The 72,089-nt window shown below is 45.8% G+C and overlaps 1 long non-coding RNA gene across 2 annotated transcripts; it reads left to right on the top strand.

Annotated features, from left to right (window-relative positions):
• Nucleotides 1–34,139: 34,139 nt before the first annotated feature.
• On the top strand, nucleotides 34,140–59,024 carry LOC142563605 (uncharacterized). 2 transcript variants are annotated; one of them, XR_012824352.1, is made up of 4 exons: nucleotides 34,140–34,312; nucleotides 41,376–41,469; nucleotides 46,054–46,138; nucleotides 58,880–59,024. It is a non-coding gene; the product is annotated as an uncharacterized LOC142563605 (long non-coding RNA). The 2 variants fall into 2 exon arrangements; XR_012824353.1 differs by lacking the exon at nucleotides 34,140–34,312 and adding an exon at nucleotides 37,059–37,118.
• The last annotated feature ends 13,065 nt before the right edge of the window (nucleotides 59,025–72,089 follow it).

Below are 72,089 nucleotides of genomic sequence, written 5' to 3'. Positions count from 1 at the left end.
TATGCGTGCGCAGCGCTTCCAGATATGACGTCATCATTAGTAGCCATGAAACCTTGGTTAGTCAATTTTTTCTAGATCAGAGACATGCATTATTTGCAGTGACCGGGAGGATTCACTTTTCCTAGCGAAAATCTTGCCGTCCCGCTTCCAAGCGAAACACCAATTCTTTTCCCTTCTTCGCGCGATTGTCATGCCCAAAAGTTTTTTTTCAAGTCAGAGCACAGGTGTTCATTGACAAACACAGTACAAGACTGTGTGTAGCCAAGATCAGTGGCTGATAGTCGTTTCTTTCGAGTTTTGTTGAGGACAGCGTCGCGTTTTGATCGGCTGCGGAACTGTACCACAATGGTAGACTGCCCAGAATCCCTTGTTGGAACTCTGTGACAGATCTCAACATCATTTTCACTAATAGGCTCACCTACAACTTCTCCGACCTTTTGCAGAATGGCAGAAAGGTTCTCGCCCTGTGAAGTTGGAACACCTTTGATTTCCAGATTCTTATATCTGGAATAACCGGACAGGCCGCCATTGGAATATGAACCTGGCAACGTTTAACGCTAGAACGTTATCTAGTGAGGCGAGTCTAGCAGTGCTATTGGAGGAATTAGAGGGCAGTAAATGGGATATAATAGGGCTCAGTGAAGTTAGGAGGCCAAAAGAAGCATATACAGTGCTAAATAGCGGGCACGTCCTGTGCTACCGGGGCTTAGCGGATAGAAGAGAACTAGGAGTCGGATTCCTGGTTAATAAGAATATAGCTGGTAACATACAGGAATTCTATAGCATTAACGAGAGGGTGGCACGTCTTGTTGTGAAACTTAATAAGATGTACAAAATGAAGATTGTACAGGTCTACGCCCCTACATCCAGTCATGATGACCAGGAAGTCGAAAGCTTCTATGAAGACGTGGAATCGGCGGTGGGTAGAGTGAAAACTAAATACACTATACTAATGGGCGATTTTAATGCCAAGGTAGGCAAGAAGCAGGCTGGAGACAAGGCAGTGGGGGAATATGTCATAGGCACTAGGAATAGCAGGGGAGAGCTATTAGTAGAGTTTGCGGAACAGAATAATATGAGGATAATGAATACCTTCTTCCGCAAGCGGGAAAGCCGAAAGTGGACGCGGAGGAGCCCGAACGGCGAGACTAGAAATGAAATAGACTTCATACTCTGCGCTAACCCTGGCATCATACAAGATGTGGACGTGCTCGGCAAGGTGCGCTGCAGTGACCACAGGATGGTAAGAACTCGAATTAGCCTAGACCTGAGGAGGGAACGGAAGAAACTGGTACATAAGAAGCCGATCAATGAGTTAGCGGTAAGAGGGAAAATACAGGAATTCCAGATCAAGCTACAGAACAGGTATTCAGCTTTAACTCAGGAAGAGGACCTTAGTGTTGAAGCAATGAACGACAATCTTGTGGGCATCATTAAGGAGTGTGCAATGGAAGTCGGTGGTAACTCCGCTAGGCAGGATACCAGCAAACTATCGCAGGAGACGAAAGATCTGAGCAAGAAACGCCAATGTATGACAGCATCTAACCCTACAGCTAGAATAGAACTGGCAGAACTTTCGAAGTTAATCAACAAGCTTAAGACAGCTGACACAAGGAAGTATAATGTGGATAGAATTGAAAATGCTCTCAGGAGCGGAGGAAGCCTAAAAACTGTGAAGAAGAAACTAGGAATTGGCAAGAATCAGATGTATGCGTTAAGAGACAAAGCCGGCAATATCATTACTAATATGGATGAGATAGTTCAAGTGGCTGAGGAGTTCTATAGAGATTTATACAGTACCAGTGGCACCCACGACGATGATGGAAGAGAAAATAGTCTAGAGGAATTCGAAATCCCGAAGGTAACGCCGGAAGAAGTAAAGAAAGCCTTAGGAGATATGCAAAGGGGGAAGGCAGCTGGGGAGGATCAGGTAACAGCAGATTTGTTGAAGGATGGTGGACAGATTGTTCTAGAGAAACTGGCTACCCTGTATACGCAATGCCTCATGACCTCGAGCGTACCGGAATCTTGGAAGAACGGTAACATAATCCTAATCCATAAGAAAGGGGACGCCAAAGACTTGAAAAATTATAGACCGCTCAGCTTACTGTCCGTTGCCTACAAAGTATTTACTAAGGTAATTGCAAATAGAATCAGGAACACCTTAGACTTCTGTCAACCGAAGGACCAGGCAGGATTCCGTAAAGGCTACTCAACAATAGACCATATTCACACTATCAATCAAGTGATAGAGAAATGTGCAGAATATAACCAACCCTTATATATAGCTTTCATTGATTACGAGAAAGCGTTTGATTCAGTCGAAACCTCAGCAGTCATGGAGGCATTACGGAATCAGGGTGTAGATGAGCCATATGTAAAAATACTGGAAGATATCTATAGCGGCTCCACAGCCACCGTAGTCCTCCATAAAGCAAGCAACAAAATCCCAATAAAGAAAGGCGTCAGGCAGGGAGATACGATATCTCCAATGCTATTCACAGCGTGTTTACAGGAGGTATTCAGAGACCTGGATTGGGAAGAATTGGGGATAAAAGGTAATGGAGAATACCTTAGTAACTTGCGGTTCGCTGATGATATTGCCTTGCTTAGTAACTCAGGGGACCAATTGCAATGCATGCTCACTGACCTGGAGAGGCAAAGCAGAAGACTGGGTCTCAAAATTAATATGCAGAAAACTAAAGTAATGCTCAACAGTCTCGGGAGAGAACAGCAAGTTACAATAGGCAGCGAGGCACTGGAAGTCGTAAGGGAATACATCTACTTAGGGCAGGTAGTGACGGCGGATCCGGATCATGAGACGGAAATAATCTGAAGAATAAGAATGGGCTGGAGTGCGTTTGGCAGGCAGTCCCAAATCATGAACAGCAGGTTGCCGTTATCCCTCAAGAGAAAAGTATATAATAGCTGTGTCTTACCAGTACTCACCTACGGGGCAGAAACCTGGAGGCTTACGAAATGGGTTCTACTCAAATTGAGGACGACACAACGAGCTATGGAAAGAAGAATGATAGGTGTAACGTTAAGGGATAAGAAAAGAGCAGATTGGGTGAGGGAACAAACGCGAGTTAATGACATCTTAGTTGAAATCAAGAAAAAGAAATGGGGATGGGCAGGACATGTAATGAGGAGGGAAGATAACAGATGGTCATTAAGGGTTACGGACTGGATCCCAAGGGAAGGGAAGCGTAGCAGGGGGCGGCAGAAAGTTAGGTGGGCGGATGAGATTAAGAAGTTTGCAGGGACGGCATGGCCACAATTAGTACATGACCGGGGTTGTTGGAGAAGTATGGGAGAGGCCTTTGCCCTGCAGTGGGCGTAACCAGGCTGATGATGATGATGATGATGATGATATCTGGAATATTGGTCTATTTGTACAATTCTGAGCTCAGCTTCCAGTACGCGCTTCTTCTGTAGTGTGCACTCTGAAGTGAGGCAAGCGTTCGCAGCCTTAATTTCAGCGTTTTCTTTCTGAATATCTTTCATGTTGGTACACATTTCCTCAAAACATTTGTTCATATCATCCAGGCTATTCTTAATCTCTCTATTTTCCTTCGTAATTTCTCTCTCCAGAGATGCGCGCATATCACGAATTTCTTGTTTCAAATCTTTCAACATTTTTTGTGCCTCAGGGGACATTGCAGCAAAATCGGCCACAGTAAAAAATGACTTTGGCAGTAGCAACAGCAGTAAAAAAGCAACGTGAATAATTCAGTCGCACGTAGTGCCTAACCTGCGAGGCATAGAAGAAGAGACACAGCGTAAGCCGTGCTGTACCGCTGCTGCCGCGCTGCCAAGTGAAGCGTCCCAGCGCTTGCGTCGGGTTTATGTAGAGCTGGCACTGCGGTATGGTGATGACGTAGATCGTGACGTAAAAGCGGGCTCGTGGCTTGTCACGGGATGATCATAGGCGGCCCTATCGATACATTGATGGGGCCGGCTGACGATAGACAATCTGTGAGGCATAGAAGAAGAGACACAGCGTAAGCCGTGCTGTCCCGCTGCTGCTGCCGCTGCCAAGTCCCTTGCACTTTCCCTTGCGCTCGAATAAAAAGAAGTACGCATGAAAAACAGCCTTTTCTTACCGGAAACCTGAGCCAGCCAGTTGAGCCTAATTTTGCCTGAAACGCAGATCCTTTGGTTTCGCCTAAAATCCAGAGCCAATCTTCGCCCTTGCTTGTGAATGAATGGTCATGAAGGGGCCTTTCTTTTCCGATGCATGAAAGCGCAGGCAATTTTGAGGAAACAAGGGCGCCTTCTTAATTACGCGGGCCATATGAGCACACGCATAGGGCCACATGGGATTTTTCTCTCTCTTAGTTGTGGCACGAGCCTGAAATAAAAGCCCTTTCAAGCTAAGCGACCATATGCGTACAGTATAAAGAGATATTTAACAAAGAATGCTAATGTTGCTGGGCTGCAAGCGCAGAAAGCCAAATATGCAGAAGAATATAATTATTCAATGGGGTGATTCTATCGGAATGTTTTCAAAGATCAGCCTTGTTCTTACTGGTTTTATGCGTTATAAATTTCCTGCAAGGCAGTTGCCTTTTCTAATTACGTCATGTCGTAGCTCGAACGGAGCTTGGCGATAGTTAGCATTATTCGATCGGAACTAATGTATTGCACACATAGGATTACATAGTCGGCAGCTATAAGGCAAGGTATAGGTCTCTGGCGTGCCCAATAAGAGGCAGTGAAATAGTACCTTGCGGAACCACGCTGTGTAAAGAATTACTTCATGCCACACTGTTTGAAGTTTTCCCATTTGTGAGTAATCAAAAAGGCAATGGTTTAGCAGAAATAGTAAAAACGGTTTACGATACACGTCAAAGCATAATTTGTGAAAAAGTATAAAATAATTTACTCAATCCAATGATTTCAACCTCTAAGTAAGGCCAAATAATATTTTGTTTCAGTCCATAACCGAGAGTAGTGCTGGCAAACCAGTGCAAGCTAAGAAACTGTACTGATAGTTGCCTGCAGTAAACGACCGTAGCTACGTAATTATCTGCTGGAGAGTGCTCTGGTTGAACTCTGCAATGAGATTTCCAGTATATGCACAATTTAATGTTTTTCAAACGTGATGGACACATTTGTAGCATGATTATTACACCATGACTAGAGTAAGATCATGAAGCAGCAGTGAAGACAATCAAACGACCACGATGACATTGCTATGGCTGCGTGACAACGACGGCATGAAGGCTGTGTGACGGCGATGGTGTTAAGAGTACGACTGTCGGATGACGAAGCTAAAATGACGGCAACAGAACAACCACGTCGTTGCGTTGCCAACGACGTTGTATTGGCTTCAGTCGCAAGCCAATAGGCTGTGGCCCAAGCTATTAGGCACTGTTGAAGCTTGAGCAAGTTGGTGTGGCATTCTTTTACAAAAGCGCACCACGACAGGCTTCTCGGAAAACAAATCGATGATAGCGTGGCTCGTGTTTTTAGATTTGTTAATGATTGTCTTTAGTTTTTAGGACATGTGCAGCCATGGACACAGAGGCCTCGTTCTCGAAAAATTTATCAATTTTTACACTAGTCTTGATCCGCTTGTCTTGACGCATGGAATACCTTCGAAAGGAAATATACCTTTTTTAGACCTTTCCATACGCCTCGGCTATAGCCATCTCTGCTAGATATACGGGGGAAGATGCCAAAGCCCTCACGCCTTTCGCTTCTACACATTCCAAGCTTGTCACGCGAGGTGTTGTAAAGTTATGCATTCGAAACACCCTAGTAAAATTGTGCCATCATTTGATGCAAGACAGTTATGAAAATCAGGTGGAGCGTCTCCAGGAAGAAGGCTACCCAACCGATCTCCTCATTGCTGTACCAGACAACCTGTTAAGCGACATCATAAATTCAGGCCGCAGTGAAGCCACTAAAAGGCCAAGGAAGAAAAAAACGCTGCGGTTATCTCTTACCTGCATCGCATTTCAGGTTACCTCAAACGGGTGGGTTCTCGTGCTAATGTGAATGTTGTTTTTTCCGCTCCCGATAAACTATGAAAATTCTGCCACATTGTAACCCCCAGCAACACAAGGAAGGAGGGATGTGCCAAAAAGCACCAAAAACATTTGGCACCGTATAGCAGCAATATTGTGTACAGGTTTCCGCTAACTTGTGTAAAGTACTACACGGGGCAAACAGGTCGATGCCTTAACGACCGGCTACGGGAACATAACAACAGCGTGAGCAACACCACATCCGGCCATCTGAGCACTCATTGCGGAGACTGCACGGAAGAAAGAAAAAAAGACTAAGGAACCACCTTTTCAACGCATTTTAAATCAGTGCAGCGTGTTGTCAGATAATCGCACAAAAATTACTAGAGAGATTATTGAATCCCACGAAATATTCAAATTCAAAGACAAATGCATAAGCGCAGCCTCAATGGCTCTGTCAGAAAAAGAAATGCGTTTTATTGAAGATAAATAGGAAAGACCTGCACAGCTCTTCGTGTGTCACTGTAGCCCTGTGCTCTGGTACTGTCATTCCCGCAAATGTTGTGTGCCTTCGTGTATTTGCATTTCAGATTGGTTGCCACCATATTTAAGCAGTGCAAATGGCCTCAATAAAACCAGTTGTAAGTTCAGCGCTGTGTATATGCACTCGTCCCGTCCTTATCCTTTGCACTACTGTAAAAGGAAGCAATTAGACAACTTGAGTAACTGGGCCGAGACATGAGCGCCAACGACAATGACATCACGAAAGTAAAGCACCATGAAACTTGAATGACGAGAAGGGAACGCCCAGGACTACATCAGAACCAGGAGCACATATGCAGTGGCTAAATTGGCTAAACAGCTTGTGCCACTGGGTAGGCGTAAGGTGTTTGACAGTAGATAGATGGATAGATGTCTAGATAGACAGATACCTTCAATGCAGGTCAAGTAACCAAAGAATGCTATTCGCGGTAATAATTAGACAGCTATAGGAGGTAGCGATAGTTGTTCTATAGGCCGTATAGGCTTGTAAAAATTCGCTTACTAAGTAAATTACCAACAAGGTATCACGGGCGCACAGATAAGCATAAGCGCATCTCACTGGACGACTACGGACACTTGCTATCAGAACGCTGGCGTGCAACAAATGGGCAGCAGTAGTGCGTGAATTGACCTCTGTGCTGCGTCTCGATTTGAACTGCGAACTAAGCATTTCGAAGTTCGCTTCGCTGCGAACCAAGCAGCGGCAAGGCAGCGCACACGGAGTCTACGTCCATCGCAGATCGCTTTCGAGATGGGGTCCACGCAGCCGCACTCAGCCGCGACATATACAGCCGCCATCGTTGTTATCGTGCTATCGTCATACATTCGTAGTCATGCATTCGTTTTCACATCACCATCGGGGTGCCGTCGTGGTATTTATATCATCGAAATTTCAGCAGCGTCATCTGACTATCGTAATGTTGTCGTCTTCAAGCCTTCTACACTGAACTGGGCCGCTGTATGGTTATCGTTGCGGTGACAGGTAGGGTCCTGGTGACGGCGAACGGGGCGGTCGTCCATAACTTCACTGATTAGCGGCGAGGTAGTCGGCGATGTCACGACGACGCTCACCAAGCTGAGGACGCAGCGCGTTGACGGCGAACCCTCGACGTGCCATCTCGCTGTAAGGACATCCGCGGTACATGTGGCCGGCTTCTCCGCAGTGATCGCAGAGCTGACAGTAGTCAGGGGCTCGCCAAACGCCAGTCTTCCTTGGAATGCTGCACGGCGCGATGGGTCGGCGTGCTGGCGGCGGCAGTGGTGGACGACGGAACGGGAGCGTTACCGGGCCCTGGCACAGGCGCGGAGGGGGAACGTGACGGCGGGCTACGGCGGCGTACTTCACCGGTTCCGGCTAATGCTGAGGTGATTGAGGTACTTCGAGTAATTGTTGGAGCTCCTCATTTACGACGTCGGCAATCGAAGCCACTTGGGGCTGTGATGAAGGGAACAGCTTCTGAAGCTCCTCTCGCACGACCGCTCTGGTAGTCTCGCGCAGCTCTTCGGTGGCCAGTGATCGAACTCTGGCGTTGTCTGCTGAGCTCGTGCGGCGGCTGATTTGCCGGGTCCGCATTTTCAGTATCTTCTTGACGCTGGTGGCCTCGCGAAGAAACTCGTCGACGGTCGTCGGTGGGCTTCGTATCATTCCTGCGAAACGTTCCTCCTTCACACCAGGCAGGAGTAGGCGGACTTTCTTCTCATCGAATATTTAGGGTCGGCGTAGCGGAATAAACGGCTCATCTCCTCCTTGAAGATGGCGATGGTCTTATTAGGTAGATGCACTGGGGTTTCTACTAGACCTTGGGCTCGCGCTCTGCTTATGACCCTTGTGAATGTCGGCAGGCGGCCGCTTCGGAACAGGTACCGCGTCGTTAAAGTGGCTTCTCTGTTCTCGAACCACGTGCTGGCGACGTCTTCAAAAGCGGAAACGACATGTCGCAGCTTGTCATCCCTTTTTAAGCTTGTAAATGTAGCGACTTTTATACGTCTCAAGCAAGCTTTCCGGGTCCTCGGTTGTTGAATCGCGGAATATTGGCGGCTCTCTGGGCTGCTGCAGCACGATCGGTGTTAGCGACCCTGGGTCTGTCATTGCAGCAACTGTCGTGACCGTGCATGTCCTGATATTCTCAGGCAAATGTCTGCTCTCCGGAAGCAGTCCTTGCAGCCTGTGTCCAGATCTCTGGTTATTGGCGACGCTGGTGTTGTCTTTGTGGCTGGAGGCTGGCCAATGGCTTTGCGGCGGCGTTCGGTACATGACCGCACTAGCACATCCACCAGATATCACGCAGTAGTGATGGTGAATTATACAGCGGCAAATCTGTAATTGACGAAACTGACTTTTATTGCGCGAACTTGTTCCCACAAAAGCAACTTACACTCAAAGCACAACGGTAGCGTTGAACACGGTCGGAGTTCGTCGACATCTGATGTGCCGGTCAAGTGCGTCGGCTTTTATGCGTGAGCCAATAAAAATTCCGAGTAGTCGCTGGCGCCCCCGTGTATTCCAGGAAGTTGTACACAATTTGCGTTGCACATACAATCAGATTACACAAGCTTCGGTGATAAGAGGCAGCAGGAAGAATCAGTTGTAACATTCGAGGAATTTACGGTATATACGAGCGCGTCCCGCGCTGAGCCACAGAGACAGAAATTCAACCAAAGGGGACACTTGGTGAAAACTAGCAATAGGAAACACGTTATGCCTAGTGTCAACCTCATTCGTTAGTTGACGCGAGTAATAGAAAAAAAAGAATGCGAAATCAGCTTACAGACAATGTTTCATTTTTTTTAATTCCCTCTAAAACAAAAAAGAAGGTTTTGCTTAATAGTGAACTTGTACTTCGTGACTTATTCTTCTTGCATCACCTAGCAACAAGCTAGCGGCACGGCAGACTCACGATATGCATGCATCAGTCACCACACATGCCACCGAAGAGAGCGAGGCCGTCTGCGCATGTGAAGCTCGCCTGCTCGCTGACCGGCCTCTTTTGGATGTAGGCCATTTTTTGGGGGGGCTCCCGGTGTTTTATTGCGTTCCATCTGCATTTTGACGCGGCACAGCTGCAGTACCGGACTACAGGAAGGTGAGGAATATTGTTTGACAGTCTGCGACGCACTTCAAGCACATTTAGGCTTACTGCACAAAACGCAACCTATCTAGTGACGCAGTTATTGAAAAACAGCCACGCCACCCAGGCCTAGTTAATATCAGTTAGTTGATATCAGTATTGGCAGGTGTTTGCGACGCTTTACATGAGCTTATTTCGGTAGTTTTTGGGTCCGCTCGGCGCCCCCGCTTTTTGACGAAAAGCACCGCGGCCGTGTGACGCAGTTTCACGTGTGCGGAATCTTACCCGGACAATTTTGGCAATTTCTCAGACCCCGGAAGTTATTGTAACTAATTTTGTTACTTTTTGTGGTACTTTTCAAGTACAGTGGCCGCGCTCGGCGTAGTGGCGCAGTTAGTGAAAAGCAGCCCGGCTGTGTACCGCAGTTAGTTTCGCGTGTGTTGACTCTTACTGGGACAAGCTTGTGACGCATTCTCTGAGCCGAAACATTATTGTAATTAGTTTCGTTACTTCTTGGAATACTTTCTAGGCATGCTCGCCGAGCTTTGGGTTGTGATGCTGTTAGCAAAAAAGCAAGCCGGCCGTGGTGACAGTTAGTTTTGCGCGCTCTAAATTTTAATGGGACAAGTTTGTGACGCTTTTTATGGCTCTGCAAATACATATACCTTCCTTCGGTACTCACACTTGTCGAAAGGACGACGAGCGATTGCCAAGACTGATAACATGGGAGCGTGTTGCTTGCGCCGGCAGGACGTGTAATAGTTAACGCCGAGGAGCACAAGACCTTGACAATTCTGTCTTACGAGCGACTGAAAACAGGCTTTGGACCCACGAATTTGTCTTGAGTGCGACTAGAAGGCATTCTGCGAACGCGTATGGTCTGGCTCAGAGCCTGTGCTGTGGCCTCCTTTGTGTACTTGGCGTACGATCGCGTCGACTGAGGACAAGTTGTTTTGGAAACGTGCCGTCACCCGTGTATTTGTGCTCTTAAAGTTCAGCAGATTATGCCCAGCAAGGGAGGGATGGTTGAAAATCTGATGTTTTCTTCATATTTGATGGCATTGTTTGGTAGAAGTCTATTCGCTACAAAATATATATAAAAGTGAATTTATCTGTACTGGCGCTCATTCATCTCTTACGCACGTTTCGCTACTACACGCAATATTCCTGTTAGGTCAATATACCAAAATGATATATGCTTGTAATTTACTTTCTTCAGCTGATGGCATCCAATGGAGCTTCGTACGGCAGCGACTGCTGCTAACCTAGTGCCACAACTTTGCATGATTGCACAACAAGTTCGGAACGAACATTTCTACAGAGCGAAATAAACGTTTCCCCATTTCACAAGATGTCTTGCGTTTATTACGAATTTCACGTGGCACAGATTCGGTGGAGGCTTCTAAAGATCGTTCACCATCGTTTTTACTAAATAATAAGACGGTTCCACGCCAAGGCCGCTTCTGGTTCAGCAGTACAAGCGAATAAATAAATAAATACCGCGCCCATCAGCGGAACCGGTGTGGCGTGTACCAGCTGGCGTTCAAAACGTGCGCGCTCGAAAGCGAAACCGGAAGGGGTTAATCCCTTCCGCTTGGGGGCTACAGTCAATTCGGCCGCTGGGCTTTATGGAAGTCTCCGGTCTTGTTGAATCTCTTTCTCCATAGCTGAGGTATAACATTTGTTAGACGGTGAAAAGCGGTCAGCCGAAATAGATAAACAAGTACACGTGTCAATATCGTAGTCGCTGCACTACCGTCAGACAGACCGAATTATACATTTGATGTCATTTTGTAGTTGTCACACTTTCGTCATCGCACGTCATCGCTCATTCCAGCTTCTCATCCGTGTGTTGTAAACCGCCATCGTCACTAAATCGTCATCATACCCTCATTGTCATCAAAATTGTCTTGTAAGCGTCGCTCCCTGTCGTCCTCATACCATCGTCACCATTTAGGACGCTCGTTGCCATGCCGCCATGCTCATGGGCGACGTTGGTAAGGAGTGCCATAGGAACACGGGAAGAAACTGGATTATTCCACATATAGCCGAAGCAAGAGAAGTAACAGAGTTTAAACTACCAGTGGTAAATAAACTCGACTTCAGAACTCGCATTAACATCGACCATCACCGTGAGATGAGTTCTGGGTAGTCTGTTGTAATGATATTTGCGAGACCTATTAGAAATGCAGGCCATCACCTGTCTTTCTGTAGCCTAATCTCAGGTTGTTCTTACGTGGCGCCAAATTCCCTCTTTCGATTGGACTGTCCTGCTAGCCCGTCGGATACCTTTGCTTTTCGTGCGAGCCGTGGGAAAGGGTACACGTGTCACGAGAGCGAAGGAGAACGGGAGGGTGCGTAGTGATAAGTGGCATGATACGATGCTAATTATTATTATTATTATTTTATTATTATTATTATTATTATTATTATTATTATTATTATTATTATTATTATTATTATTATTATTATTATTATTATTATTAATATTATTATTATTATTATTATTATTGGCCTTCCCCTTGAAGCGGGACGATGACAAACAGTCACCTAGCCGTCTGATTGATTCAGTTAGGCTATACATGTATTACAGCGCAGCTCTGAATAGCGAGCGTCGGTGGAGTAGGTGGCGGCGTAACCGAGCCAGCGAGCACAAGTGCGAGCGATAAAATATTGAACGCGGAGCGGCAGATGAAAGACGCGAGCAGCGAACGACGGACGCAAATGAGTGCGGTCCCTTGAAGGACGCGCGCACGGAAAACTGGTTTCAGGCAGACCCGCCTAATCGTTTGCTTCGAACCATCGTCTGCTCGGGTATGGTTTGTTTTGTTTGGTCTCGTTCGCACTTGTTGCGAATGTCCTGGTTGGCGATTGTTGGGTAATCTCATAGTATGAGCAAATCAAATCGTGTAGTACTTTCTGGGAGACAAGTGGCACCAGCAAATACACTGAAACATTCGACGACTCACGTATGAAAGCCTACGCGCTTGGCGCGAAGACCGTACTTTCTACGATTGCCGACTCTGCCACATGTAACTTTCGAATTCTTTATCTCAATATACAAATTTCGCATTACGGAGTATCGTAGTCGTCGGTGAAGTTTATTTTTTGTATTTTTGTACACCTTTTTTCTTCGCCAAACCTATATCTACTTTGTAACTCTACTCATGACACTTATACATGGCATACCACCTGGAGTGATAATATGCAACTGCAAGACGAAGTCTGCAAGTATCGATGCTACGCGGCACGTATCGCATATTGCAAGACAAGTGGCACGATGAGATGCTATTAAAGAAGGATATTGCTACGAAACAGCCACCACAGTGTGGCTACACTGAAGAGGAGGAAAACGGCGTGGACCCGCTTGATATAGCGTCGCCATTGCGCTCTTCCGTTAGCGTCCTCTGAAAAAATGTATATAGCATTGGGCTACAGGAACACGTAACATTATTTTGGTGGAGGTGGACGTTCCCCGTACCCGTCATGGAGCTTCGCAGCGGTCGCAACGGCGACAGTGCAACTTCGGCTTCTGCTGGCGGCACTTCATCTACACAACCGTCTCCGCCTGCAGCTCCGACCTACGTCGCCGTTTCCCCCCCTCAGGATCCTGGTGTTTTCAACGGAGTCGGCAGTCCTGATGTTGACCACTGGCTCCACTTATACGAACGTGTCAGCACCAGTCACAGGTGGGATCCGACTATTATGCTTGCGAGCGTTCTTTTCTACCTCGACGGAGCTCCACTTGCATGGTTCCAGACTCAAGAAGAGGAGATCTCGAGCTGGGATCTCTTCAAAGAGAACCTCCGCGACCTTTTTGGCAATCCATTCGGTCGCCAAGTCAATGCCAAAAAAGCCCTTGCCACACGTGTACAGACGTCGACCGAGTCATACGTGTCGTACATTCGCGACGTCTTGGCCCTTTGTGGCAAGGCCGACCCGACCATGTCTGAGGACGAGAAGGTTAATCACGCCTCAAAGGCATTGCTGACGACGCCTTCAATTTACTGGTGTTTACGAAAGTCACCAGCATCGATACGATCCTCAAGGAGTGCCGCCGTCTCAAGCAGGCTAAAAGCCTCCGGGTATACCAGCGCATCACGTGACTTCCCAACACAGCTGCTACGTCATCCTGTGACGACCTCTTCCACCAGCCGTCGTGATGTGGCAACTTGACCTGAATCATTTGTCGTGAGGTGGAAGCGGCACAACCGGCGGCCCCTTCGTTCCCATCACCTGGTCATTCTCCGGTGACAATCTCCTTGATACAGCCCGTCGTCCGTCAAGAGTTGTCCAACGTCGGCCTGCAATCCATTCGTTCCGTACACTCAGAACCTCTCTCTCCCCGCACGTCCCCACCGCGCTCTTCTTACTCTTATGGACCGCGCAGCCTCTCCGAATGGCGAACCGTGGACGACAAGCCGATCTGTTTTTCTGCCGACGCATTGGACATGTCGTTCGCCATTGCCGCAGCCGCTGGACTTCTCCGACGCTCTATTCTTCTGATTACCACCCTCGCCCCTCTAGCACATCCTTTTCTTTCGCCCCTTCTATGCCCGCTGCATCATCTGACCCTGCGACACCTTTGACACGACCCCGCTACTCCCGCTCACCTTCTCCCTCCCGTCGTCAATCCCGTTCGCCCCCGTCACGCCGTGCTCCTTCTCCGACCTACTCGCCACGCCCCCGACCAGAAAACTAGACAGTGCAGCTTCAGGAGGTGAAGCTGCAATGACGACATTGGCACGAAATCCTCGCTTCAAATTATCCACGAACAAGAATCTTTTGGACGTTCTCGTCGACAATTTTCCTGTGTGCGCGTTGATTGACACCGGGGCGCAGGTGTCCATTATGAGTGCTGCTCTTCGCCGTCGGCTCATGAATGTTCTGACACCCGCCCCGAACCGAGTTGTACAAGTCGCCGACGGAGGGACTGTCGCTATTGTTGGCAAGTGCTCTGCCCGACTCACCATTGCTGAGAGACACACCGTCGTTCTCTTCACCGTCATCGAGCATTGCCCTCACGAACTCATTCTCGGTCTGGATTTCCTTGCCAATCATTCTGCCCTCATTGACTGTTCGGCCGGTTCACTGCTCCTTGACTTGCCTCTTCTTGCCGACCCTGTGGACTCACCTCCAAGCCGTTTGAGGTGCATGGATTTTATTCGCCTACCGCCCCACTCTGTGACACACGTCGACTTGTTGTCCTCACCAGCTGTACCTGACGGTAATTGTGTGGTCGCACCAATTCCGGCAGTTACACTTACACGTGGTGTTACCGTGCCGCACACTGTGCTGACAATTACTGGCAACCGCACCTGCCTTCCCCTTGTCAATTTCGCGCTAACCGCGCAAGTTCTGCCTCAGGGCATTTCATTGGCTATAATTAGCGCTTTGCAGGATGATGAGATCGAGCCATTCACAGTGGAAGATCGGCACAGCTCAGCCCATACCGTGACGTCATCGCACGGTACTGACGTCGACATCGAGAAGATGGTTTCCTGTGACCTTATAGCTGCTCAAACTGAAGCTCTTTGCCGCGTTCTTGAAGGCTATCGCGACATTTTTGACTTTGACAATCGGCCTTAGGTCAAACGTCCGTCGTGACCCATCGCATAAATACTGGCGATGCCAACCCTATTCACCGATATCCATATCGTGTTTCTCCATCCGAACGAGCTATTATCCAACAGGAAGTCAAAAAGATGCTTGTAAAGGACATTATCGAGCCTTCCTGTAGTCCCTGGGCATCTTCCGTCGTACTTGTCAAAACGAAGGATGGAACGTGGCGTTTTTGTGTAGATTATCGCCACCTGAACAAAACCACAAAAAAGGACGTGTACCCTTTGCCACGTAATGATGACGCTCGAGACTGCCTGTACGGTGCCACCTATTTTTCTTCTATCAACTTACGGTCCGGCTACTGGCAGATATCCGTCGACGACATGGACCGTGGGAAGACTGCATTTGTTACCCCTGACGGCCTTTATCAGTTAAAGGTGATGCCTTTCGGTCTCTGTAACGCGCCCGCCACCTTCGAACGAATGATGGACTATTTGTTTCAGAGGTTCAAGTGGTCCACCTGTTTGTGCTATCTGGACGACGTCATCGTTTATTCGCCCACTTTTGACATGCATGTAGACCGTCTTTCAGCGATTCTTGACGTGTTCCGCCGGGCCGGTCACCAGCGGGACTCGTCAAAATGTCATTTCGCTCGCCGCCAAATCACCGTCCTTGGACACCTCGTGGACGCCCGAGGTGTGAGACCTGATCCGGACATAATTCGCGCCGTTACGAACTTTCCTGCTTCGATGTCTACCAAGGACGTTCGCAGTTTCGTAGGGCTGTGCTCTTATTTCCGACGCTTTGTGAAGGATTTTGCGACCATCGCACGTCCCCTTACCGACCTCTTGAAGAAAGACGCGCCATTTTCTTGGGGACTTCACCATGCCGCATCTTTTTCGCAGCTCACTACTCTCCTTACCACGACTCCAATTTTGGCCCACTTTGAACCGTCTGCCTCAACGAAGTTCGAAGTAATGCCAGTGGCCACGGCATAGGAGCAGTGTTAGCACAACGCCAGCGTGGACATGATCGTGTTAAAGCCTATGCCAGCCGACTTCTATCACCTGCCCAGCGCAATTATTCAATCACAGAGCGTGAGTGTGTCGTTCTTGTGTGGGCTCTTGCGAAGTTTCGTCCATACTTGTACGGACGCCCCTTCTGTGTCATCACTGATCACCACGCGCTCTGCTGGCTATCCTCGCTTAAGGACCCCACGGGACGGCTCGCTCGCTGGGTATTACGCCTGCAAGAATATACCTTCTCCGTAGTATATAAGGCGGGACGCTTGCACCAGGATGCCGATTGTTTGTGCCGCTACCCCGTAGATGACCCGGCTGATGCGGACGCCATCGCTTGAGTTTTCTTTGTGTCCCAGTTGCTTGAAATTGGCAACGAGCAACGCCGCGATCCCTCATTACGAGCCCTCATCGACCCTCTGGAGTCAACGCCTGGCGACGCATCTGTCCGGATGCTTCTCCTTAAGGAGGGGACATTATACCGCCGCAATCTCGATCCACACGGCCTTGACCTTCTGCTCGTAATTGCATCGCACCTGCGTTCGAGTGTCCTCCAACAACTTCACGACGCTCCCTTTGCTGGACACTTGGGCGTCTCGCGCACATACGGCCGTGTACGACGTCGATTCTTTTGGCCGGGTCTCGCCTGCTCCGTGCAGCGCTACGTTGCCGCTTGTGAGCCCTGCGAGCGCCAGAAGAAGCCCTCCACACCTTCAGCTGGATGTCTCCAGCCCATCGACTTCCCACCAGAACCTTTTTTCCGTGTTGCTCTAGACCTGCTTGAACCGTTTCCTCTCTCGGGCTCCGAAAATAAATGGGTTGCCGTCGCTACTGATTATGCTACGCGGTACGCGATTTCACCAGAGCCCTTCCGACAAGTTGTGCTGCTGACTTTCTGCTCTATGACATCATTTTAGTGCACGGTGCTCCACGCCAATTACTCACTCACCGTGGCTGCAGCTTTCTGTCGGCAGTCGCCGAGGACATCCTCCGCTCCTGCTCGACAAAGCACAAGTTCAGCACGTCCTACCACCCACAGACCAACGGCCTGACGGAGCGCCTCAACCGGACCATCACCGACATGCTTTCGACGTTCGTTGCGAACGACCACCACGACTGGGATCTTCACTTACCATATGTGACGTTCGCGTATAATTCATCGCGTCATGACACCGCCGGCAATTCACCATTCTACCTCCTATATGGCCGAGAACCCGCGTTGCCCTCAGACACTTTGTTGCCCTCGGCCACACGTTCAGCCACTGAATACGCCCGCGACGCGATAGCACACGCCGACCTCGCGCGCCAGCTCGCCCGCACCCGTCTCGAGGCCTCCCAGGAGCAACAGAGACGTCTCTATGATTGCCACCATCGCGACGTGCACTTTACTCCGGGTTCTCTGGTGCTTCTCTGGTCACCAATTCAACGTGTGGGCCTTTCTGAAAAGCTGCTGTCGCGCTACACTGGCCCATACCGTGTGGTGCGACAAGTGACCGATGTCACTTATGAAGTCGTCCCCGCCGACCCCTCAGCGTCATCGTCGGCTGCAAGTGAGTGACATCGTTCACGTGGCGAGACTAAAGACATACCATACACCTTTCACCGCGGATGTGTAGATTAAGCCCCGCGACGGTGCTTCTACTGCAGGGGGTGATGCTACGAAACAGCCACCGCAGTGTGGCTGCACAGAAGAGGAGGAAGAGGACCTGGACCAGCTTGATATAGCGGCGCCATTGCGGCCTTCCGTTAGCTTCGTCTGAATAAACGTATATAGCATTGGGCTACAGCTACACGTAACATTATTATTATTGTTATTATTACTATTTATTATTATTATTATTATTATTATTATTATTATTATTATTTTTATTATTATTATTATTATTATTATTATTATTATTATTATTATTATTATTATTATTATTATTATTATTATTATTATTACGATTTATTGACATCCTTTTTGAAACGAGGGGGGTGAAAAGCGGCCACCTAGCCAGATTGATTTACTCAGGTATGCCATACATGTTTTACATCGGCAGTGGTAACGTATTGTTTGACGGATTTTTTATGTTCCCGTCCATGGTCAAAAATTAGGGCCGATCCCGGAGGTTGTGCAACACCGCGCCGAATCAAGCCGGAGGTTTAGCAGGAATCAACCGCTCAGCAGAGTCAAGCGAAAAGTGCATAATTTGTTTTGAGTCAGGCATAGAACATAAAGAGCAGCATTCTTTTCAATAAAGAAGAAACAATCGAACCGCGTGTTTCAAGACTAGTGCACTATAAATCCATACGGCGTTGTATGCTGTCTCTCCATGCAGCGCCACACCTCCCTTCCCTTTTTGTGACGACAAACTTTGCTCAACAACTACCGTTATGGGGCTTCCTAAAGGAACTTGTCGACACTATTTCATTCTTAACAGCCATATTCACCCTTGAATATTTGTTTACCGTTAATCACACGTCGCTAAATGTAGTACTTATAGATAACCTTTTCCCTGAACCTCTGTACTGTAAGCCGTATCTGTCTCTATTTGGTCAAGATGTTCTTTGCCGTGTCCGTAGAATGTGCATCGCGCCACCAGCGAAAATGTTTTTCTTTAAGTTCCACACCTCCACACTGCCAGTTAAAACGTGGCTTCAGGAAAAAGGACAGTATGTACCCTGGAATAGAACTTGTAGTCGTTGCAATCAAACCGAGACAATAGAACATTGCTTTGTACTTTGTCGTGACGCATTTCATTTTTGGGACATTTAACAAAGAACTATCTAAAAAATACTTTCCTCGCACATATTATGGTATCCGGTTCCTTCCTTTCAAAAAGACATCCAGTAATACACCATACGATTTGTTCATGTTATTAGGACTTTATTCATTATGGAGAAGTCGAATGATCGACAGACATGCCGGGCCACCTCGCTCGACAAGGTCTATCTTCCGAGAAGAGACTGCTCAAGTCCGTAGTGTGGTGGCTACATATAATCCCGTACCTGAATGGATTTCACGTCTGGACGCTTGTTTTTGTTTGCCAGAATTTTGAACTGTCATTGGACTGCTTACTATGCGCGAATTTGTTTCTCATGTATGTTCATATGTAATGTGACTGCATTGGTTTGACACTACCGATAATTCCATGCAATAAATAAAAAAATTCGTCCTTGGAGAAATGGTTTCAATATCTGGCCCGTGTACTAGAGGTCCTGTGTTCGAATCCTCCCGTCGGAAATATTTAATATTTTTATTTTTACACACAACTTCGTTGAAAATGACTAGCTCACGAAAGTCACGAAGCCACTTTAACCCTTAAGGGAGATGTTTAGGGGAAATCCATGTATTACCCATAAATCCCATGCCGGCTAAACCTCCTCGATTACACCTCCCGTCGACAGTCTCGTTGCAGCAAGGTTGTGGGTAGGCCCCACACCCACCAGTGGTTATCATGGGTGGATTTAGTGTTCAAGTTGCGTAACCGGACACTAAGGACTGGTTCCTGTCGTTCGTCAAGGACAACTTTGGAGCTGTCCAGTCTATGCAATTTAGCTAGACCTGATAGGAAACAGAAAATCGAGTGCAGCACTAACCACAGGAACAAGTTTGTGCCTTGTAGAGCGAATGTCATTTATGAGATTCCGCTTAGTTGTGGCAACGTCTACGTTGGACAAACAGGCCGCTGCATTAATATTAGATTATTAGAACATGCCAATTCACTAGATGATTCTAGAGGACAGCATCTTCCTAAGCATTGCAAGACCTGCAGGCATGACGGCAATGTTTGTACTCCACTTTTCGGCAGGACTAAGATTGTCGGACGCGCAAGTGATAAGAAAGAGCGTGAAGTAATCGAAGCTTTAGAAATCGCGAGATTAGGGCCGGACAAATGTGTTAGTGAGGCTTCCATACATTTGTACCGCAAAGAGTTGGAGTTTCTAGGCTTGACCACATGATAGCGGCATTGGTCTTTGCGGTTGGTGCGCATGCGTTCTGTTGTTGGTAGGAAAGTGGCGTAAGAGCATTAAACCAGTTGTTAGTCTGCGCCTGTGCCGTGTGGTTCTTTCTCTGTCTTGCTCTTTTTGCGCAGTTGTTCTTTGTTCTCACAACTTTGGACTCGTACAATACAACTACCCCAATCAACCAAGCATACGGCTCATATCGTGTTTGGATTTTTGGATTTGGTCTTTGCCATGAATGTAGCAAAAATTCTCGCAGAAACCATAACACTCTACCACAGTGACCACGAAGTGATTATCACTACCATTACTCTAAACTGTTAAAAGATTTCATACCCCCATCAGCAGGTGCAGTGGTTTAGTAACAGCTCTGTTAACATCCACTTTCGCAGGGCCGGAATGGCGAGTAAATTTTTTTTGGTATAGCAATGTTAATACGTTTTCAGAATGTTCTTTTTTCTTTCTCATGGTTTCTCCATCTACCTCGTACCGCTACGTATGATGATGATTATGATATGGCATCCCCCTTTTTATCGGATGGGCTCAACTTTTGCACCCTAACCTGTACGCCCAAAATGAAATGAACGCAAAAATAACTGCCTGGCGAAAAAATTGGGGTGAAGAGATATGCCATGCGGCATGCACTCGACACGAATCACTGAGTGCCCTGTGAGTCAATGACACTGGGGACTGCACTCTCATCTCTTGCGCTTCCGCGGCTGGGTCAGCGACCACAACTGGCGCAGTCTCTGTTTGCTTGGGGCCACTAACATGGACTTCACGATGTTGTCGGGGTTCACGAAGCCCAACGCTTCTGAAAGAGTGGTGCCGTGAATTTATCTTGGCGACGCCCCAACACAATGGGCTATGATATGTATCGCGCATTCTTGAGTCTCCCGACATGCTCGGGAGATGACACTTAGAACCGTTGGGGATGCGTGGAAGCGCTCCCGCTACAGGGGAGCTCGGATTGTTCCCGCGCGCGCTTCAAAACTAGGGCACTCTCTGTGTCGTTGTCGCAGACGTTCACTGTACCTGTGGCGGCCTTATGGGAGCGGTAGAGTTCGCGGGTCGATTCGCGAACATAGCAGGGCACCATTGCTCTGTATCGGCTTCACCTACGCGTTTTCGCGCTTCAGCTTCCGAGTTCTTAACGCCCGTAGCCGCAGAGCAAGGAAGCCGAACCTGTTGCTCCGCGTGCGCACCCGAAAGGTACACAGCGTCTGGGTGCCCCTGAAGTATATATGACAGCCCGCCCATCTCTGGTCTTCCACTCGGCGAAGTCGGCCGTCAAAGGCCACCTTGGTGGTCGCGTATGACACCTGGAATGACGACCACCCCAGGTCGCCTTGTATGGCCTCAGCGACCACGCTTCTGTGGCAGCCGAGAGCCACGCGTCCCACTTCGCTCTGCCCGCGCTCCAGCCACGCTCGGGTAGCGGCACAAATGCACACCACCACGTTGGCAAAGGTTAGCACTGGGATGTGGACAGCCTTCTATAGTTCACGAACGAGTATTCAGGCTGTTTTTTTCTGCACCAAATTCTTATATTGAAAAAAAATATCAATCACGGTCACGTTATCTTTACCATTCGAGTATACCGATTAGCAGCCTCTAGGTATAGAGCAATTTGTGCCATTACGTGCGTTTTATCGAAGTTGCGGTAATACACTTTCTAATTATCAACAATAGGTGGCTACAGCGAATGAGTGCTTTGGGGCGCGTGCTCGACACTACTTACCCATCGATCAAATTTGAATAGCCGAGTTCATGTGGGAGCTACGCGGGGCAATTATTTCCCTTGACACGCTTCCTAAAACCAAAACTGGCTCGCAAAACATCTGCTTCGCCGATGTCGCGCCTACCCACTTTTCATCTCGTTTCCGAGGTCGCCGCCTGTCGGCCCCTCTAGCAGCTTGCGTTATCTGCTTGCTGTCTGCGGCGTCGGCCTAGCGCTTCATGCCGGCGAGCCACCAAATTTACTTTGGCATTGCGCTGGGCACTACGTTGGCTCCGTAGCGCCAACCACTGCAGGCGCGGCATCATATCAGTCTGTAGCGTCGACCATATGGCATTCTTTTTCTTTCTTTCCTCGGCGACTTATGTTCCTATCTGTTTTAGTTTACACGGTTTTATCCACACAGCTCGCACGCGCCAGCTTGAGACAGCTTTCCAGGAGAAAGCGAATTTTGGCTAAACGTTGTTGTCTTAAACATCATTTCGTCGGTGGAAGTGGACACGTGACGCCCGAAGGAATGACGAAGCAAATTTGGCAGCTCGCCGGCATGAAGCGGACACGCAAACAGCAAGGAGGTAACGCAAGCTGCTAGCGGAGCGGCGGTGACCTCGGAGACGTGATCAAAGGTGGGCGGGCGGCGACATCGACGAGGCAGACGCTCTTTTGCCGGCCACTTTCGGTTTCAAGGGGCCTTCCAAGGAAAACTAATTCTTCGGGTAACTTCCGCATGAACTCCCCTATTCATAATTTGATCGTTGGGATAGGTAGTGTGGAGAAAGGGCCCCAGCGTACTCATTCGCTGCAGCCACCTATTGTTGATAATTAGAAAGTTCATTAGTGTAACTTCGCTAATCACGCACGTAATTGCGAAAATTGCTCTATATCTAGAGGCTGTTAATTCGTACACTCGTATAGTAAACATAAAGTTACCGTCATTTATATTTCCGTAATATGAAAAATTTGGTACAGCTAAAAGAAAGCACCCTGTATATCGGCTACAACCCATCCCCTCACCCCCCCCCCCCCTTTCATCGCCGGCGCAGCACGGCACTGGCTCTCCTGTATGCTTCCCAAGTCTTCGGCGTGTGCCCCAAGCAGATCCCCTGATGGAGGGCAACACCAAGCTAACGGTACTCAGTGGCCCTTGGAATGGTGTCATTATCCGGTAAGAGCACCACGTTCACTTCTGGTCTGGCAGAGAACATTAGAACAGCGGATTTCGTTGGGTTTAAGGAGGTTGTCTTTGATGAAAGCCCTAGCTACACAGTTGCTGAAAATTACGACGGCACAAGCATATTGTTATTTGTGAATATCGAGTTTTTGTGAATATCGAGTGTACCGTATGGGACCCTCCTACGTGTACCGACCGAGATAAACTTGAGAGAGTTCATAATATAGCAGCACGGTACGTAATCGGCAACTATGACAGAAACCTTAGTATTACTAGCGCAAAACAAACATTAAAATGGGACACCTTAGAAAAGAGAAGGCAGGCATTACGTTTGAAACTTTTTCACAATATATTTTATGGCCAAATTGGAATAGACCGTAATAAGTATATTCTTCAGCCACATTCTATATCCAGACGAACAGATCACGAGCTCAAGGTTAGAGAATACACTTGTGGAACTAAACTTTTCAAAAGCACCTTTTTCCCCTAAACCATTTTAGAATAGAATCGACTGCCTGCTGCCGTAGTTAGTATACTTAATAATGAACATTTTCCAAATGCTCTTTGAAATTTTCTTCTTTATTTTACAGTATACAGTAATTGCAGAGTTTGCTATCATTATATAGTGCTTTATTACTTAATTGTACGATGCCGCTTCCTGCGTGCTGTACATTGATATCCTGATGTACCATTTTTGTCATGTCATAGTTGCGGTTTCCTTTCTCTTTTTTTCTTTCATTGTATTGTATAGTTGAATGCTGTTTATTTGATGCCATAAGCTGTTTACATTGATGTATGTAACCCCCCCACTGTAATGCCTAAATGGCGCTGTGCATATGAGAGTAAATAAATAAATAACCTGGGTTAGCTATAGCACTAAAGTTTTAACAAAGTAATGAAAATATATTTCACGGATATAAGCAGTTATGTAGAGTTCAGCAAAGGCAAACATGTTACAGCGAAGCTGTTTATGGCTAGGCATACGAACATTCTTGTTCGACGTCAACAAAAACCAATCTTATCCGCAGTCGCTCATACTACATAAGCAAGCAAAACATGCAATGGCTCATCCCTATTGTAAAAGCAAGGCTTTATATATATATACATATATATATATATATATATATATATATATATATATATATATACACAAACGTGCGTACATACCTGCGGTCTCGACGTACAGCCATCCAGACAATAAATATGTTCGCGCCTTTTTCACAAATTCCACTTTGTGGGGGTCATCCACCTTCCCACAGGGAAGGTGGATGATCCACCTTCCCACAGGCTGTTGCTTTTGTACTTTCTGTATTGCCACGTCTTTATTTTACTGTGAAATAAGGTTTGATTTTTCGTTATGATTTTGTTACCAGATAACTTGATATATTAGTATTGAACCGTATTTGCCACATTGTTGCTAATTATGTAGCCAGAAGAAAAAACAGTCATTCTTTTGTAACTTTATTTTCAATTCTTACAGACTGATGCAATTTTGTGCTAGCGACAGGTGTTCTGTACAAATAATTGCCGCCACTAGGGCGCACAACAACAAGGTTTTGTGCACATGCCGGTGTCATAGCAACTCTGAAAATATTTAGGAAGAACACAGTACAATGTGCAATCGTTGGTGCTACACCTATATGCAATTGCTGTCTAAATTCTGTGGTTTCTAAGAAACTAAGTACAACACACTGAGTAAAATAAATCCATTGCAAAAGAAAAAGAAGTTACAAGTGTCACATGGAAAATTTTGATCGTCATCTGAAATGATAGGTGATCCTTTTTCCTATTCGCGAGCCATTTTTTTGCCCTGAGACGGTTTACTGGCTTTTCAACAATATTTCTGTTCGTGATGCCAGCTTACTACACATTTAAACAGCTATGCTATGCAAACCAAACAAATAAAATTACAAAGGGCTTACGTCATGAGAAAGTTATGGATGCGAGTAGACTTGAGGATAGGCTATCCGTTGAGTGCAGGCTATAGCGTATCCAAGCACAATCGTGCACCCGAATGGAGGACTTCTTCATTGCCACAGCGTGCATAGTTTTGTACGCGAAGTGAAACACAGTCAGCGCAAATATACCTGCGCTCTGACGACACATGACCAGCACACAAGTGCACACCACACAGCCACAAATTTGAACATGCAGATGTTGATGCCTAGATTAAAGCAGCGTAAGCCTTCACGCTCTGTTGTTCGCTCAGAATGTATCGATCTCATTTCCTTGGGGCTTTGCTCCACTGTTAAGTACAAATCAAGACCTATCTACGGTAAACGAATAAATTTTGCGATAGAAAGCGATAAAATCCGGCTGACTGCACGTATACAGCTTTCACAATCGCTCGTTATATACTTGAAGATAGGAAGCGCAGCGCGCGGTGCCAGCTTTACCGCAGTATATGAGACCCAAAAACAAAGCAAAATAACTTTCATTTCCATAATTTTGCCATAGTTGTAGGAATAATAATATAATTGCCCCACAAATAAATAACTCTGAAAGAGGCCAAAGCTTTCTTTATCACAAGGAAGTAAACTTCGCAGAAAAAGATATAAAATCCAAGGAGAAGAAAAGCAGGGAGGTCAATCAATTGAGCGCCCGGTATGCTACGGGGGATAGCAAACCGCAGTGCTTGAATGCAGTGCTTTGCAGGGAGTTAATAAGCGCTATTATCGTGCTAATTTCTGCTTGTTTGTGCATGCAATGAATGCGTACATAATCAGTTGTGTTACAACTTTTCCTCATGGGTACATTTATTGCCTGAGCGTATCTCATGGAATAAATGGTGTTGAATGTTGGGTCATAAAGAAAGAAAGGTATGAAACCATTACGCCAACTGGGAACTGGGTGTTTTTGTCTTTTAACCTAATTGAAAATCAGCATTGTCCAGCATGAATGTTATGCTGGGCATGATGTAAAATTGGCAGGCTATGGTGGGTATTATGGATTTTACCGTGGCCATATTGGGTGGATGTTGTGCAGTGGTAGATAGTGGGATGTATTGGTAGGATTCATACTGAGTGAATTGTCTCAATGGCGGGCATGCCGGCTGAATGGTGGGTGCACTGGGCGGGTGGTGGGGTACATACTGGGTGCCCTGTGTAAACGGTGGGTGAATGCTGGGCCTGCTGGGAGGATGGTGGGTACATACTGGGTGACCTGTGCGAATGGTGGGGGAATGATGGTTGTGCTGTGTGAATGGTGGGTGTACGCACTCGGTGACATATAATTGAGGGTGAATGGTGTGCGTGCTAGGTGGATGGTGGGCGTACTCGGTGGATCGTAGGACACATAGTGGAAGCAAAATGAGCGAATATATGTGACAGCGAGAACATAACAGGTGTGTCAGTGATAGTAATACATGCAGTGATTATAGCAGGTGCCTAATGTGTACATGGTTGTTTGATTTTCCAAATGGTATCACTGTATGTAGTGCCATTTTTACTGCATGCATATTGACTTTTCTATTATAAAATTTATCCTAATATTTCAGCATATTATTTCATGATGCATGCCTAATTATTAACTATTGTACCCTGCTAAATTTGTGTCCAGTTTTTACCATGCTGTTTTCATTAATATAACGATTTTAGTTTAAAGTGATATTGCGTTTAATTCAAGTTTTACAATGATGGTGATGGTAAACAATGATAGATATGTCTTTGCTAATATACTGTACTGGCTATGGTAAATTGCGTATACCCGTCAGCATAGTGGAAATCACTTTTTCTCAGTGAGTGTTAGGAGACCAATAGCAAGCATGGAATGGTGATGGCAACTTGAAATTTTCTTCCTATATAATTTATGTGTAATGGGCACAAATGACAATCATACGTGGCACAGAAAACATGCGATATTGAAGTTTACAGAGTGGTAACATATGATTCCCAACCAAAATTATAAAATTGCTGAAGAGAAATGTTCTTTAATGCAGTCTCTATTGTAAAAACTGTGTTGTCAAATCTATCTGCAGGCTGTAGATCAGCAAGATTGATAAATTAGGTTGTTTACGATGTGTTTTTTTTCATTGGGCTGTCTGGGCCTCTACATGTGTAGTTTCAAGGTTCCAAAAGAACAAAGTGCTAGCAAGATTGTTTATCTTCGGACATATAATGTCGAGTATTGAAGCTCTTAAGCGCTTTATTTTGTGCAGCAATGAGCTTTTCCTTTGAAGCAGGAATGATACTGTGAATCAACAAGCTATACAGTATACAATATAGAACAAAGTATTATGCTCGAATTCTTATGAATTAAGGCATTGTTTTCAGAGATCAGCCGTATTCTATTCAACTAAGCACTACATTGCAATGTAGTTGTATTGGATTGCTCTAGTTAGGAACGAAAAACAGAACCTACCAGAAAAAAATATACGAAGGTACACACTAAAGCAAATCCAGCGCTTTGTTTTGTACAATATGGCAAATATGAAACAAGACTTTTTGCAAGAACGTGTCATGTTAAATAGGCCTTGTAGAGTGAGCTTAGCATATATCCTATGGCATTTTGTCAAATGTATGCCATTAATTTTAAGTGAAGATGAGTAGAAATATCTTTAAAATAAAATGCATAGTTTTCGTAAAGCCTAATTGGCAATAACAAATAGCTCTATAATCAGTACAGAATATTATTAATTCTTATAGTGCCGCGCACTTAAGGAATATAGAATTACCTTTAGATTTTTTCGCGGCTATAGAATACTGTATTTCATTTCTTTATTGCTTTTCTGTTATTAAAATTGCTAGACATATCATAATGTATTTTCTAACAAAGCACCGAATAGTTTAGGAACTTTTGTTATTATTTTTATATACGTCTTAATAAGGCAGAGCCCACCACGGTGCATAGAGACCCCTGCAACGTGTGATTAATTTCATGCATAAACGAAACCTACCCATTGACCACTAATTTTCTTATGTCACAATTTTATAACGCCACTCTGTGCAATGCTGTCACCTTTGACTGCATTTTCATGTTTTTGAAAACCAAATTCTGTTATTGCAATAAACCACGAATAGTCTGTCTTAGATATTGTATGGCACGCCTATTTCCTATACTGCAATCGGTCGCCAGTTGTCCTACACGTTGAATGATGTGCCCCGCGGTCAAGCTAATTCTGCAGGGCTGCACTATTGCAAAATTGCCCTTTTGGAAGGCAAAGTGCCTGCTAAAGGTAAACCTTGCTACTTGGTGGCCAAGACTCTAGGACTGTACACACGTAGCGAGCGACATTCTAAGTTGAATTTTGTAGTCATCGAATGGGGGCGAGAGATATAAAGAATTACACTTGGTGCATTTGTTGAAAGGCTAGTTTTCAATGGTAACTGCCACCTAAACACTGAGTGATTGCAGAGCTGTGCATATGATGTGTCACACTTTCTGTAGCAGAAAATGTAGTATTCATCTTGTGGTATTATATATTTTATTGCAATTGCATGAGATGTTTCATAATAGATTATCCTATCAGAATAATGCAGCCCTGATGAAAACACCAATAAAAGAAAATGAAACACCTTTTCTACTACAATGAAGTTATGGAAACTGATTACATTCCACAACTGAAAACAGGGCATGTATATGTAACTGGTAACAAGGCAGCAACTCAAAAAGAAAGGCAAGGGAGAACAGAAATGTGGGCACCACAGTTTTTCTTACGTTGCCCAAACCAAAATACGTGCCAAAGAGGACCAACCGAATACAAAACACAATATCTTGCTCAAAACATCCAGCAATCACATACAAAGTGGTGGAAATTACCAAAAGTACCTTAGAGAAAATATTGAAGTAAGTGACAGAAAGAACATGAGGCAGTAATGCATTCCAAAGTTCTACAGTATGGAAAAAAGTAATATTTAGAAGTCTCGGTGCAGTGATGAGGAGGAGACACATTCAGACAGGATGGTCTTGCGTACATGTTGGTCTAGGAGGTGTGCTGAAGCTCGTGAGTAAATGAAATTGTGGAGACGTGCACAGCGTGGAAAAACTTCAAAGTCAATATGGCGACAGTAAGAGAGAGTGGCAAGCTGAATATTTCAAAGCAAAGAGATATTTCAAAGGAAAAAAATTCCGTGAGAACTGCGCCTGCAACTTATGACAGAAAAAAATGAATAAGTTTTTCTGTCGCAACAGAGAGTACTGCTCACGTGCAACGTCGGGTCAAGAGGGCTTTCTCCGGATTTTTCAAATAATGTTTTCCTGACGTGGTTTTCATGCAAAACTCTGTCTTCCCATTGAATCGGTTACTTTTAGCCAGCTCGCGTACGCTACACGCGCCGCTGGCGTCCATAATTTCTCGATATGCAGATCCTGGCAATCGCAGTTTCAAGGGCTTGTCATTTTTCGAATGCCAGTAGAACTAATATCTCGAATCTCAATGTAAGTGGCTCTCCTGCCCTCTCATGGGTGATGCTATCTCCAGAGCTGAAGGGCTGTTGCTGCCGCTTCGGGTATTTCTGTCTCCCTTAGGCAATACGCTGAGCAAGGTATGCCCCAAGAAAGTTACTCACTTTAGAGCATTTTTACAATCTAATTTTTGAATGGCAACCCTTTTCGTTGCTTCATTTGCAGCTACGAGCAGGAACGTGCCCTGCACACAGTACATGAAAAGTACAATGGAGGACCACTAAGTGACGTGTCTTGCGTTGAGAAAGAAGCTACCGTAAACAAGTTATTGTTGTCGCGAAAACACGGCGTTGTCAGAGCGTAAGCGTTAGCGTTTTCAAAAGTCGAGTCACCTTCTATTGTGATACGCAACAATAGGGAAAACGGAGTGCCAAAACATATCAGAGCCAAGGGTTCAAGTTCTTACATTATTTCAATAGCTTTGCGCAGCACTTGCATAGAACAAAAATGAGCAGCTGCTTCACAAAGCCCCAGTACGAAGTCAGCAGATGAAAATTTTAAAGGTGTTGAAACCATACAAAACACTTCGCTTCGCTGCCGGAAGTCAGTAGCAACAGCCGCCTCATGACAAAATACCTGTTTGCGCATTTGTATTTAACTTGTCATAGTTCATAGAGAATATGTGAAGGCTAGCATTGTCACTTTTCGTGAATTCTCATGTTAGCCGTCAACAAACAAGTTTCTTGGGAAATTGAGATGACGCTACAGTTAGTGTAGTGGTTTCTATTTCTATGAGTGCTTCTGCAAAGAGCCTGATGGTGACTTAGTATGTATAGTAAATAATTATTACAATTCCCTGGGTTATGAATAATCAATTGCACATCTGTGGAAACAATGAAGCTGGGGTTCTGAAGGACTTGAACAAAAGGTTCCACCTCGCTATGTAATAAAAATAAAGATTGGAACTTTAAATTATAACGAAAATGCAAATCGCATCATGCACAACTGTACCAAAAGCGGTTACCTAGATGAGATAATATGCAAGCAAATAGGTGACAAAAAATGAAAAAAAAATAAAAGCCACAAACAATATCCTGTCTAAATAGTGGAATAATCATAACGATATCGACCTTACGCAGGTGTAAAATGTTAAGTACAACGACATAATACTTCTTTACAAGCGCACAACAATATAGACGTAGAGATGTAAATTTAGGTGATGGTAACAATAACAAGTATGCAGTCGGGATTTCTGTAATTATTTGTACCAATCATAACAAGAAATCTTACGTTGGCTAAATTCGTAAGGTATGATGCGTGTTACGGGGACCAGCTTCAGGATTAAGCCGGAATGGTTCAAAACAGATGACTTTGTTTTTCAAAATACCTATGTTCCCAATCCGCATGTACTTCTCGCAGACATATCAAGGATGTTTTTGTCGCTTGGCAAACGAGACAATGCCATGATCAGTCTAGGGGCGGGAGGGTATTTCTAAGGGGTGGGAAGTGAAAATGACACTACAAGAAAGTATTTAACACCAATAAAATTTCCATTTGCATTGCATTTCCACCGTTTTGTTTCGCAATACTGCGGAGCTTTGACACCTATTGGCCAGGCTACTGCGGTAGCTAAAACACGAAAGTTTGTCTTCTTAGCTAAGATACCTAAAGAATATTGTTTTTTTTAGGCGCGCTAATATATCAAACTGCCGCAAATGCTTAAATGTAATTTTTGCTTTTTTGATTCTTGAAACCGCAATGCTTGCTCATACCTGAACAGCCTTTTAAGCGACCTATATATTGCGGTGCCATCGCGGTTTTTGCAAAGGAGATTATCTTGTAATATCAAGTCGTCGGGAAAGAAATTTCTCCCGAAGTGGGGTCTGCTAGGTGCTTCAGCGGCTTTTCCTACGCAGCAGTATACTTACTATTCATAAAATGTAAGTCTCAATTTGATTGCATGAGCTCCGTATTCGGCCAATTTTCCTATTAGACTGTCAATGAATCGGGTAAAATGTAATTACGCCGTCTTCAAATGTAAATAAGTCTTTTTTTGTTAGCGTTAGTAGAAGCGGCGCACTTTAAACTGTATCAAACGAACCCAAAGGCACAATACGCCAGGACACAGGTAGGGAACAAAGGCTTCGCTTTTGAATAGTAGCTTAGGTGGACTTGTTTGCACCCCTGGTACTGTTCCTAACGCTGTAAAAGCGACACTTGAGTTGTGCAACTTAACGTCCTCATTCGATTAGGCAGCAGCAGCCGTGGTGAGCAAACTGAAACACAGAAGGTTATAGAAATGAACAACCAATAGTTGGATTGACCCTCAAATAGTCAGAGTTGCAGTCCGTTGTCCGATTCTGCCGCAGGGGTCCCCAATGTCCTCTTTGAGGGGATTTCTGTGTACGTGATATCGCATATCACGTCTGAGATAATGTGTGCAACGCCACTTTATGCAAAATAGGCAAGCATGAAACGAGGCTATAATTGTTGATCTAAATATTGCATTTTGTGCCATGCTTTTCTCTGCGTGCACTTCTTCTCAATGATACTTACTCGGTAAAGAAGTAACATCACATTTGTGCTCATAAGGTTGCGGAATCAATGTACTAGTGTTTGCACTCCAATAACCTGCTATTTTTAGTTCGGCATAGATTAGGAACATTGTTGTACATACACTTAAGCAATGGATAATTTCAAACGTCTGCAATTCATAGATAGCCTGGGAATAGATATGGGTTGGATGACAGTAGGGACAATCGTACGCTTCGTATTTAGTTTTCTAGTATTTAATTAACCTCTTCACGAAAGCTTAACGACAAATACTGTGGAGCAAGAGCATCTTAAGTGCCTTATTTTTAGCATATATTCAACCAAGTTATCAAATTCCGCCTTCTTGTCATTTTCTGCGTCTCTGGAGCCCCCAAGCCCGGTTTACCGGCAAAGCTTCGAACCAAACGACAATACGAGGTTACCCTGCCAAATTGATCCGGAGTGAAAAAGATTACGCCGCTGTATTGGGAGGAGCGTAATTACGATCATGTTGGCAATATTAACGAACCAATTGAGAAATTCTACGAATATATGCCTGACTTCATAATATTGCAAGCAAATAATTCAGCCTGGAAGTTTTAAACCCATTATAAAGTTCGGAGAAATACTGCGCACAGCTCTCTAGAAAACATGTTTCCCCTCTGTGTTCCTGCAGGATCGTTGATGGCATGTTTTAGAAAGCCAAAGTGTATCGTAAATTTAAAAGTCGGCTGCTTAACCGATCTCTTCATACTGCACAAAGAAATCTTAATACGTAATAAATACGTAAAAAAATGTCCCTGTGAAAACCAAGTCATTAAATATTTATCATTCCTCGAATTCATTGACATACTAGATTTTTGAACAGGCATTCTACTATCGGTATAATTACGAATAGATAATGAACTGAAAGGCTGCCCACAAACCATAAAAATATACTTTTCCAAATCTGCAATTCAGGATGTTCGTGCAACCATTATGAACCCCAAAATACTAGTCCTCCTGTTGTGGGCAACATATGTGAAACTTAGTAATCTTGATATTGTAGTTTCAGAACATTTGTTTTTCGATGTTTTGCCGGGTTTGGGCTTAAAAGCAACTGAGACTATCCAGCGGGAAACTGAAGCAGTCGGTGAAGATTGCCTTAAGAAAGGTTATTGAAAGTGGTGTTTCAATCACTCGAGATGGAGTATTTGTGTACCATTTAAAATTTTATAACAACTAAATTGTATTTCAGGGTGGAACTCAGTTATAGGTGGCGGGTAAAATGCCGTCATTTTTGAATAAGTTGTTAAAAATTCAAATTATGTTTTCGTTATGGTTGAGGACAAGAAGTAAAAAATTAATTTACATAAATGCTCTACACGTACAACGAGTTCATTGTTATTTACATAGACGAAAGTCTCTGTTGTGTATGTCCATTTGAAGCGAGCATAACACCACTTCTATGAAGCCTTTTTAGTGCCTGCGAGACTGCTCTTCACCAAGCGATGGTTGTAGCTCATGGAGCTTGGTACTTATATTGTTTTGCCATTTTATCTGCCAGTGTTCCTTCAGTGCTAGTAGAAAATTTCATGTGTAGTCCTTTGTTGGCATCTAAGTTTTTTCACCAGGATAATTTATGCCATAGCTGCATATTTAGTTCCCCTTTCAATTCATCGTATTCTGATCAGGCTTGGAACCCAACAAAATATTGCAGCCCTCTTATTCTTTGTTGCTTCTGCTTGTGCAATAAAAATCAGTAGCTCTCCCCACATTTGTGCCGGGTACATTCTGGATACTAAAGACTGAAGTGCGTTATCGTGACTGCATTATGCATGTAACCTTCTCTTGTTTTGTTATCAGTTGCGGCTAGTACAGAGTTCAGTAGGGCAGATTTATGAGTCATTAGGTAAAAGCGCACCTTTTTCCCAGCTTCTATAAATGTCTGCAGCTTATGTGTTCCTGTGTGTTAATGCATCTTGGAATAAATCTGTGAAATGCCGGTTATTTCTTTGCACAGTGCAAATCTATTAGATCAAATGTTAGCGTGGGGTTTAGATCTTTAATTTTGTACAGATGAAATCAGACGTAGCATGCAGAGTATATCATGATGGTATGAGAACCTTGGATCAAACGGAGATGGTCTAACAGACCTCGTCCTTCCAGTTGCTCCTTTCAATTGGGAGTAAAGTGTTCTTTAGTAAAGGGTGGCTCCTCCTGGTCCACATTAGCTTAACATGGATGGCCAGTTCGAGCATCCTTAAGATTTGAGATCCGAACTGCCATCCTTGGTTGCTTGTACCGCAATCAAGGGTGCCGAAACGGGATATCCAGCCAGCGAAGAATGTGGATGCGACGTCTTCAGCGGTGATCCTTTCTAGGGGCCGCAGTTCAGGTCATGGAGTGAAACGATTGAAGAGGTGAATGAGCAGGTGAGTGATAGTGTAACGACGAGGTCAGGCTATAGAAAAGATCCAAATATGTCTACGTCGACCTGTTGGAAGCGCCATGAAGGCTGAGGAAATGATATGGATGGCAAAATAATGTGGCGAGTGATTTTCGTTCATTAACGAACACAGGGGCAGATGCGGTTATGTACTGAGATACGGCCGTCACCCTGTATGAAGGCCAAAACGCAGTGGAAACCCACGGGGTACGCTGAAGCGCGGATGCCGGAATTCCTGAGGTTTTGCAGCTGGTTGAACAGCGCACGGTGATGTGATGAAGGCCCGAAAGGTCTCGCTTCTCCACTTGACACCTGAAAGTAGACAGTGAAGGGAAGACAGGACTTCACTCGACCTGCATTTAGTAGGTCGAGTGAAGAGCTGCCCAGGAGCAGAGGCTCCAGATTGGCGTCAGTTGTTCGCAACTTGAGTAGGACTTCCTTGGTCACAGGTGACGAACTTATGGGGGTGTGGGGACGCGGGAGAGTATGTAATTGGTAAACTAGGCAATATATTACGTGTTCTTCTTCCACATCGGCGAAAGTTAGTCGCGCTTTAGAAGGCGTAGGAGAGAGGTTTTCGGTCTTATTAGATAGTGGAGTACTGAGCTTCGAGGTTCTAATGCATCGTTATTACCAGACCTGTGCTACAAAGTAGTAACGCTGAAGTGCCTCGCAAATGGCGAGAGTTCTCTTTAGTAGGCCGGTCAGTTTGCCTGCTCAGAACTCACACTTGTGTCAGCAGAACTAGTTTCTTGGGCAAGAATACCAGGGGGCTGTAGAATTATTTCATGCATTGTCTGAGGGCTGCTCCCACAACAGTGCGGAATACATTGGTGAAAAGTTCGAAGGGAACGTCGTTGTGCTCGATGAGACAGGACTGTGGCACCAAAGAAGGGGCTTTGCAGTATTTGAAGGCTTGCTTGAAAGTTGGCGTCAAGGTGACGGATTCCTTACCTCGCAGATTTAGGCAAAACAAAAAAGGACGCATGTACATTTCATGAATACCCAAGATCCTTGGCGAAGTTAGGCGGCGGATAATCATCTAGGGCGCCTTTTGATCACGCAGAGGGCGAGTCCCTTTTGTGGAGATTTGGTAGACCAGAATGTCACGCCGCGCGCACTAGCCATGGTCTTATGTACCTGGATGAGTAAGCCGTGGTGAGCGATGCATCTGAGAAGTGGACAAAACGCTTGTTAGGGTCCTCAGCATTCCGAGACAAGATCAGTATGTCTTATACACACGAACTGTAGTACAATAGCTAGCTGGGCGAGTCGGTACATCTGCAACATCATTATTTACAGCCTCACTAATAACAAGGACGAAGAAGAAAGAGGAGACACGAGCGACTTACTCACGAGTGAAAGTTCTTCTTCATCCTTGTTATTAGTGCGCGCTGTAAGTAATAATAATGTTTATAAACGAAGCAGTAGTTGAGCCCGCGGATTATATCATTAACAAGGCACTAGAAAATTTGTATCGTGTTTTGAAAACCAAAACTTATCAATGGAAACTGGAAAATGAGTTTACATTGACCTGACCATCGCTGTCTTTAACACTTCATCGACAGATTGCAAGAAATTTGACTACAGGCATCTACATGTAGGCCTTGGCATGAACAAGCACGAAGGAGGCGTGGCAGCCGTAGTTGAGGTGGGCACTATCGTGCGTGTGTCCCTTCGGTAATGGTGCGGACATTGAGGACAAGATAATCTCCGCAAAGCCTGCAGCTCACCGTCTTCGTTTGCAGCAGGTGAAGCGGCGATACCCACGCTTCCTCCGAGCAAAGGACGATTTCCACGTACAACCTACATTCAAACTCAGCTTCGATGATAAGCTAGTATTTGGGAGCTACGTGATAGATGTGGCAGGAAGCGGCAGGGCCGACAGTTGTCTGAATGGAGCGGACAGTGCTGTTGCGCACTTCACGGGGATGCCCTCTGGCACATGGGAGCTGGGTAAATCTGTAGAAAAGGACGCACTAGGGCAAACCATATTCCACGGCGACTGACTTTTTTCTAGGATGATCGGTGCTCGTACGCTGGCCTGGTGAAGAGCGACCTCCTGTGTCGACAATCACGCAGTAGTTGTGACTGTCTGGTAGGATATCGTAGTATACCTGGAAGCCAGAACCCGCTCGGAGACGCACGCGATGACGAAATTCCGACAAAGCAAACAGCACAAGTTCCTCAGTTGGATGTGCATACGGAGCCAGCCGTAGGTCGCTCAATATGCACTGAGAGTGAAGGATAGAACCACAGAAAGCTGAGCTAGTTGGTAAGGATTCATTATGCAAAATAGAAGTGAGGCGTGCAGACAGGACACAAGAGTGCAGAAGTGGACAACACAAACGCCGGCTATCAACTGAAGGGAGCACTGAGGCGAAAAAAGAAATAAGACACAAAACTCATCTGCGCATGCTCCTGAATGGTAACACCAGGTGTCAATCGGGTACACGTGCCGGTCTACGGGAGAGATAACTGTTAAGGCACTTAATCTCTTCCTTATGTAAAGTAATTGAAGGCTGATTCACGCACGCACTTCCACCATTATAGATATGCCATGCCTCTACCATAAGACGCGTATCTTCATTCTTACGCCTGTGCAATATCGCGCATTCATCTAACTCTGGCGTGCAGTTACAATCTCGGCAATGTAGCGAAAGATTAGTAGGCGATCCACCGATTAACGACCTCTCATGTTCCATTAGTCTCTGATTGATACACCGTCCCGTTTGCCCTACGTAGAACTGGCCACAGCTAAGGGGAATTTTATACACCACAGCCATACGACAGTGAGTAAAACTGTTGTTCTTATTGTGCTTTACTGGACAAATATCTGTTCGTTTTTTGCCTTTTACCCGCTCCTGTTTATTCTGTACGGCAACGGATATCTTACCTAGCTTATTGGGAGCAGTGAAACCAACATTAACATCATATCTACTAGCAACTTTTTTAAGCCTGTGCGACACTGGATGAAAATACGGAATAGCCACTATTCTTTTTTTGCTATTACTGCCGTCTGTAATCACGTCCGTCCCTCTGGAAACCGACTTCTTTAGGCGGTCAGCCACCGTGGCCACCGCTACACTAGGATAACCTGCTTCTAATAGGCGCCGGACCTGCGCATTAAAACTGGCGCTCATTTTGTGCATGCAGGATCTGGTGAGGGAAGACTTAAGGCACTACATGGCAATTCCGTTTTTTACTAATTTAGAATGCTTGGATTGAAAGTTTAGCAACGGCTTCGAAGGTCTTGGGGAGCACTGCCAACAAACATGATTTTGTCCGAAGATCACGGAAAAGTCAAGAAACTGAATTATGCGTCACTGAGGAAATTCCTTGGTAAACTTTCATCCTCCAGCGTAAAGGTTAAATTGCTTACTTACTGAGGTAGCAGCGGGATGGAATTCTTCCCTATTGCAGAAAATCAGGTAATCATCAACGTAACGAAATATCTTGATAACGCTATCACCTAAGGGTTTCTCTAAGCAGGTGTCAACCTTACTCAGGTAAATGTTGCTAAAAATAGGGGCAACCTTTGAGCCAATGCAAATGCCTGATTTCTGCAGAAAAACGCCATCTCTCCACCCAATCAGCGTCAACTTCAAGTACATTGAAAGAAGTTCTAGAAATCTCCCGTGGAAACACCGCATCTGCCAATAAAAGCCGACTCTTGTACTTGTTCTTTAATGCACTCATTTACGGAATTTCGCAACCCGTCATGCGGGAAATAGTAATACAGGTCTTCGATATCCATACTAAAAGCTGTACAATCACCAGGATTTTCCTCTCTAATTCTGAACTAGTGCCTGAGAATTACGTAGGCAAAAGGGGTCTGAAAAAACTAGTGAAGCTAGCAGTTCTGTAGGTGACTAGCGACACAGACCTGCCACGTCCCTTTCTCTGACGCTATAGCACGAAAAGGAATTTCTTGTTTATGGGTTTTGGCCGAGAAAAACAGTTCTAAGGCGAGGGATTTAGCTTTCTTGACATTACAGACAAGCCTATCAAGATTATGCCTTGACAAGAGGTCAACTGCACGTTGCTTCACTACCGAAGGCTTGAGTTTTACTGGCTGCAAATTCTTTTCTATGGCTGAAATAGCTTTTTCTGAAAACATGTCATGTGGCATAATTACAAAATAAACTTCCTTGTCAGATATTACTGGTCTAAGTTTATGCTCCACAAGGTAATCAAGTAACGGTCGGACAGGGTCAGGCGTCTTAAAATGAGAATTTGATTGTTTAATGCTAGCAATGCAATCCGAAATACAGCGTGAGCGTTCTTCTTCCGGGACGAACCTGGTTATGCAGCGCGGTATGCTTATAACGTCAACGGGTTTTATGCTAGGCTTAAAACAGTGCTTAGGACCTAAAGCAAGGGTTCTTCTATGGTTATCACTTACGATGGCGTCTCTAAGAACATGTACGTTATTTGACGGTGATGCAGCTAGGGCTTATTTTTTCGCCTCAGTGCTTCCTTCAGTTGATAGTCGGCGTTCGTGTTGTCCACTTCTCTACTCTTGTGTCCTGTCTGCAGGCCTCACTTCTATTTTGCATAATGATTGAAGGAGGTCTCCGGTGTCCGCTCGAATGTGTACGGTGACCCGTTGACGGGCCGAAGGGAGAGATATGATAATGAACAACATATTCACGATGTGGTCGGCGATCTCGGCATGCTGGTCGAGATGTAGCGCATACTTAACTTATAGAATAGTATAGGCGTACGGTTATAGTTCTTGAAGCCACAGTGTTAGGAGGAAGTGGTCCTATATGCGTGTTAACGGCATGACTGAGCTTGTGACTGAGGAACTGCGATGGTTTGCGGTCACCATGTTCCTTCAGGGGGAGGGAGCAGCTGACGCACCTTCAGGTCTTCCGAAAGTGATAGACGACGTATGAATTCAGTCTTGAGGAGCCGGTGAAGGTCAGCCGCTGATGAGTTGCAGCAGATTGGCCGGAAATCGTTGGCGTAGATGATGTCCTAGTAGGCGATGAGGTAGTCGTATCACGTCCTGCCCGATGTGATGTGTACAATGAAGAACTGCACCTCAACCAGCGCCAATCACATTTCAGGCGAGTGTGCCCGACATGGCGCTTGATGGCGACACGGCCGTGAGCTAGGTCTAATTCACACGGAGCAACACCCGGACGGCTGCTTTCGTCTGGTACAAGTAGATGTTGTTGGCTCTGGATTTCATGTTGCTGGGCCTGCAACTGCTTCTGGAATTGTCACACTTGCTGTTCAAGAGCAGCGAGGGCTTCCTGGTCTGTCATGGCGGTGCGATTAATCTATTCTCCGGGTAGCCGGATTATAAGTTGTGAAGTGATGTATCCCAAATCGGAGTACTAACGTCGAGAACCATATTTCGGTTTATAACTTCTGTTAATAATAACTTTAAAGACATATAAACAGCTTTATAAGGCCGTGGCAGCCACAGAAGCCACAGTAACGACTCGGAGGTCCGCGCTCAAAGAATGATGCAAGTTACTTGCCCTGACACGCTTATATTCGCCTTGATGCCTGGAAAGACCTCTCAAACCATTCCTACAACGTGCTTCTCAGCTGCTGATGTTGATGCCGAACAGGAGTGGCGCGCCGCTGTGGAAGCACCGCCTCACTTGGCGAAGTGGCGTCTTGGTTGACACTGTTTGACAGTAGTTTATTACCACTTGCAGTTTTTTTAAATAATTGTTAGTTTCAGCCTTCCATACGTTTTCTTTTCTCTTTTATGTGCAACTGCAATTAGTGCCTGTTATTACTTTAGGTTTGGGCAGCCTGTGAACAAGGGGTCGCGCGGCAGTTTTTATACTGTGGGGAACTACTTTCTTATAATATATTTATTATCAAAGTATAAAGATGCCTCAATAATTAATAAAGTAGGAATTTTTGAAGCAGTTTTTTTCCTTAGAGATTTTCAAACTGGGAAGCACGAGCTAGAATGTGGACGCTTTCAGGGTGCCATTACAGTGCTTTCAAAGAGTTACTGCAACCAAGGATATCATAGGGTGCCGATGGGTTGGGAACTTATTGCGATAACTAATGGTTACGGGGGTAAATTTGATGACATTATTGCCATAGAAATTATTGTCCCTCCAATATTGTCAACTTCGACACTTTATATGCCTACTTTGCCACTATTGTATTCGTGAGATAAATCGTATGAAATAAAATGCACAATTCTAAAGTGTGGTTATCCGAACAATTCAATACTACTAGAAGAGGTTTTAAAGGTTGACTATTGCGCTGTGTAAACATGTCTGGTATACCGAACGTTCTGGCCAAGCATGCCGAAAATTCTGATATAAAGAGCACTTCAGATAAAAACGCGATTTATTAGAAACCACATTATCGACGTACAAATGAAAACATGTTTTGTATTGCGTGGCATAGACTGGGAGACATGAGAACGCTTCAACTGCTGACGCTTCGTGCACGCGTCTTTGTGCACTCCTAAATTGCCCAGTTTAGGTTTTGCAAAGAATAACGGGGAAACTTTCTCGAGCTGCAGCTCGTAGATGGAGAGCATTACCTGCGATCTGAAAACTAATACGATATAACGTTTTTAATACCCACAACCTTTACGTTGTCATAAGAACGCAAGTGCACTAAATAAACAACATAAATGTCTTGTTGAGCTTATTAGCGGAAGCATTCAAAACGACATCGTATTTGCTTAGTCCATCATTTATAAAATTTTATTTTTAAAAAAAAATTGCATTGGTCCTCTTGAGTGCTCGGTTTTCATAAATAGTGTTATCCTTCCACTATTGCAGGGCAGTTCTGAATGTTTTTCATCGATTCGCTAGACTGTTTGCCTGCACATGCCTCTTTAGAATTCATCCTTCTCTGGTTTGCTTTAATGATATGATTTTCTAAGAGAACCCGAACAATGCTTTCTTCCATTACCTCATGTGATGCATTTATTACCTCTTTAATTGTCCAGCTTTGCTTGTACTTCTCTGCCTTGTACTTTGCACTACGCCGTTCCGCAGTTTTTGAGACGAATACAAGGCTACATAATTTTTACTTCAATATTTCACTTTCAGAAACGCTTCATTCACCAGCGAGCACGTACGGAGAGATTACCAATATGAACTGCTTGCCAGCGTATGTGCTTATAGTAGCCCTCTGCGCTATGAGGTAAGAAGCAGTTTGCATTAATAGACAGCTATTGCTTTTCAGATCTACGAAAAATGGGCAGCGAAATCTATTCATTACCTCAAGAATACAATTTTTCACAAAATTTAGTAAGTTTCGCAGACATTCGTTTCATGAACACAATTACTGGCGCTGCAATTATCCGGCCTAGATATTGGGTCTAAAAGCACTGCAATCTAGTGCACATTTGCCCAACGAAGATAAGCTGGTTACGAAGAAGAGAAGACAGCGAAGACCATGCAGACATGACGAAAATAACGGCAGAACAGCGACGATAAAATTGTAACCTAATTGTTAACTAAGGCGGCTACACATTTACCACATTTAGCAGTAGCAAGTAAAGGAACACCACGTTTCATTCTGGCTAAGAAAGCTGCGCTCGAAGCATTACTGCAATGGACGGCTCTATTGTACGCATCCGATGATGCAAGAATATTGTTTGCTACTGCTACTGAGGCATGAGTTTCGCTCTCTGTGTAGGGGACGGGCAATGCTTTGCTCTTTTTATAGCGGAAAAGGTGCATGCTCCTAAGCTAAATCGCGAATGCAAGTGTGACGCGCCGTGCTGGAACCTGTTTCAGTTAAGCCTTCACGGCCGCGACGTTCAACGTGTATATTTTGGGTGCATTAGTTACAAATTTTCCAATAGCTGGGAAAACGAGGCAGTGTCAAAACTAGGGCAGGTCATAAACGGAGCTCACAACGCCCACTCTGTACACGGTTATACGCTCCTGTACGTGGTTATACAGGGTGAACAGTTCTAAGTGCTGTTAAGTTGTTCCAAATTGCCTGTGGCAGGTAGCAAAATTCTTGTCCTTGACATGGGTTAGAGGCGGCCATTACTAGCATGAGAAATTGAAATACATATTCAGTAAATAAAAACAACACAAAATCTTGCTGAATTTCTTATAGCACATATTGAAATTTACGAATTGCAGCGGGTGAGATCGCAAGACCTATCCACTTGAAATGATTGTCCAGGATGACGCGTTTCAAGGTGATATTTCCCAAGGAGTGGAACAAAATACACTTGATTTCCAGTTAAGTTCGTGCTTAAATGCGTAAAAGAGCCTTTTTTTAAAGAAGTGGAACAACAGTGCATTTCTATAGCAAGTTTGATGGCGCATTTCTCCAAACTGGCCTCATTCTGGCAATTTATTCTGAATAAGTACGCTTTGCAGAGCCACAGGGTACCATTCGTCAATTGCAGTATGTGCCGTATAGTAAATAAATCAAAAGGTAATTAGCTGATTTTTATAATCAGATAATATGTGTCTCAATCTCCCGGGAAAGTAACGTCGGCTTTCCAAAAATTTCATAAAAGATAAGAATAATCATCATTTATATCAATAAGGACTAAAAAAGCTTTTGATTCCATCATACGTCTTTGAAAATGCTCTAATGTACACTGTGTTAAAAGGCTCTGAAACGCACAAACTACTGTCTAGTAGTTTGTGCGTAAACAAGTACCTCCCAATAATGTAATAGTGATTGACCAGATTGTGTTCTGCAACAACAAAGACAGGTTTCATATGCACAGTGGAAAATAAAACAAGATGAATGTGCCATTAATTCTTTGGAACGTGATGCTGAGACAGTTTCAGTTTTTTTTTCGATTGTGTACTGTAACGTAGGTCTTCCTGCGCACCAGAGTGAGTCTGCTTCCTTTGATCAAGGCCCCTATTTAAAAACCTCACGAAAAAATTCAAGCACTTCTTATGAGTTTTGAATGCGAAAGCACTGATGTCCAATTGAACGCTGCTGAGCGCTCCTTACAGTTAGGAACTACTCGCGAGCAAGCGAGGAGTTCCTAACTTGGCGCGCTATGATTTGGCCTTACCGAGGCGCAGTTAGAATGCAGGCGCAGAGAACGCAAGAGAGGGTTTGTGCGCACGAGAAACTAGCTGATAACACACGCTTTCGAGATGGAGGGTGACGTGGCATCGCGGGGAAGCCCTCTCCCCTCATGCAACACCTGGGGCGCGCTAGCTACAGCAGGTGTTTACGTTTGACCTGTGTCGACCACGTCGCGGTGCGATCGTGACATGGCGTCTTAGCCAATGGGAATATACCTGCCGTTACGCTGCTGCATGTGACAGAGGCCGGCTTTTTTGCTCAATGGGCCATTTGGCACTTTGGCATCATAAATACGTGGTTCAAGTGGCGCCTAAATACGGAAAAATATCTTCGCAGTTTTTCGCAGTCTACACGCAAAGAAATATTAATGCTTAAGTCACAGTGAAGTTCTAAAGAAGAACAATAGTAAGTGTAAAGGTGAAGGCTGAAAGCAAACCAAAACAAGAAGTTTTTGAGACAGCGTAATCTGGTTACTGATATCTGTGGAATGATCGAGTAGAAGCTACTCATTATTTTCTTTAAAAATAATCAAAGGGAGGTCCACAATGCCATCCGCACTTTTTTTGTCAGAGAGACAAGTAAGCGTGTGTACTACATATTATAGATAACTATGGAACAGCCTGTGCGCAACAAAGAATTTTGGTGCACAGGAAGACTACATGCTGCACTTTGCATTAACATCAATGCAACGGGGAACCACGACACCGCAGCATCAAACACAGGACCATCTTAGATTAACAGCAGTAGTGTGAACGTGCTAAGGCCACGTGCTCGCCCAAAGAATTTGCTCTTCTGTGTACCTGGATCAGGAAACGTAACCATTTTTGCGGTGACAATATCTCGCGATTGCGAAGGCAATTCACGTCAGTGGCGCATTACATAAGTTTGCTTGCACCCTGTGTGCACAGTGATATATCGACTGGCTTCTACGTGTTTGTATACAAACAGGTCTCCGAAATATGTTGATCTAAAGGTGCTTTCTGTCACGTGTAGGAATGTCGCTACGACCGCGTAATACAGAAAGCAGCGTAAAGACCCTCTATTCGATAAGAGTCCGCTTGCTACGGGCAGCCAAATCAGGGCTAGTAACCAAATGTTTTCCTTACCCGTTGTGATGTGGTGGTAACAAACTATGACGACCGTCACTTCCAAACTGACTGAATAGATTACAATAAACCGTCTGCTTTCACAGGGATACTAGCAACCACTCAAATACTGCGTATTTAACGAGCCCAGAAAGCACCATCCAATATTGCAGAAAATGTGTACAGAGAGAGATTTTACCCTTGATTGAGAGAGAGAAAACATTTATTTCGACCATCGAGGTCGTTGCTCTTGAGGTGGAGTGGGTGGTGTCCTCATTCCAGGACAGAACATTCTAACTGAAGAACTCCGATAAGAAAGTTGTCTGGTGAGGAGACACAGTCATTTCAATTATAATCACTACATATTTAGATGATGTAAATAAGTTGTAATAGAATGAAGTAGGTGCAAGCATCAACAGAGAAATCTCGAAGTGGTGTGGGTCTAAATGACATTTTGTTTTGTTTTACTAGCGCTAAATATGACTTGCAACAACCTATGCAGTAAATAAAATGAAAATGTGAAATATTAGGTTGCAGAAGTATTGCCTTTATCACCATGGTAACGTTCAGTTGACTAGCAAGAGAAATAGTCCCTGATTCCTGGTCGGCCCCTTTATGCTGTCCAGTAGTAAATCTGTCTGGGACCAGGACACTTACATCAAGATAAAATTTCCAGACAAATAGTAATCTGTTGGGGTGGGTATTTGGGTATTTGAATGTATTGACCACCAAGATGACAACTGTGTTATGCTATTAGAACGAGCATATGCAAGGACAACATCGAGGTTTCCCAGAAAACTTGAGGCGATAATCATCATGCAATCAGGGGCAGGACGAGAATTGTTAAGTGTGGCCTTAAGAGACAGCAAGAAAGATATAGTAGCAAAAACTCAAATCAAGAGCAGAGGGTGTGGCCGTTGTATTTGGATTCAATACCACGAAATTAAAAACGGCAAGGCAGATAAGATAACCAACCTCCTGTTATTGTGTCACGATTGCTTCCGTGTGAAACCTTATGCTTTCGGAGGAGGGCTCAAAATATAGTCCTTAATTGAAATTTAGAAATTTGAAGGCATAGAATGTATCCGTCTGACGCGTCCCAGTGACGGATGGATACCGCTGGGAAAGTTCGCCGCTTTAGAATGGATCTAAAATAATTTGAGTTTGTGATGATAATCAGCGGGCAAATGCGATTTCTTAAATTTTAGCACGAAACACGAGTGAATTCATACATAGGTATATTATAAAATATATATGGTAAAACAAGAATGATGAAGAAGCATGAGAGAAGGCAAGAAATTAGGAGGAAAGCAGGCACGATAAAAGAAATTTTGCAGAAAACATCGAAAATGATTATCAGTGCAAGCGAATAGCATGAGCCACCGAACGAGAAAACAAGGGAGAAAGTGAAGCAGTAAGTGAGCGAACGAACGACAAAAACGAACAAACGAGCGAGAGAGTAAACGAGCTACAATTCCCCCTCCTTTCCAGCCGTCACCGCAGCGCCGTTACACTGTAGCACACAAGTTACAGATAATAAGGAGCAACAGGCAACTTCTATGAAATACTAAATACAATTGTGAAACACGTCTATGACTCATGTGATATATTTCTCTGTTTTAAGCTCTGATTCGCGGACTGCGGATGAAGTTGTAAAAGCAACAGTAGAAGAACGAGTCTTGTATTCTACGAGAAGTTGCTATCGAGAGGTGAGTACAAAATCTAATTTCGTGAAGCCATGAATCCTGTCTACCGAAGCATGTTGTGGACTTGATACGGCAAATTGAACTACTGTTTGTGAGGGAGATTTGTAATAAAACAAAGCATGTGGTGTAACCAAACTAAGAATTCCTGTTCATTGTCACAACGTCCCGCATATCCATCATTAGTTCTAGAAGAAAAAAAAACAATGTCAAGAAAACAGGCTACATGCGCGAGTACGTGGATGCAAGCAAGTGATATGTTGAATATATCTATAAACTTCTCTCAGGCTTTTGTTTTCTCTCTACAACAAAAGGGTCAATATTATAACCCCACTAGTTTGTCATATATCAGAGGCAAAACGGGCCACTGATGCTGCCGGCTGGCTCCGTCGATCCACCAGTGCCCCTTGCGAACAATATTAATCATGGCTCGATCTCCCGAGCCACTTTTTTCTTCATTTCGAAATCGAGCTACAAGTTTGTCGCCATCGCGACTGACATGCCACACGATAGACAATAGACCCGCCTGCAGAAATTAAGGATGTTGCCGGCTTTCTAACTTAACCTTTAGCGTCGCTTGGTTTCTCCGTGGGAACGCCCTGTACTTACTTCATAATGTTCAAGAGAGCCCCAATTATCGTTGTACCAGAAATTAACTCACGATCATTCATAGTTCATCGACCAATTCATTTACCGAGTTCCTAAAAAGAAATCTCATCGAGATGTTCTCAATGCACCTTTCTGCAAGCGGACTATCAAAAATGAAAGAATTCGTCAAAAATACCTAACTTATAGCTACAAGTAGTTCTGGCCCAACAACGCTGACAATTTGTGGTTTTTGATTCAGTTTACCCTTGTCCACACCCTGTTGTGAATGTTCGTGGGCTGAGGAGCTCAGCACACACTAAGGGACGCATGGGGGATGGACATAGCCTTTATCTCTACATCGCTCTGGTCATATATGCCGCATAGACACATAAGAAGCAAGGTCACAGTACACTTAGGCACATAGAAGAGGAGGCTGCGGTACACTATCTTCGCCTTCCGTACCTGATATCGTTCGATATCCTACATGTCTGACTTCACCTGACATCGACTAGTTTCTCACCCTGTCTCGTGGCGCTACACTCATGCTTGCGATGCGTTGCGCCAGCATGAAGAGCTGTTCTGCGCCCTGGCCGTAGGTAGGCATTATGGCCATCTGGTAGCTGGAAACGCATCACAGGCCCGTTGGCGAAAGAAGCCGCCGGCTCTGCTAGCGTACTTGTGCCGACGGTACCACTGTCTGCCACGCGAACCACGCGGACCTAGCCGTTCTCAAATGAGATCGCAGCCACTGGCGGTCGGGTGGTCCGTCAGTCGCCCGAAGTTGTTCCCTGGTCCCGTCGAGTCCTCTAGGCAGGTGCCCGAGTGGAGCGGTTGCCGCCTTGGTCGCCACCATGACATGTCACTGCGGATCCTTACCGATGCGCCCGTTCTGCGGCCCAATCAGAATAAAATGGCCAACCCACGCTCTCCTCATGTTCCACGGTGCCGCGCACCACCACCTAGGTTTCTAGGTCTTTCGACTCTGTCGGGTCACGCTCACGTGTGCTCACTTGTCCACCACATTTGCATTTACTGTCGTCACACTTGCTGTTTCATATTGTTACGCGGCTTCAAATCGTCATCGTCGTCGTCTTACTGCTCGGCTCTTCGTCATTGGAAATACCATCCCGTAGCACTACCCCCGGCGGCAACAGCGCTGTCCCGTAGCGACTAAAGGCCGGAGTCTGAAGCTGTGTAGTAGGTCTTGAGCCTACTGACGTGCACGACATCAGTAGATGCCAGAGTAGATGACGAGGTTGAGCTCACAGGCGCAATTTCGTACGTCACAGGCGTCACCTGGCGCAGCACGCGGTAGGGCCCTGTGTATCGCGAAAAGAGCTTTTCTGAAAGTCCGACGTGACGAGAGGGCGACCACAAGAGCTCGAGTGCACCAGGCGAAAACTCTACGTCACGGTGGCGGGCGTTGTACTGACTCTACTGCGTGGTTTGCGAGTCCGTCAGCCGAGCACGGGCAAGCTGGCGTGTATGGTCGGTGAGGGCGATGGCGTCGCGCGCATTCTCGGTTGTTGAGATCGCAGCAGGACGAAGTACCGTGTCAAGGGGCAAGGTCGGTTCGCGACCGTAGAGTAGATAAAATGGAGAAAATCCGGCGGTGTCGTGCCGGGAAGAATTATAAGCAAATGTGACGTAAGGAAGGGCAACGTCGCAGTCGTGGTGGTCCTTCGAAACGTACTTGGACAACATGTCCTTAAGAGTTCGGTTTCACCGCTCTGTCAGGCCATTGGTTTGAGGATGGTATGAGGTAGTCAGCTTGTGTTGAATAGAGCAGGAACGCACAATGTCGGCGATAACTTTCGAGAGGAAGTTACGACCACGGTCAGTAAGCAGCTGTCGGGGGCGCCATGCACTAAGATAATGTCCCGCAAGAGAAAGTCCGCGAGGTCAGCGGCGCAACTGGTAGGGAGAGCTCGCGTGATAGCGTATCGGGTGGCGTAATCAGTTGTGACGGCTACCCATTTGTTTACAGAGGATGACGTGGGAAAGGGACCGAGGAGGTCTAATCCAACACGAAAGAACGGTTCCACAGGGACGGTGATCGGCTATAAATAACCGGAAGGTAGCACCTGAGGTGTTTTCCGACGCTGGCAGGCATAACAGGCAGCAACATAGCGTCGGACGGAGCGAGCGAGACCAAGTCAATAGAAGCGGCGGCGGACGTGGTAGTATGTGCGGGTTACCCCAAGATGTCCTGCAGTGGGTGCGTCATGCATCATAAAGAGCACAGTCTGTCGTAAATGTTTTGGCAGGACAAGAAGAAAATCAGGGCCATCAGGGAGGAAGTTCCTTCGGTAAAGAATGCCGCCCTGGAGGACAAATCGGCGAACGGATGCGTCGGTAGGTGTAGACTGCAGACGCTCGATGAGTACTCGCAGCGATAGGTCTCGGTACTGCTCATCGGCGATGTTAGCGAAGGTAGACACAGAGAAAATGCCGTCGGCGGTACTACTGTCGGCGTCGTCAGGCTCGTCTACCGGGTAGCGAGACAGGCAGTCAGCGTCCTTGTGTAGTCGGTCAGAAATATAGGTGACAGAGAACGAATATTCTTGGAGGCGTAAGGCCCAGCGACCAGCTCTTCCTGTAGTGTCTTTCAATGAGCATAACCAGCAAAGCGCGTGATGGTCTGTGACAACTGAAAAGGGTCGGCCATATAAGTATGGGCGGAACTTCGCAACCGCCCAAACTAGGGCCAGACACTCACACTCAGTGATGGAATAGTTGCGCTCCGCGGGCGAGAGGAGCCTGCTGGCGTAAGCGATAACACGGTCGTGGCCACGCTGGCGTTGTGCCAGTACTGCGCCAATTCCGTGACCGCTGTCATCAGTACGGACTTCGGTAGGCGCAGAAGGATCTAAATGGGCCAGAACGGGAGGCGTTGTGAGAAGGTCGATTAGAAGCGAGAATGCAGAGGCCTCGTTATCGCCCCACTGGAAAGGGGCGTCTTTTTTCAAAAGCTTGGTTAGTGGTCGTGCTATGGCCGCGAAATTTTTCACGAAACGGCGGAAGTACGAGCAAAGGCCGATGAAGCTGCGCACATCCTTGACACACTTTGGAACAAGGAAGTGCGTAACAGCATGGATCTTGCCTGGGTCCGGTTGCGCTCCGTTCGCGTCAACGAGATGTCCAAGGACGGTAATCTGGCGACGGCCGAATTGGCACTTTGACGCGTTGAGTTGCAGACCGGCTCGCGGAAAAACGTCCAGGACTGCTGAGGGGCGCTCGAGGTGCGTAGCGAATGTTGGGGAGAATACTATAACGTCGTCCAAGTAGCACAGGCACGTGGACCATTTGAAACCGTGAAGAAGAGAGTCCATCATGCGTTCAAAAGTGGCAGGAGCGTTACATAGACCGAACGGTATCACTTTGAATTGATAAAGACCGTCGGGTACTACAAAGGCAGTCTTCTCGCGGTCGAGATCGTCCACGGCAATCTGCCAATAGCCGGAGCGAAGGTCAATACAGGCGAAACAGCGAGCACCGTGGATGCAGTCAAGGGCGTCATCAATCCGAGGTAGGGGATACACGTCCTTTTTGGTAACCTTGTTAAGGCGCCGATAATCCACGCAAAAGCGCCATGAGCCATCCTTATTTTTTACTAGCACAACTGGCGACGCCCATGGACTACATGACGGTTCAATAATGTTCTTGGCAAGCATTTTGCGAACTTCGGTGTGAATAACTTGACGCTCAGCTGGTGATACTCGATACGGGCGGCGATGAATAGGAGGGGCATCGCCGGTATTAATGCGATGTTTGACAGCTGTTGTTTGGGCCAAAGCACGATCGTTCAGGTCAAAAATATCTTGGTAGGAAGTCAGCACGTGGTAGAGCGCACGAGCGTGCTCGGAGGGCATGTCGGGTGCAATCATTTTCTGTAAGTTGGCGATGGTACAAGTTGCCGACTGCGACGGTAGAGGAGGGTCGGCTGAATGGCGTTCTACTGAAATCGATGCTACAGAGTGATCCTCGAATGAGAAAAGTTGGGCCAGAGACATCCCGTGTGGCAGCACTTGTGTCTTGAAGCCAAAATTGACCACTGGCAGGCAGACGCATTTCGCCGTAATAGATAAAACTCTATGAGGTACTGTGATCCCTTGTGTTAGGAGGACGTCTTGCATAGGAGCCGCGATGTAGTGACCGTCGGGGACTGTTGGGGATGACACGAAGGCAACGTAAGTCAGTGCCGAAGGTCGCAAGCGAACGAAGTCGACGGAACTGGTGCGAGTAGGGTGTTGTTCAGCGGGATCCAGAACAAGCAGGTCGAGGCGGAGAGTACTGGCGGAATAATCGATGAGAGCAGAATGTGCGGAGACGGAGTCTAAGCCGAGGATGATGTCGCGGGGACAGCGAGCGATGACTGTGAATAGCACGATTGTTGAGCGATCGGCGAAGGAGACGCGGGCGGTACACATACCAATTACGGGGGCTGTTCCGCCAGCGGCGACATGAACAGGCTTCGTGACGGGCGTGATAATTTCCTTGAGCCGGTTACGAAAGTCAGCGCTCATTACGGACAAATGCGCCCCAGTGTCTATGAGTGCAGGCACAGAAACACCGTCGACTTGCACGTCAAGAAGGTTCAGCTGAGTGGGCAACGTCAGGAGAGGATTTGGCGGCGTAGGGAGCAATGCAGCGTCACCTCGAGGCGCTCCATCGTCTAGTTTTCCGGCTGGGAGCGGCGCCCGAAGGGAGTCGGCGAATAGGAGCGATGGGGGTGGGCAGAGCGAGATTGTCGTCGTTGGGGCGAAGGCGAACGAGAATAGGAGCGGGTCGGTGCAGGAGAATCAGCGGCGGCGTTATCGGAGCGGGCGGCGTAGGGACGAGAAGGGCCAGCTGGGAGGCGAGAGTAGGCAGTATAAGTAGGCCGGGTCGGGGAACTCCAGCGACTGCGACAGTGCCGAGAAATGTGCCCGATTCGATGGCAGTGGAAACAAATCGGCTTGTCGTCAGCAGTGCGCCATTCAGATGGGTTGCGGAGACGTGGTGGGTAAGAAGATGCGGGACGGGGCGGAATCGAAGAAGCTGGGCGGGTATCAGGACGATGGGCCGAGCAGATGGTGTGAAGACCCATGTTTTCGAACTCTTGGCGGACAACTGCTTAGATCAGTGAGACCGTGACAGCTGATGTGTTGGTGGGACTGGAGTCGAAGGCAGCCGGATAGGCGGCCTCGATCTCACGCCGGATGATCCTGGTAACATCGGCAGTGTTGTTTGGACAAGGAGTGTCGGCACAGGATGATGTCGCTGGGGTGTTGGGCAGACGGGCAAACTCCTGGCCAATACGTCGGCTTTTAGCGAGTTCCAGGCGGCGGCACTCTTTTATAACAGCATCCACCGTCGCTACGTTGTTGCAAACGAGCAAGTTTAAGGCGTCATCGGTAATGACTTTGAGGATGTGGGCAACCTTGTCGGACTCAGTCATGTGGGTGCCAACTTTGCGGCACAGAGCCAAGACGTCCTGAATGTAAGGGACATAGGGCTCTATTGACGTCTGCACACGGCCGGAAAGCACCTCCTGCGTGGCAAGTTGGTGACCGTAGGGGTTGCCGAACAAGTCTCGAAGCTGTGTCTTAAGTGAATCCCAACTGGTAAGCTCATCTTCGTGCGTGCGATACCAAACTCTAGGTGTGCCACCAAGGTTAAAGACTACGTTGGCGAGCATAATAGTAGGGTCCCACCGGTTATTGCAGCTGACGCGCTCATACATGCTGAACCAGTCATCGACGTCTTCCCCATCTTTGCCCGAGAATACGCCAGGATCACGGGGAGCGGCGAGAGCGATGTAGGTCGTCGAGGTGGCAGCAGGTGACGGAGCCTGCGGAGTCGGGTTTTCGTCGCCGGGAGCCATGAAGGAAGGCTCGACGTACCGTCCACTGCGAAGCTCCGTGACGAGGTACAGGGAACGTCCACCTCCACCAGATATGTTACGGAGGAAGACGCAGACGAAAAGCTATGTATAAGTATATTTACAAGAAAATACGCTGCGCTTGGCCAAGAGGCAACAGCCCGCGCTGGCTTCAAATCGTCGTTGTCGTGTTCTTACTGCTCGGCTCTTCGTCATTGGAAATACTATCCCGTAGCAATATTTTCATTCATACCACTCTAACTTGTCCGCTCCGCATGTTGGCGATAACAAAGCTCGAGCCGACCCCACCCACCGGAGTATTCGAGAGGGCTCACAATTTTCCAGGCGTGCCGAGAGCCCTGCATTGTTTGCTGCACAAGGTCGTCTGTTACCAATCATAGTCTCTCACGCTTTTTCGACTCCACATTAAGGACTCTCTAATTAGATCGTGCACCACTACGATGTGGGAGATGCCACGAATGGGTATTCTTGGTCGGAGGATGTCATAGTTGGTAAAATTAAAGGAGTCATGCCGGAACATTGTAAACGTAGGGATTAACGTAACTACTATCTCATCAATAAATGTGTATCTATGACACTGTCACAATAACGTTATTATCTATTATCGATTTGAATATTATCGTGTTGTAGTGACTGTGAAGAACGCAGTGTCAAAGCTGTGATTTTTTCTGGGGGGGAGGCAAAGCTCTCGCTGCTTAGTTTGCACTGAAGCGATCGGCAGCACGAAAGTCACTTCACTCGCTGCTGCAGCCTTTACTCACGCCAGCCTTCTGAGAGCGTGTCCGCGGTCATCGAGTGAGATGTGTGCCCGTGTGCCTGCGCTCGCGTCACACCGGGCCTGTTAATTTGGATAGTCAGCGAATCTTTACAAGTTTATATGGCAGCCAAACTTCTATTCTTACTCCGTATAGCTGTCCCGTAATTTGCTATTGCAATTCCGTCGTCCACTACCACCGCCGCCAGCTCGCCCATATGTCGCCGAGGGCCACTGCCTAAGGAAGACAGACGTATTGTGCCTCCCCGACCACCGGCTGCTGGGCTATCACGCCAGAGAAGCGGGACACGTCTACCGACGATGCCCATACTGGGAGGTGGGACTGCGAGGGTTGGGCGTGAATGCGCCGCGTCGACAGTTTTGTGAGCGGCCACGTGACATCGGCGACTGCATCGCTGCAACACAGAGAAGACCCCGATGACATTTGTGTTCACCTCTGTCTGCCAGGACACTACCTGTCGCTGCAGCGCCGAACACGCTGGCCCAGCTCGGGTCTGGCCCGTAAGCCTCTAACCGGAAAGCTCACAAGACCTACCGATGGAGGTTGCATTTGCTCTACGTCGAGTTGAAGAAGATCCTCCGCCGCCGACTATGACGCTTCAAGATCTATTTCAACAATGCAGCAATGACACCCTGCCATCCTAACGAAGCCTGGAAGCCAAGATTGTGACGGCGAAAGACCACCTGACGACGCGACTTACCAGTCACAGGTCAGCGCGACGCAGCCGTGATCCGACGCCAAGACCTAAATGCAAAGGGAGGCAAAAGTCCAGAGACCTCAAGGTGCTTCTCGACAGCTACGAAGTCACCGCGCTTCTAGACACTGGAGCCGACTACTCAGTTATCAATGGATTATTCGCCATCAAGTTGAAGAAAGTCAAGACTGCATTGGAAGGCCCTCAAATTCGGACAGCTGGAAACACCTCATAACACCCACTGGAATCTGCACATCAAGGACTACAGTTGATTACCGGACCTACGCTGCGCCGTTCGTTGTTCTCCAGCAGTGTTCGCGAGGCGTAATTCCTAACATGGACATTCTGAAGCAACACAGCGCAATCATCGATCAGAGGTCGAAGTCTATAACGCCATCCACAGACCAAGAGATAAAGACGGAGAGAACCTCGAGTTGGCGTGCCTTGATCGTATTGAGCACCAAGTAAGCAACCGGCCTCGCTCCTGCGTGACCATTTCCGTCGGCAGCAAAACAACCGCAGACCTAGAAGTCGTCATCGAGGGCGATCAACCTCTCCTGCTCGAACGTGTAATTTGCGTCACAAGATCGCTTCGCTACTCGGAGGGAAAGCGAAAGTGATGGTGACAAGCTTTAAACAGGGGTTGAAGCCCATCAACAAAGGCAAGATGATTGCATACATCGAGAAAATAATGGATACCACTGCATTAATGCGCTTGTCGTCACGAATTCTGTCGCATCTACCTCCATGACCATGGTTCCCGAGCCACACTTCGAGATAAATTCAAGTCTCCACACTGACAAGCAGCAACAGCTCAGATGTCTCCTCCGACGATACAAAGACTGCTTTTCGAAGTGACCGGGGATTCGACAAAAACTAGTTGCAAAATATCTCATAAGAGCCGAAGAGTGCACTCGGATACTCCGTCGGAGCGCTTACCGCGTTTCGGCATGAGAACGTGAAACTAGAAGGCAAAAAGTAGACGAAATGTTGCCCGACGACATCATCCAACCGCCGAAAAGGCTGTGGGCATCTCCCGCAGTCTTGGTAAAGAAAAAGGACGGAATCCTGCGTTTTTACCTAGACTATGGTCGACTGAACAAGATCACGAAGGACGTATACCCACTCCGCTGGATGAACGACGAAGAGGATCGGCTCTGCAATGCTAAATAATTCTCGCCGATGGATCTTAAGACTGGCTACTGGAAAATAGAAGTCAACGAGTGGTTTCGCGAAAATACCGCTTTCATCACGAAAGACGGTCTCATTGAGTTCAAGATCATGCCTTTATGGCTGTTCTTGGCGCGTGAAACGTTCCAGCGCGCGAAGGTCACGGTGTTAGCAGGATTGAAGTGGCACACCTTGTCTTGTCTTGTGTCCCAGACAGTGGCGCATACCCACTATGGGGAATTGGCCAACAAGCAGGCGGTTTTTCTTATGCATAGAAGTAAAGCCAAACTAGATTTAAATTGCGGAGCGTGAGACTAGAACTGTAATTTAGACGTGTGACGAAACTATTGTTAAGAATTTTGATAAAATAAGTTAACGTAAATAAACGAAATCAGAGAAAATATGTCTTGTTTACTTGGATGACGTCTTCTTCACCGGAAATTTCGACGATCACGTTAGGCTGATTGCGACAATAATAGGCCATGAATTCGTCCGGGCTGGCACCAAAACTTGAGCCGCACTTACGATGAGCTTCTGTTCCTGGGCCACGCTATCAGCAAATCTGCAGTTCACCCCGACCCGCAGAAGGCACTGCGTAGATTCCTTGGCATGTGCGCCTACTACAGGCGCTTTGTCAAGGACTTTTCACGCATTGCTGAGCCACTGACACTTCAAACTAAATGTGATGTGGAGTTCAAGTGCGAAATGCCGCAGGCCGACGCATTTTAAGATCTCCAACAACGCATGCACTCGCCACCGGTACTTGAGAAATTCGACGAAGACGTCAATACAGAAATTCACACTGCCACCAGCAGCCTATGCCTCGGTGCCATTCTAGTCCAGAAGAAAGAAAGACTTGAACCGGTGAAAGCTTACGCTAGCCTGTGGCCGTCAAAAGCGGAAAGCAATTATTCTACAACCAAAAAGGAGTGCCTCGCCATCATCTGGGCAACAAAAATATTTCGCCTTTGCTTATATGACAGGCCGTTCAAAGTCGTAAGCGACCATCACGCGTCGTGTTAGCTAACAAATTCAAGGACCCCGCATGAGGCCTGGTACGGCGCAACCTCTTAAAGGACTCTACACGAGTCCTGGCGTGGTCATTGTTAGGTAACGTCATTTTAGGTAACGTCATTGTTACCTACAAGTCCGGACGAAAACGCTCTGATGACGACTGCCTGTCTTGCCCTCTCGTGGACACGGCGCCCCATGATGACCAAGACGAGCACGCCTTTCTGGGTACAATACCCGCATGATCATGAACAGCAGGTTGCCATTATCCCTCAAAAGAAAAGTATATAATAGCGGTGTCTTACCTGTACTCACCTATGGGGCAGAAACCTGGAGGCTTACGAAAAGGGTTCTACTCAAATTGAGGACGACGCAACGAGCTATGGAAAGAAGAATGATAGGTGTAAGGTTAAGAGATAAGAAAAGAGCAGATTGGGTGAGGGAAAAAACGCGAGTTAATGACATCTTAGTTGAAATCAAGAAAAAGAAATGGGCATGGGCAGGACATGTAATGAGGAGGGAAGATAACCGATGGTCATTAAGGGTTACGGACTGGATCCCAAGGGATGGGAAGCGTAGCAGGGGGCCGCAGAAAGTTAGGTGAGCGGATGAGATTAAGTTTGCAGGCATGGCATGGCCACAATTAGTACATGACCGGAGTTGTATAAGTATGGGAGAGGCCTTTGCCCTGCAGTGGGCGTAACCAGGCTGATGATGATGATAATGATGATGATGATGATGATGATGATCTGCAGACGACTTTGCCGAGCAGTAGCGAGCTGACCCAGAGCTCAGAAGCCTTGCTGAGTACATGCAAGGCAAGATCAACATTGCCCCGAGTGTGTTTCCGCGCGGGTTGTCTTCATTTTTCTTGCGAAACGACGTCCTGGTGAATAACTTTTCGCCATTGCGCGCAAACTACTTTCTGGTTGTGCCCGCAGCACTCCAGTAAGAAATGCGGCACTCCCGACACGATCATAAAACAACCGGGCACCTCAGGTTTTCCCGTACGCACGGGAGAATGCAAGTACTATTGGCCGCGCTGGACCACCGACGTCACCAGCTGCGTCAAGACATCCCTAGACTGCCAGCGACGCAAGACTCGACCGAGAAGTCCAGGGCGTTTGCTGCAGCCGATCAAGCCTACTTGGCAACAGTTTGAGCGGATCTTGATGGATTTGTTGGAATGTTTTTCGACGTGGATAGCGTTCACCACCGACTACCTTACCCGCTATGCCGAAAAGAAAGTGGGGCCCAAAGGTAGTGCATAGGAAGTAGCAAAATTTTTCGGCGAGAACATCCTCCTACGACATTTGCACTAGAAGTCTTCATTCCTTACAGATGAATGGCTTTCACAGCTGAGCTTACGGAAGCCATACTGCAGTATAGCCACACAAGTCTCCGGAGGACTACTGCCTACCACCCGCGGACGAATGGCCTAGCGGAACGACTGAGCAAGACGCTGACCGACATGCTGGCAATGGGCGTCGACGTATAACACAAGACGTGGGATGCGTCCTTGAGTATGTCATCTTTGCTTACGATATGCCAGAGCAAGAAACAACACATATCACGCCATGGAATCTGATTTAGGCAAGGGACGCGACGATGACTCTCGACGTCTTGCTGCCGCACATGACCGACGAATAAAATATAGATGTCGCACCCTATGTCCAACTCGCTGAAGTAGCTTGGCAGCTAACCCGCCTGCACATTAAGATCTAGCAGTGAACTGACAACAGGTACGCCAAACTTCAACGACGGTGCGTAGAATATTAGCCTGGCGACGTTGTTTGGATTTCAGCCTTGATACGCCGACGAGTGCTCGGCTAGAATCTATTGCGACGCTATTTCAGACCCACAAGATCAACCGTCGTGTTGGCGCACTGGACTACGAGGTCGTGCCAGACGACATTCCGCAAACATAGCGGCGCCGCTCGCGGCCTGAAATAGTCCATGTTGTGCGTCTTAAGCCGTACTCCCAGCGCTTACGCTCTTTGGGACTTCGCTTCTGTGTTGCTTTGTTACTTTTTCTTTTGTTAATTCTTTATTTGTTTTTCGATCTCTTGTTTACAGCATCGCGACGATGCTTTTTAACAGGAACGCATTGACACCTACGCTTGTTTATCTTTATGGGGTGACCACGTTTCACCCTCTAACAAACGTTATCGCTCAGGGCAGCACGCCCCTGTAGGTATGGGAAGTTTCGAATGTTATGTATGGGTCAATCCGCTGTCTGTTGTCACTGAAAATTGTGTAATCTGACAACATATATGCGAGACGCGAATCGTGCAGTACTTTCTGGATGACACGCGGGCACCAGCGATTAATCTGGAACCTTCTATGGCCAAACTGTAAAAGTTAATAATCATATTTCGACGATCGCCGACCGTGTTCGCCACTACTGCTGTGCTTTGAGTATAACTTGCTTTGGTGGGCACAACTACTACGTCCAGTAAAAAAGTTAGTTTCGTCATTCACCGTTTTAGCGCTGTATTATTCAGCATCACTAGCTACTACCTAACAATATGTACCATTGAAAATATTGGAAAAATCCTATGTTCTGCAAGAAGCAAAATGATTCGAAGCATTTGTGATTTGCCTGATGTGTTTATTGCTTCCAGACGTGCAATCGCGGCAGCTGCCCCAGCAAAGGCTGTAGATGTCCAGGATTTCTTTCGCAGCTCTTTGGAAGAAGATCCTGTTACTGAGATGGATACCTGCTTTGCCCCTATTTCATGATCAATTCAATAAAGTTATTTTCTGGTACTTTGTAGTATTGTCTTATTTATTGCGTAAAATAACCATTCTGTGGCCTGATCCCGGCCTATAAGCTAAGGACATCAGTTGTGTGAGTGTGAATTCAGCACTCTAGAGATTTATCTCCAGGAAGAAGGTTCGCTTAATGTGACAGACAACAGTCGAAATATTGAAGACAGTCTTCGTTGTACTATGTGACAGAACGCCGTCTATAGGCATGAATGATTCGCATGGTATGTTGTGGTTATCGTTACTCAGCACCTTAAATCATATTGTTTTTCTATAAAAAAAGAATAAGCAGCGACAACTCCTATTCTTGCCTTCAGAACTTATTCTGTAAGAAAAATGGCCTGTACATTGAAATACATCTAGGAGCTTCTAGTCTGTAGGATAAACAACGTATCACACGATAACATAATACGACAACCTATTTCAAACTGATTTTATGCCACGTTTGAGCCGTCCTCAGACCACATGTGTCTATCTACTAAAGAACTAGCAGGCAACAAAAGAAGAAAATGCCGGAAATTTTTGTCAAATTAGATTTTACTACCGTTTTTTTTTCTAAAAAATGCTGAAAACTTATCAGTTCGAAGCTTTATCACTGAGTCACTAAACTAAAAAAAATCAGTGCACGTGCTTATAAATCAGTACTTACGGAAACACGGGCCTAGATATAGGACTACAGAAAGAGATTTGAACAACGGCAGGAAATTTCGGATTTTATTGATATGTTGAGTAGCATTTAGGCGTTTCTAATACGAACATTCATGCACTTCTTCTGAGGCATAGGGTTTTTGTATTTAGCTGAGGTACCTGGTAATATCTTTATCCTGTTTCTGCCCTAAAGCATTCTATCTTTCAAACATACAAATCATAGGTCCATTGGGTAATAACTCATAGTCAGTTTGAAGCAGCCTATCTTCTGGGCTGCTTTAACGAGCAGCTTTCACGAAGAATTGGTGCAAGCAGGATCCCTTGACACAGAAACGAAATGCTACTTAATAGCTCAACGAAAAAAAGCCACAAGAACTATGCGGCTTTAGAAATAAATTAAACAAATTCGTGCCACAAAGTTTGGTATAGCGGTAATTCTCCTCAAGCACTGGGCAGTTAACCGTATCCTCGGTGGGGCCCACTGCAGACGCACGGTCCATGCTGCCACGAACTTATACTCCCCCGTAATCATGAGCTCAGTTGAAGTATGAAGCCTTCGCAACGCATGCGCTAATGTGCCCAGAGAGCCACGTGGCCTCTTTGCCGCCGTCACAGCTCTAGTGCTGCGTAGCGTTGGATGCCTACGGAACGCTGTAGCAAAGAATCGACGATATCTTGGAAAGAAACAATGTTCAGCAGAAAAATCGTCCATATTAAGGGATTCGTACTCATTAAAAATAACTTAAGAACTATTATCGCCAAGAGCGTCGCTTACATGTCTAGCGTATACTTAGTTTATCCATATCTTTTAGGAGACACTATAGTCGAATATTTGAGTTTTCGTATTTTTGAGGCTATCTTCAAGCTAGCTATCAAGTGTACAAATTTTCCAGAAGCAAGTTCGCATGTTTTTTACCAGTGTCTATAGTCTCTAAGATTCAAGTATTTCAACGTGCAGTGAGGTTGCTATAAAGAATAAACTTTCTGAATTTTTACAATCAACCTACATTTACGTTCTTGTGTCCTAACGAAACACTGACTAGGTGTCGTAGAGACATGACCTCTATCATATTTGAGGGTATGGTGTGAACTACATGACGAAGAACCTAATAGAAGGGGCACATAAAAACTTGAGGAAACACGAGTAGGTTAATTGGGCTTAATGTATTGACGATGCACGGTTAAAATAAAAAAAGGACGTTCTCCTCGCACGTATGTATACCCGTCACGCAGTACCAACAGTATTTTATTTTCAAAAGCATTCCTGTGGTTTGATAACGACGTCTGTGAAATCCTACTGCGAGGTCATTTGTTCATTTCGATATTACTATGCTCTCAAAAAGAAGCAAGATAAGCAGGCTTATTTGTTTGTTGCTGTATTTGAAAACATCTTAAGTACCCTGAGTCATATAAAGGCAATATAAGTGCTACATGAAAGAATGTCACTGGGGTAACTGTTTTGACAAGACAATACAGTTGCTCTCAATATGGCTCCTACAACAACCTTGATAAATGGTTTTTTATAATCGTTCCTACTTATCTACTGCACGCACGTTGCAATTAGTAAGCATTTTCATAATTATTCGTCAATTTAGTTATTTTTGAAGAAATAAACAAGGGAACGAGGTAAATAAATTATGTATTTCAAAGAAAAATTCACAATAGCGTTTCTGCTTTTGTGACGCAAAGGTGCATGGTGTTGCGATAATGTAGTTTTCTGTTCGTATCCTGATAGAGTGTGCTACAGTTTCAGTAACGCGTTGTTTTCAGCTTAAAGAAATTTAATCAAAGAAAGAAAGAAGTTCTCGCAGCTAGTGCGTAAAGAAACTGAAACACTATCGCAAAGATTGAGCCCCTTCCTAGCTTATGGAAAATATTAAATAAAAAAAATAATTCGTATCGTCTGTTTCACAAAGGCGGGATCTCGATGCATTGAAGGGACGCAAATGCTTAAACGGCATTTCTTTCTTTTGCGAGCTTAACAAAAACTTCAAAACTACAGCTCGAAGTGCAGTGGAAGACTTCACTGAAAGCCGGTACGGAATATGGTGAATTTAGTCTTATGATAAAGGAATTACTATAGTGGATATTAATACCATAAATAACCTTCTTTGAAAGATAGAGCCTTCTCGAACATATTCATTTACTCATTTACAGGTGTATTTGCAAGCCTTTACGGTAAAAATGGTTTGGAAGGGTTGCCCTATCTCCTTGTAGGACATGCACCAGAGCCATCGCCTGCGTGAAAAAAAAAACTACGCGCAGGGAAAGTGTTTAACAAATTGGTGCCTGAGTAAAAAAAAACATAATAAAGAAATGGGGTTTAACGTATAATTCTCCACTCAAAAACAAACAAACAAACAAAAGAAAAGAAATGTGTAAGGACCACTTTTCCACATACTGGTGTTGTTAATCCACTGCCTAAATCTATATATAGCAAGTAATTTTATTCGTGTGTCTCTTTTTAACGCATGAGAATCTGTGAGCATTGCATGGTTTGTGCTGATTGCATGATTGCATGGTTCCAGCCACAAATTTATCAATTTATTTGTTCATGTATGTATCACTTTACCCACAACGAATCGCAGATTGGGGACAACGAGGGGGAAACTGAAAAAAATACAGGTGAATTGGCATGTGCAGAAAACCTTGCAATAACACAGGGAAACAAACACTGCACGAATGAACCACCACATTAAAAAGGAATAATTTACTTATGTACTTATGTCCCAGGCCTAGCAGTGGCAAGAAAACATTCTCATATTATCTAAAACTCATTATCTCATAATTACATCCCCCACTTAAGTGCACTAATGGAGCATGGGAAAAAAATTCTCGTAGGGGTGGTAGCGACCTCTTCCTATTCCCCCAATGCCGTTTTTCCACAGGTTATAAGCGTGATCAAGTGCGGACAGAATATAACTAGTCCAGAGGAGGTGCTTAATTTTGGTAGGAAAGTGCTTTCTTCGCTGTTACAGCCAGTGGCGCAGCACTGGCGGGGAGAGCGGCATGGGTGGTCGTGGGCACTGGGTGCCTGGTGGGAAGGGAGGGTGGGTGTCATCGGTCGAAGACCCTGCCTCTTTTCGCCGGCTTGACTGGGCGTAAATGGTAAAGAAAATTCCGGTAACCAGCAGTACGAGCTCATGTACCAGATGTGTAGTGCAGTAGAATTGTCGGCTGCAGCTTTATCGACATCCTACGTAATATTTTCACGAATGTGCGGTCCGAAAAATTTAATTCAGCAAATGAATGATAAAATACTAGCCTCAGCGAAACGTTTCATGTGGGGTTCGCTTATGTCCCACAATGGTTTGCGTGTCGTCAGTAAGTAAACAGTGTCCCATTTATCAGTTTTGTATTGTTTGTATTAGTTTTGCATCAGTTACTAGGTGCTGAATGAAACGCAATTCAGGAAAGCAGGTTGTTGGGCGAGTCAGTCGTACATACTTAAAGAAGGGAATTGCGCTAAAAAGGACACGGACGAGTAAGGACATGGATGGGCGCAAACTCGCGACTGATTTTATTCAGAAAGAACATAAATATATATATATATACCTAGATTCTTATTCAACCATTGCCTAAGCGCACATGCCAAGAACGTTTTCTCTTTCTTATACAAATTGATACTAGAATCGCTTACGCATTCATCACCTGACTTATCAATGTAAAAAGCCTCTGCGAGTTCACGTGCTACCTGGTTACGACTGCGCCTTAAGATTTTGGTTCTAGCCAGCAAAGGCTGGCATGCTTTATCAGGCATAGCCAAAGGGCATGCGCCGCAATGTAAGGGCAAATTTGACCCTTTTTCGTTAACCATAGAAAGCTCATGTTCCCTTAGACGTTCATTTATACAACGGCCCGTCTGGCCAATGTAAACTTTTCCACATGTCAGGGGAATTTCATACACAGCCCCGACCAAACACCTGACAAACTGGGTGGCGTGACGTTTCGTGCAGTCTCGCAGGCATTCCTCGCCGGAGACAATCCGGGGGCACAAAGAGGCCAACTTGCGCGGGGCAGAAAATACCACCGGCACACCGTAGCGATTGGCTACATTCTTTAGGTTGTGGGAGACCCTATGAATATAGGGGAGAACCGCCGGTCTGGTGTTCGGTTGACCGCCACCTTCTTGGGGTGTTCTAGGTTTCAAGCTTTGCAGAAGCTTCTCTGCCATAGCAGCCACGGCGGAAACGGGAAAACCAGCCTTCTGTAACCTGCCAATCTGATTGTTGAGGCTGTCCTTTACCAGATGAACACATGATTTCTGCAGGGCTTCCTTCAGGCACAGCATAACAATGGCGCGTTTTAGCGTCTTAGAATGAGCGGACTCAAAAGGCAACAGGTCTTTCCGGGCTCGTGGTGAGTACATCCAACACGTGTGATCTGGTGTTAAAGTGATGTTAATATCTAAACACTGCAATCTACCTTGTTCAGGTAATTCGTGGGTGGAGGTTAGACCCCTCCCGTGTCGTTTAAAGACAGATAAGGTCTCTTGCAGGGTAACCGTGTGCGTCAAACCGGGTTGCTTCTTAAAAATCACCAAATAATCGTCCGCGTATCTAAAAACTCTCAGAACTATCTTGTCGTCCAAATAACACGCCAGATCACGATCAATGCTGGCCAGGAAAATGTTAGCCAGTACCGGTGCCACACAAGATCCGATGCAAATGCCCTGACGTTGCACTTGAAAATGGTTGTCAAAAGTTACAAAAGTGGACTCAAGATAAAATTCTAGTAGCTTCGTGAAATTGTCCACGGTTAGGTCGCTAGTATTCTCAAAATCTACTGCACCATTCTCGTCGATGCAAGACCTAACTGCACAAAATAGGTCTGCTGGCCGACACGGTACTACCACCCAAGATAGCCGATGTGCTAAAGAAAGGACCTAAGTTCAGCATGGAGCCTAATGTGCCAGCGCACAAGTTGCTGTCGTTGAATCGACAAGTGGCGCGCAAAACTGGTGAAGAGGACCGTGAAAGGCGTCTTCTTGATGGGGTCGAGTGCCTGCTGCGTACGGCCATCAAGCCTCAAGTGTCTGCGTGCCTAAGACAGTCAACTGTGGAAAGGGACGCCGAAGAAGTCGTATCTTTCTTCAAAGAACATCAGCTGATGCTTCTACAGGCGGACAAGGAGGGAGGATTTGCCGTGCTACCAAAGGGGATGTTTCACGACAAAGCTGTTGAGGCCGTCGGAAGGAACTTTGTCACCAAAAACGTGAAGACTTCCAAGGTAAAGGCTCAAGCCATAGAACTGCGCAAGGACTTGGCTTTAGATAGACATTCAAGGGCTGTTAACAACTGTAAGCGCAATAGCCTAGAACTGTTTTTTACCGTGAAGACGCACAAAGATGACAAGCCGTAGCGGTGTATTGTGAGTGAAAGGGATACGTGTCAACGAGAGATTAGCTCTTTTCTCCAAAAGTGTTTAAGGAATTTAGTTATAAAAGACCATTTTGTTGTGAAGAATTCAGGTGAAGTTCTTTCTTTACTACAGGGTTCCACATCTTTAGGTTACGCTGTCTCTTTTGACATAGAGAACCTGTTCTTTTCTATACCACATGATGACCTACTTTGTGCAGTTAGGTCTTGCATCGACGAGAATGGTGTAGTAGATTTTCAGAATACTAGCGGCCTAACCGTGGACAATTTCATGAAGCTACTAGAATTTTACCTTGAGTCCACCTTTGTAACTTTTGACAACCATTTTCATGTTCAACGTCAGGGCATTTGCATCGGATCTTGTGTGGCACCGGTACTGGCTAACATTTTCCTTGCCAGCATTGATCGTGATGTGGTGTGTTATTTGGACGACAAGATAGTTCTAAGAGTTTTTAGATACGTGGACGCTTATTTGGGGATTTTTAAGAAGCAACCCGGTTTGACGCACACGGTTACCGTGCAAGAGACCTTATCTGTCTTTAAACGACACGGGAGGGGCCTAACCTTCACCCACGAATTACCTGAACAAGATAGATTGCAGTTTTTAGATATTAACATCACTTTAACACCAGATCACACGTGTTGGATGTACTCACCACGAGCCAGGAAAGACCTGTTGCCTTTTGAGTCCACTCATTCTAAGACGGTAAAACGCGCCATTGTTATGCTGTGCCTGAAGGAAGCCCTGCAGAAATCATGTGTTCATCTGGTAAAGGACAGCCTCAACAATCAGATTGGCAGGTTACAGAAGGCTGGTTTTCCCGTTTCCGCCGTGGCTGCTATGGCAGAGAAGCTTCTGCAAAGCTTGAAACCTAGAACACCCAAAGAAGGTGGCGGCCAACCGAACACCAAACCGGCGGTTCTCCCCTATATTCATAGGGTCTCCCACAACCTAAAGAATGTAGGCAATCGCTACGGTGTGCCGGTGGTATTTTCTGCCCCGCGCAAGTTGGCCTCTTTGTGCCCCCGGATTGTCTCCAGCGAGGAATGCGTGCGAGGCTGCACGAAACGTCACGCCACCCAGTTTGTCAGGTGTTTGGTCGGGGCTGTGTATGAAATTCCCCTGACATGTGGAAAAGTTTACATTGGCCAGACGGGCCGTTGTATAAATGAACGTCTAAGGGAACATAAGCTTTCTATGGTTAACGAAAAAGGGTCATATTTGCCCTTACATTGCGGCGCATGCCCTTTGGCTATGCCTGACAAAGCATGCCAGCCTTTGCTGGCTAGAACCAAAATCTTAAGGCACAGTCGTAACCAGGTAGCCCGTGAACTCGCAGAGGCTTTTTACGTTGCTAAGTCAGGTGATTAATGCGTAAGCGATTCTAGTATCAATTTGTATAAGAAAGAGAAAACGTTCTTGGCATGTGCGCTTAGGCAATGATTGAATAAGAATCTAGGTATATATATATTTATGTTCTTTCTGAATAAAATCAGTCGCGAGTTTGCGCCCGTCCAAGTCTTTACTCGTCCGTGTCTTTTTTAGCGCAATTCCCTTCTTTAAGTTGAATGAAACGACTGTCTCCTAATCATTGATAACTGTCTCTCTGTCACTTTGTTATTGTTGTCAACGTGGCGTCCTACAGCGCGGGCCATTAAACTCTATTCTCTTTACCCTGTGGATGACCTTACTGAAATATTAACCAAGGCAATTCACCTATCAACGTACGCTGATGATATTTGACTGATATATGTACGTTGACTCGTATTGAAGTTCGCGACAGAACTCAGCGGGCAGCCACCCCAACGTGTTTGTAGTTCCGCAATCAAGGCCTTACCCCCGTATTCACAAATGCATCGTAGATTGAAGCTTATTGAAGCTTGTTTACTTGATGTAAATGACACCTGGTGTGAACGCGCCCAAGACACTCATTGCGTTCCTTTGGTGCCTTCACGACAGGTGTTATTAAAATCAAATGATGATGATTGATGTTTAATGGCGCAAGGGCATCTAAGGCCAAAGAGTGCCAGGACATGTGTTATGGTTTAGTAAAATTGTAAGATTAAGACTATGATTTAAAATAAAGGCTGTGTAGATATATCTTTAAATACTAGTGGATGAATTCTAAAATAATTACTAAGATAAATATAGGGCTTTAAATGCATTTGCTACAGGCACACATGTTAAATTATTCTGGATTGTCCTAGTCCCTTGGCGTACAATTCTTGCTTACGCAAGAAGCGCAATAGCTCAGACATACTTTTGTGCATCAGACTGTGCCTCACCTCTGAGGCGCAATCTGAAGGTTAGGATGGTATGAGATGATGTCGAGAAAGTTAACTTGCGCAAGATAATTAGGCACTCTTTTATAGTTAAAAAGTGCATCCTCTGATACGAACATCGAGGGATAGGGTGGTATATGGCGTGAGTAGAGTTCTCTAAAATGAGTCAATCGGTGTCGGTGAAGTTCAGAACATTGAATGAGGACATGTAGGACGGTTAAGTTTTCACCGCAGCGTGTGCACGTGGGTGGGTCAGTTGCAGTCAAGAGGTATTTGAGTGTGCCGTAAGTGCGTCCTATTCTGAGTCGTGCCAGTGTGACTTTAGTGTGTCTATCAAGCTTCAATGGGAAAGATTTTGTTAACTGCGGTTTAAGCACGTGGAGCTTATTTTCAACTGCCTTGTCCAATTCAGCTTGCCAATGATTACAGAGCGCCTTTCGTACCACACGTTTCATGTACACACCAGGTATCCAGCTTACATCAACAGTATTCCGATGAGCCGCTTGTCCAGCATTCTTGTCCGCCATTTCATTGTCTGTGATCCCAGAGTGGCCTGGCACTCAGCATACAGCAAGAGCAAGGCTTTGTTTATGCGCTACGTCGATCTGTTTGAGAAGCTGGTTAATTACACGGTTTCGGCTTGGTATGCCACAGGACAGGGCTGTGACAACACTAAGGAATCTGTGTATATTATAGACTTTTCTATTTTGTGTTGTACTATATACTCAATAGTGATCAGAATACCGTACGCTTCCGCTGTAACGATGCTGCTATGTTTATGTAATGTTTTAGAGTTGGAGAAGTTTGGGCCATGGGCTGCACAAGATACCGAAGTTGCAGACTTTGAAGCATCAGTGAAAAAAATTACCGACGATTACGTTACTTCCTAATGCGAAATTTGAGCGCAGCAAATAAGCTGTTTCACCTTTTCGATAGATTGAGGCAAAGAAATCGAGCAACACATGTGTGCGCTATCACAGAATTTTTTTTTATTTTTCACACGTATTCCTTTAACAAAGACTCCACTAACAGTTCTTGACAGTCATGAAGGAAGCTTTGTGGTCGGAGAAATAGACTGATATATGTTCGACTTGGTACACCAATGCTTGATTCTCAAAGACGAGATCTATACAAGTGCCTCGCGAGGTTGTAACAGCCGTGGGACGCGTTACGAGCGAGAGGAACGGGATGTTCTCCCGCATAAGTGTTAGGAAATTGCTGTTTGTCTTTATGTCAAGCCGCCACCGATCTGGCTCTCTGATTGCCACCGCACAGGGCGAACGGCAGCGGCAATTTCGGCTCGGGCGGCGCACATATACAGATCCGCCGCCACCGATCTGGCTCTCTGATTGCCACCGCACAGGGGTTGCATTGGAGGAGGAGCGAAGAAAGGAATTAAGTTCGAGCCGGCGCTTTGACAACCGGAGACTCGCAGGAAGAGGGGGGAGGGGGGCGGCGTGTACACCCAGCGGCAAACGATGGGGGCAGAAGCGCGCGCAGCAAGCGGACAACACGATAAAGGGAGGAGGGAAGAGATAGCAGCGACTGACTGATGCCGCTGACGCCGATAGTGAGTCAACCCCAGCTGCGGAGTTGGTTTCAGGGACAACGCCGCCGATGCCGACACAAACAATATGATACCCTCGCTTCCGCAGCGCTAAGAACCAGGTCTAGCCGTGGGAAGGTGGTCACGTATTCGTCGACGTGCCGGGGCCTAAGTGAAATAACCGGCGCGTCGGCAACTGAAGAGCACCCTATCCGCCACACAAGAACTGGGGGGGGGACCCTTTCCTCCTCTTTCTGCATGGTGGCGACGGTGTTCTATGCAGTCACGTTATCTTGACTCTCTAGCCGCGTCAGCGGCATCCAGCGGTATCAGTCGGTCGCTGCTAGCGCTGGGGGGATGAAAGGGGGGCGGAGCTGGTTACGAGGCCGACGACGACGCGAAACCCAGGAACGGACGCCAAAGAGCTGCGCTCTAAAATACCATAGATATATACGTGTCTTCGAGGGCCAAGAAATGTTGCTGAAGGAGGGCATTTGGACAACTCTTTTTGTTAAGTTCTCTAAACGACAAGTCACAGTTGACTGTACATTCATCCCCAGGTGGGATGGATTCAATGTAGTCGCTTTCCTGCAGATCTATGAAATCTACTTCGAGTTTTTCTGCAACGGATTTTACTGCTTACGGAAAGGCGGTGCATGTGAAGGCCTGTTTGAATACAACTGACATGTGGACTGATCACTTATGAGAGCTTTGCATGAATTTTGTTTAAGGGACATGTTTCTTATTGCGTAGGTGACTCCGAGAAATGCTGATAATCCACTGACCACTGTCCCGACTCTGCATAGAGACTTTGCACAGGGCTAGTACGAATGGCACCAAGTGCTAGGCGGATACCTAAGTGATAGATAGGATTGAGTAGCTTAAGTGCTGTCTTTGAAGCCGAGTGATAAAAATACATTCATAGTCTGTGCGTGACAACACACGGCTTATAAGAGATAGGAGACAGTGCATATCTGTTTCCCACGACTGGTGAGATAAAATCTTTAAAAGGTTCATTGTTTTAACACATTTAAGCTTCAACTCTTTTAAATGCTGCATGAAGGTTAGCTTGGTATCGAAGATTACACCCCAAAATGTTTGTTCCTTTCTAATTACCAGGCTTCTCCCATTCATCTTAATGCAATGGTCAGGACATACTCTTCTTCGTCGGGAAAACAGCACACAGGTAGTCTTTTCTGCACTGAATTTAAAACCGTTTACGTCTGCCCATTTGGCGAGCCGATTAACAGTTAACTGTATCTGGCGTTCACATATGGACAGATTGCAAGTTTTAAAGCTGACTTGGATGTCGTCCACATAGACAGAATAAGACACCACGGATGGTATAGCAGAGTGGAGAGAGTTCATCTTAATTAGGAAAAGTGTGCAACTTAGCACTCCTACCTGTGGTACGCCGTTTTCTTGAACAAAAGTGCGCGAAAGTACATTGCCAATTCTTACGCTGAACTTCCTTCCAGATTGGTAATTCTGCAAGATCTTTAGCATATAACCCCCAATTCCACAGGACGGCAGGTCTTGCAGAATACCCTATCGCCAGGCTGTATCATATGCTTTCTCAAGATCAAAGAATACAGATAGACAGTATTGGCTGTGTACAAATGCATCACTTATATATGACTCAAGGAGAACAAGATTATCGTTTGTAGACCTTGCTCTTCGGAAGCCAGATTGTTGAGGATAAAATATACTATTATATTCCAAAAAGAACACAAGGCCACGGTTAATCATTTTTTCAAATACCTTAAGTAAACAGATTGTGAATGCAATCGACTCTGTAACTCTTAACTAAGGAAGGGTCTTTGCCATGTCAGAGTATTGGCAGGACTATTGCCTCCTTCCAAGATGAAAGTATATGACCTGTTGCAAAATCTTATTATAGACACCTAAGGTGCACTTTAGGGTCTCACAAGGCAGATTCTTGATTATTTCATATGTTATTGTGTCAGACCCTGGAGCCGAGCTCCCACAAGAGCCTAGGGCAAGCTTCAGTTCATGGACTGTTCGTGGTTTGTTGTATCCTTCTGATGACAACTTGGTTGGACGCAGAGGGATACTTTCAGCTATTTTTTTATGGTGTAAGAACTTTTCGGTACAATTTTCGGAGCTTTATACCTTCTGAAAGTGCTCACCAAGGGTGTTTACTTGATCTTCTATAGTATCGCCAGAGCCAGTGATGAGAAGAGAAGGGTTTCGATGTTGCCCTTTTAGTTTACGTACCCTATTATACACTTTGCTAACATCCGTGTATGAGTTTATGGAGGATACGTAGCGTGTCCAGCTTTCTCTTTTCGATACTCGGCGGATGCGGCGGCCAGTTGCCTTGCACCGCTTAAATTCTATTAGATTTTATGTGGTTGGGTAGCGTGAAAATCTACTCCATGCTGTGTTCTGGAGTTTCTTTGAAGTTTCACAGTCTCTGTTCCACCACGGTTATGGATTTACTTTGTCTGTCAGGACTGAGGTATGCAGTTTTTAGCAGAAACGAGGATATGTTCAGTGACGTAGGTGGTTAGTTCCTCAACACCTAGGTGGTCCACATCTTCCAGGCACAGTTTACATATGTTTCTGAATTTTGACCAGTCTGCACTATGATGTTTCCACTTTTTGGGGTAAGTTGTTCCATCGTGCCACTTTGTTGTTTTTAGGAGTGTTGGGAAGTGATCGCTCCCATATGGATTACTTATAACTCACCATTCCAGGTATAACCCACTATTCCAGGTAGAAGTGATGCTGACCCTATGGCTAAATCTATACATGAATACGTGTTGTGCGTTGAACTGTGTTACGTTGGCTCTGTCTTTTTAAATAGACAGGCTTCAGAAGAAAGAAGGAAGTTTTCTATTGCCCGTCCTCTCGCATCAAATCTTGAGTCACCCCAGAATGTGTTGTAGGTATTGAAGTCTCCGATTACTATATAGGGTTCGGGAAGCTGGTCAATCAGTTTTTCAAATTATGCTTTGTCAAACCGTTCATCAGGCGATATATATGTGGAGCAAATAGTTATAAGTTGGTTGAACAATATAGCCTGAACAGCCACTACTTCGAATGGACTCTGAAGTGATACATGCTGGCACGCTACTGCCTTTTAGGCTATGATTGCCACACCACCTGAAGAAGAATTACCATTATTTCTATCTTTACGGAAAATAATGTACTGTCTTAAGAGGTTCTTGTGTGTAGACTTTAAAT

The sequence above is a fragment of the Dermacentor variabilis genome, chromosome 11 (assembly GCF_050947875.1).
Source record: "Dermacentor variabilis isolate Ectoservices chromosome 11, ASM5094787v1, whole genome shotgun sequence".
Taxonomy (NCBI): Eukaryota; Metazoa; Arthropoda; class Arachnida; order Ixodida; family Ixodidae; genus Dermacentor; species Dermacentor variabilis.
Note: the sequence above shows the minus strand (reverse complement) of the source record. Positions and strands in the feature narration are given on the sequence as shown.